General features: G+C 48.2%; 1 protein-coding gene across 2 annotated transcripts; it reads left to right on the top strand.

Moving 5' to 3' along the window:
* The first annotated feature begins 1131 nt into the window (after positions 1–1131).
* On the top strand, positions 1132–30536 carry nuak1b (NUAK family, SNF1-like kinase, 1b). Of its 2 annotated transcripts, none has more exons than XM_088924014.1 (7): positions 1132–2426; positions 14759–14879; positions 19721–19872; positions 21270–21335; positions 22240–22359; positions 25808–25940; positions 26517–30536. In XM_088924014.1, the coding sequence occupies exons 1-7, from the start codon at positions 2142–2144 to the stop codon at positions 27548–27550; spliced, it is 1911 nt and encodes a 636-aa protein (XP_088780140.1). In that variant the 5' UTR covers positions 1132–2141; the 3' UTR covers positions 27551–30536. The 2 variants fall into 2 exon arrangements, with proteins under 2 accessions (XP_088780140.1, XP_088780141.1); XM_088924015.1 differs by lacking the exon at positions 1132–2426 and adding an exon at positions 9534–9762 and having other exon boundaries at positions 26517–27845.
* Positions 30537–60948: the final 30412 nt, after the last annotated feature.

Genomic DNA, 60948 nt, shown 5'->3' with positions numbered 1-60948 from the left:
CCACACACCAGCTATCAGTGGGGAGGAGAGCAGAGTAATGAAACCAATTCATAGATGGGGATTATTAGGAGGCCATGATTGGTAAGGGCCAATGGGAAATTTGGCCAGGACACCAGGGTTACACCCCTACTCTTTTCGAGAAACGCCCTGGGATTTTTAATGACCACAGAGAGTCAGGACCTCAGTTTTACGTCTCATCTGAAGGATGGTGCCTGTTTACAGTATAGTGTCCCCGTCACTATACTGGGGCATTAGGACCCACATGGAGCGCAGGGTGAGCGCCCCCTGCTGGCCCCACTAACACCTCTTCCAGGTACTGACCAGGCTCACACCCGCTGGGCTGCAGTGGGCTGGCAGTTGTAGTTGCAGGGTGATATGGACGCTGGGATTCCTGAACACAAAGCTCGTGAGTTCAAATCTGAGCTGGGAAGTGGGGTACCGGTCTCAGATTGCTCCAATAAATGCTCTGTGGTCTAAATACGGTAGGTCGCTGGGTTACGAATAAATGTAAAAGGGAAATCTGTTAATTAAGTTAATTAAGCTCTTAAATGGCTACTATGATAAAAATCTATGATAAAAAAAACGAAGTGGGATGATCATGTACACCTGTTAACATCCAGCATTCAACTGGTTTAACTGGTAAGTATGCCTAGCTCTCCTTCAACAGGAGAGAAATTGGGTTTGTTTCAGGTGGCTCAGTGGTGGGCTCTGCTTCTCTCTGCAGCTCTGGACCTGGGGTGCTACCTCTGTGGAGTTTCCAGTATTGGATATCCCTGCGATTTACTGTACGCCCGTCCGTGTTCCGTGCAAGGAGTAACGCCGGGGAGAATTATACACTCAGTACGCATGTTGCTGTGCACTGGAGTCAGCTCTCGGGTTTTCAAGTGCTCTCGCATCCTCGCTCTGTGTTTCCTGCCTCGGCCGCCCCAGGTCAGTCAGACTTCCTCCACGGCGTTGCCCACTGCCTCCGGGCACCGTGGGCGTTTGAGAGGGCCGAGGGAGCGATCCAGCCCCCCTCCCAAAAATGAGGAAGGGCAAGAGAGAGAGTGCGAGAGGGAGGGGGGAGGTAGCGGAATTCCGTAACTCCGCCTCCGGCAGCATACGGCTCGCATTCCTTATTCACAGCCTTCCAGATGAGAAAGAGAAAGGGGGAGAGAGAGAGGGCAGGGGAGAAAGGGAATATAATGACCATGGCATTGCAGCGAGCGCTTCACCCGTCTGTAACTGTACACCGCGCACCTCTGACAACGGCGTCGGCACGGATTACAGACAGGCAGACTGCGCGCTCGGTTTGTGGACAAAATGAGCTCCGCTTTCCAGCTGGACGCCGGGCTTCGGGCTGCCTCCTTGGGCGTCGGTGACGCCGGTGCCTTTTCTGGCTTCTTATTCTAGTCTCCGGGCTGACTGGCACCTATAGCTCCAGTACGCTGCCTGCGCTGTGTAACGGTGTGGACTGGGAGGTGAGGGGGGGGCGCTTCGGGCCAACATGTCTCAGCACGAGAAGCGAAAACGGAAAAAAACCGCCTGCTAATTAACCGGGATCCGGGATGGTTTTAATTGAGTTATTCTTGTATGGTTGCGTTTTGAAACCGTTTTAAAAAGATATATATTTTAATCCCTCGCTGCCTCGATACGGACCTCTCGGTTGTGTACGTGGGGACGCCGTCCTGGCGTGAAAAGCGAAAGTGTGGACGGAAGGCTGGCTGACGGACTGCAGCTTTTACATATGTGATTTTTGTTGTTGTTGTTGTTGTTGTTGTTTAGTTAAAGTTTTATTCCCTAAATTAGAAACTCCGCGTTTCACCTGACCCCGTTTCCTCCTTCACCCTCTTCTCTCCTGCAAAGTAAATGCACTTTAGTTTTTTTTTTAACGTGCCTGTCAAAACCGGACGACATTGTTTCCTAAATTTGAAAATCGACACTTTTGTATCCAAGTCGGGGGAACCCATCGACTGGACGCGGATTCGGCGATTCCCGCCCCCGACACACACAGCAGTGGGCTGCCGAGCAAGAGTCCAGAAATAATAATAAAAAAAAACTCTGTTAGCGTCGCTGTAGGTGTTTTGCTTCCTCTTTGATACAGAACTGTGAAAAGACTTGACAGGTCGGGGCTTTTTTTTTATTTTTACCCCGGTCTCACAATGGACGTTACCTGCCCCTCAAATCGCAAGCTCTCCCGCTCGGGAGCAGAGCTCACCCTGAAGGCGGCGGCCGTGCCCCGGAGAGCCAGCCTCCCCAGACCGCTACCTGCCGACCCGGGGGCCGAGGGCGCCTCGGCGGGAGCGGGGGAGCTCCGGAGGGTGCCCAGCGTGAAGAAGCACCACCACAAGCACAACCTGAAACACCGCTACGAGCTGCTGGAGACCCTGGGGAGAGGCACCTACGGGAAGGTGAAGAAGGCCATCGAGAGGGACTCCGGCCGAGAGGTGAGGGAGCCGAGCCGCGCTTTTCCGCGAGGTGAAAGAAATGAATAAAAAGAAAAGCTCTTAAGCCATACGCGTGTGTGCGTTGGGGAGCTTGAGAGGCCGACACCCCTGTTCTGGCGACTCCACCGTCGCCGGTCTGGGTGCTCGGCTTGAACGGGCTGTCCCAACCGGCGACAGGGCGGCTGAGTCCTTCTCGGGCTGTGCAGCGGTGTCCTGCCGGCTCTGCTACCAGCCGGTACCGCAGCGGTGCCTCTTTGCGGCTGTGCGGCCGGAGCACGTACTGTCGATTCCTGCCGATGGGTCATTTAAATTCCTTCAGGTGGGGAGCTGCGTCAGCACGCGTAGGCTGCAAAGGAGCAAGTAAAAGGTTTTATTCCATGCTGAAAAGAACGTTGCGTTTTCTTTCTTCGCTTTTCAGCATGGAATAAACCTGTTACTGGTTCGTTTAAATTCCTTTATTGCCTGGCGCGGGGAGGGGATGTGGCTCCTTGCGTGTGTCAGAGACCCGGGTGACCGGGTTCAGTGCAGAAGTCACAGCCTTCATCTCGCGCCTCTCGCCCACTGGTTCGCTGGCCAGTCCGGCGTCTGCTCTCACCCCCCTCCGTCTTCCGTTTGTACACCCTTCTCCAGTTCCCAGATCACCGTCACGGCGTGCACACATTGCAGGGCATTTCAAACCCTACAGTACGTGCAACTGCCGTTCCTTTTAATTTGGGAAGCTCCTCTCTCCCTCAGTGACCTTTTTTTTTCCCCCATTTCACACTGTTTGGATCGTGGCTCCGAATGTGCCGAGGTCAGATGAAGCCTGATGTTGCTCGTTCCAGAATCTCGTTCATCCGCTCCTTTAAAATGTTGGGTTGGCGTCAACAACTTGGCTGCACTAGCTGTTCCAGACACCTGACTCTCTTAGCGTAAATATGCACTTCTTATTTTCACCCTGCAACTCATAACAGGGATAATTCCCCCCTGGTCTTTACCAATCGTGGCCTTGTAATCCCATGTCTGAGCTGGCTTCATCACTCTGTTCTCCTCCCCACTGAGAGCTGGTGTGTGGGGAGTGTACTGGTGCACTATGGTTGTTGTCACATCATCCAGGTGGGGCTGCGCACTGGTGGTGGTGGAGGGGAGCCCCCATTACCTGTAAAGCGCTTTGAGTGGAGTGTCCAGAAAAGCGCTATATAAGTGTAAGCAATTATTATTAAAGTATGCATGATGGGTGGGAGGGGTAGGGCTGCTGGCTGTTTCTTACGGGCCTTGCACTGGCCTGAAGAGAGCAGATGTAGTGCTTCCTTCTGGTTCTCCAAGTCCGATGTAGCACACTGCTGCGGACTGCGATGGGCTCCTGGGATATCACAGGAGATGGAAGCTCGCTGCTGACGTCTGCCATGTAGCCGCTGCCAGGCCGCGTGCCGAGGGCTTTCCGCTGGCCTTAGCGGGCTCTAGACGTGGTCTCCGGGGGTGTCAGGGTGCCCAGTGTGACAGGCAGGGCAGCCTGGCAGGGCTAGGGGGAACGTTCCGTCTCCAGAGCTCCTGGCCACCGGGGGGGAGGGTGGAGAGTCCACCAGCTCGGGGTGGAAAAACAGCGCAGCACCTCAGCCCTCTGCCGAGCTCGGGAGAAAGCGCTGATGGGACAGGGGCTCGGTTTTTTTTTACGAGAACATAAAGTCGTTTCATGAGGAGAACAGACCACTTGGCTCTTTACACAGCTCGCAACATCATAGGAGGGATTTTCAAAGCTTTTTTTTTTGCTCTGGAACTGAATTCACTCTTTATTTGCAGAATTTTCAAAACCTGGAAACGGCAGCAAACTTGTAAACAACCGAGATGAGGGACACAAAATTAAGTGTTTTTTTTACTGAAACTTAGCTTGGGATTTTAAATAGGCTCAGGAGAGAGAGCAAAGAGTGAAGCAAAAGTGCTTGGAAAATTGTGCTGTCAGCATGTTTTTTGTGCATCTTCGAGCTGAACTATGAAACATCCCAGCATAGCATCCTGTACAATGTGGCTTGGAAGTCTCATCTATGCATTGATGCTCCTTTAAAATTAATATAGATGTCATTTTGATTTGGGATCTGCTTTTAACACGTTTCAGTTAATTTATCTTCTGCTTCCTGAGCTTTCATTGAATAACAGCTGGAGTCATTTGTTTGGCATTTCTTTAAAGACTCTAGTCAGCTTTTCCTCTTAACTGTTTTTGACAAAGAGCGAAAAGATGAAATTTGTTTTAAATTAAAGTCCTTGTAACTTGAACCGTCTGGGGGGACTTGATGGTCTCAATGTGTACTTGAGGGGCACATGTGGACACTACATGGAAGTGTGTTTAAAACCAAGAACAGGGCGGGGGGGGCAGGTCTTTACACCAAGGGTTGTGGGTGTATGGAACAAAATTCTCAGCTGTGGTGTTGAAGCTGATAGCTGGTTTCTTTCAAGGATAAGATCCTGGAATTGATTAGCTACTAACTACCCAGCAGGCTAGATGGCCCACATGACCACCTCTTGTTTGTAATCTTTCTTTGTGTGTGCTCTTACTTGTGTGGGTGTGTCCACATGCAAGTGCCTAATGCATTTCTGGCGCATACTTGCAGTCCATGTGAATATAAACACTGTGACTGTAGTGCCTTAAGAGATAAGTCCTCAAAATCCACAAAACAATTCACTTGTTGCCAGACCTAAATCTAGCAGCTAATTCACCCTTCAACTCACACCTGGCAGCCCACTGCAGCTCAGCAGGTGTGAGCCTGGAAAGTACCTGGATGGGAGACTCCTGGGAAAGCTAAGGTTGCTGCTGGAAGAGGTGTTAGTGGGGCCAGTAATGGGTGCTCACCCTGTGGTCTGTGTGGGTCCTAATGCCCCAGTGTAGTGGCGGGGACACTATACTGTAAATAGGCACCGTCCTTCAGATGAGACATAAAACCGAGGTTCTGACTCTCTGTGGTTGTTAAAAATCCAAGGGCATTTCTTCAAAAGGGTAGGGGTGTTACCTGGCCAAACGTCCCCCTGGCCCTTACCAGTCATGGCCTCCTAATAACCCCCATCTCTGAACTGGCTTCATCACTCTGCTCTCCTCCCCACTGAGAGCTGGTGTCACATCATCCAGGTGGGGCTGCACATTGGTGGTGGTGGTGGAGGGGAGTGCCCATTACCTGTAAAGCACAGTGAGTGGACATTCCAGTGGACACTATATGAGTGTGTAAGGAATTATTATTAAAGATGAATGGAACTGACTTGTCTCACAAGGACACCATCTAGCCCACTTCAGCCTGACCTGACTATTGCCTGATTTCAGTGTCCCTCGCTCATCGGTGCTGAACAGATTCCCATGTAGCTGGTTTCCAAACCGGATTGAGGGAAACTACACCGCCTGTGGAGGTCAGGGCATTGCAGATAAATTCAGGGTGATGCCAAACATTTGGCCTCAGCCATTTTTCAGTGTGAGAACCATACCTAGAACGTCCGTAAACGTGAGTTTTTTTAAAAAGCAGAGACGCGGGAGACGTGCCGCCTTAGTCCGAGAGGGACTGGTGCCGGGAGTGCTTCAGCCGTGCACAGAACAAGCACGCTCAGCGCCTTTGCAGAGCTTGGATGAGGGGCTGACAGCAGTTATCTGTCTGGCAGAAGAACCTCTCAGACTCTTGAGTTGTTCCTTCAGTATGTGCTTGAGATAACAGCGGTGAGGCTTTCACTCAGTATGGGGCTCCACCCTCAAAAGCCGTGAAAGCAGGTGTGTCTGACGCAGATCCTGGAGGGCCATAAAGTCTTGCTTATCGTGGCCTTTTTATCTAGTTCCTAGGACGGCTGTGACGGGTGCCCCTCTAGTGAAAAAACATTTTGTGGGTAAATGAACGTTCTCTCCCCCCCCCCTCATGCCCTGCTGCTGGCCCGAGCCCTGCGTGGAAGAGCAGCACATGCAAGTGCCCGGTGCAGCCTAGCAGTGTAAACAAACGCATTAGGGTGCTGTCGCTACGGACGCTGTCAGATAAAGACTGTCGGCCGTGAATGAGGAATGTCATTCCAGCGAGCGGTGTGACGCTGGCCCTTGGCCACAGCCCTGCTGGTGTTGTCCCAGTGGGCCTGCGGTGCGCGTGGCCGTGGCGGTCGGCGAGTTCAGCGTGTGGCGTCGTGCGGTTCGGGATGTTTTGCGTCCGGCCGGCTGCGTGTTATTCTGGAAGCGGGGCTGGCGCTACGTGTGGCGCTCGAGTCGAGTTTAGCAACAGCTGTTGCAGCGGAGTGTGACCGCTGAGTCAGCCCTCTATAAATACGCGGCGGCCTCGAGCTGTTTGTGTCGTCTGGGCTTTTGTGCGGCTCCCGGGCTGTTTACGTTTGTCCGAGGTGCGCGAGGCGGATGTTTAAGAACCCGTCCTGGGCGCGCGGATGAAATATCCTGCGGAAATTTGTGCGCACGCAGGGCCTGCAGCCTCCGCCTGCCTGCTGTGCCGTTCAGCACTAAGGACAGAGTGTCCGCTCAGGGGGGCACGTCCCTCGAGCTCGGGGGTTTCCCAGGCGGGCCGCTCCGCACCTGCTGCGCCCGCCTCAGATGTGCGAGTGGGTTTTAGTCAGTGGTCTCGGCGCATGGACAGCACCTCTCTCTGGGAGGGAGGAGGCCTCCCGCGCAGCTCGACAAGATGTTTATTTATTTCTTTTTCTGTTTGTAAACCTCGCGCGGGTTAAGATCCGGCCAAGTCCCTTTGTCCCTGGTCTGTTTTAATTCCTGCACGGGGTGTCCGCGGAGGGGGGCTGGGACAAGTGGACATGTGACCAGCTGGCCTGCCTTCACTTTTCCCTCGTGTCCCGAGGAGAGATAACCCCCATCTGTTAACACACAGTCCGAGGGGAGGACACAGCCGAGCAGGGGGACGCAGCCCAGTCTCGTCCCCGACAGCTTGAGTGATGTGCCCAGAGGTCTGGTTTCTGCGATGGGGTGGAACAGTGCCAAGGACGTTTTTGGCGGGACTGTTAAGAATGACCCAGTGTGTGCTGATATTTGGATGTGGAGGGGGGCGGATTTAATCCAATCGCACTCTGCCTTGGCAGCCACCCCATTTGTTTTCTATAGTCCCTTTTATGAACCTCAGAACTAAGACATGGGTAATATCTACTGTGGCTCATTGGTTCTAGGGTGTATCTATAGCTGCTTGTTTGTTCTAGGCTGCATCTATTGCAGCTCATTTGTTTAAAGCTGCATCTATTGATGTTCTAGGCTGCATCTATCGTGGATCATTTGTTCTAGAGTGTATCTATAGCTGCTCATTTGTTTCTTGGCTGCATGTCTCGGCGTTCTAGGCTGTATCTATTGGTGTTCTAAGCTGCATCCGTTGCGCCGTGTGTGTTCTAGACTGCATCTGTTGGTGTTCTAGGCTGTATCTATTGCGGCCCGTTCGTTCTAGGCAGTATCTATTGCGGCCCGTTCGTTCTAGGCAGTGTCTATTGCGGCCCGTTCGTTCTAGGCTGTGTCTATTGCGGCCCGTTCGTTCTAGGCTGTATCTATTGCGACTCGTTCGTTCTAGGCTGTATCTATTGCGACTCGTTCGTTCTAGGCTGTATCTATTGTGGCTCGTTTGTTCGCTTGGGTAGGGTCACCAGGCCTGTCAGTGATGCAGCTGAACACAGAGACCGGGACTTTAAGTTACAGTCTCTACTCCGAATGGAGCTCTTTGGGAGATTTTGGGAGATTTTACTTCCCAATAAATTGAATTTATGTCTCTGTATTTTCTGTTCCTTTTCTCCTTCTCTCCGTTCTCCCTAGCACTGTCCCCCGAACTGACTAACCAGACCCCTTTGAACTGGAAAAGAATGTTATTAGCAGACTTTATGCTTGGGTATTTTTTGTAATATTTGATGTTTTGTGATGACTGGCAGCCTTGTTTCTGGTAAATCATGTATGTCAAAAAAGTAAACCGATATCCTCTCTATCCATGAAACCCAGCAACTGGTTCTGGACCCAGAGCCGCTCTTGACTGGCCAGAGCAGTCAGGATACAGCATGTCAAACTGGGTTATAGTGCAAGCAGTACTGCTCAATATATAACAATGGGCACTTTGCCTACAAGCCATTGCTGCTTAATATCAGCCTATTAGTTTGTTTGACAAACGCAATCAATGAAAGACTTTCTCAGTTCTTTGTTTTATTTCCTATTGGCTGTGATCCAGTTGCAGGCGCTGCTGTTATCTGACATTTGAGACGCCGAGATGGCTAGAGGAGGCAAGGGTGCTTTGGGGTGGCAGAACAAGGGTGCCACCTGTGAGACCCAGCAGAGAGCGTGCCAGCTGTGTGGGTTTGTTGAGTCTCAGCCCCCGGTCATGGGCTCACGCACGAGGCCTCGTTTTCCTCTGTAGCCAGCAGTGGTCGCTGACTCAGCTGTCAGACACCGGTCAGACACCTCCATGGGGGTGAGAGAGGGGAAGGTGACAGACGAGGAGGAGGAGGCGGAGAGGAGATGAACAGAACAGGGAGGAGAAAGAGGCAGAGCGAGGAGAGGGAGAGGAGGCATCAGGGAAGGGGGTTAGAGGAGTTAAGGTGGGACAACAGAAGAATGACATTGAGATCTGGTGGTTTATAATAATAGCTTATTGTTATTTCTTAACATTCTGAAATTAATTTCAACAAGTATTTACTCATTTATTAGTATTGCTACTTCTGTCTCTTCATACCTGGAAGAGGTGTTAGTGGGGCCAGCAGGGGGCGCTCACCCTGCGGTCCATGTGGGTCCTAATGCCCCAGTATAGTGACGGGGACACTATAGTGTAAAATGGCGCTGTCCTTCAGATGAGACATAAAACCAAGGTCCTGACTCTCTGTGGTCATTAAAAATCCCAGGGCGTTTCTCGAAAAGAGTAGGGGTGTAACTTCCCAAATTTCCCATTGGTCTTTACCAAATCATGGCCTCCTAATAATCCCCATCTCTGAACTGGCTTCATCACTCTGCTCTCCTCCACACTGAGAGCTGGTGTGTGGGGAGTGTACTGGAGCACTATGGCTGCCGTCACATCATCCAGGTGGGGCTGCACACTGGTGGTGGTGGAGGGGAGCCCCCATTACCTGTAAAGAGCTTTGAGTGGAGTGGAAAGCGCTATATACGTGTAAGCAATTATTATTATTATTACTCCTCAGTCTCTTTCAGTTTGCCACAGATTGCAGATTATGGATGAGTCTTAAAATATGAGAGGGAGAGAGAAGCAGGGACTGACGGGGACATGGTCGTGTGGAAAAGAGGTGGACGAAGAGAAGGCACGTCTCTGTGGAGAAATACAGCGAGAAGGCTGTGCTGACGGCGTGGCTGTGAGTCGATAGCGACAGATGAAAATGCACCTTCAGCAGGAAATGAAAGCTGTCGAGAAAGGTAATATCCTGCAAAGGTGCTGAGAGCAAGGACACGCAAAAAGACGAATTACTGGGCACAGAAAAGACAATACACACCAAGTACTTGACCAGGATAAGAAAACACAATGAAGAACAGACCCCGACGAAATACAGGCTCAGGGACCACAGCCTGTCTAGTATCATAATGTAAAACATTGAAATTGACCATATTTTTCTGAAGCTAAAACTGAAAGTTTTCAGACACCCATTTCTGCAGATTGCATAATGTTTTATAGTGTTCACTGTATTTAAAGGTAAATTCTAAATATTATGGTCCATGAACCGGGTACAGGTCATATAAAGAATGAATGGCGTGCCCACTCATCTATTTGTGTGATCTGTGTTTTAAATACATACCGTACTGTGTGTACAACAAAGAGGACACCCTTCAGATCATTAAAATGTGAAATCTTGCGTCTTAACTCTCTGGAAGGTTGTGCTCTTAATCTGCCGCAATGGCCTGAGAAAGAGAGGCCTGTCATTACAGTACAGTGGAGCGCGGGTATAACCTTACGTAGATCAAACGGATGTCATGTTAAACTGCATCCGTTTGGGAAGCCCACAATGCAGTCCTTTGTGTGTCTAACAATGACACCACTTCATTTAAGACAGCTGCCACTGAAGCCCGAACCAGGGTTTTAAAACAGGGGGCCCGGCTGGCACTGGGATCAAAGCCTGCTGCGTTAGTGATCTATCAAGAGTCTCTCCCAGGTTCAGGGCAGGCTGGAGGGGATGGGTTTGTCTGTGGGCAAGACGCTGGGGGACACAGTGGGATGGGCTGTGGCACTGGGCGTCTTTGCCGAATCTCTTGACTATTTCCACTTTTGAGGAGGGTCAACGGCGGCTGACCTTAGCTGTCCTTGGTGTGCTGGCTGGAAAAGGAGGTGGTCTATTACCGGAGACAGATGCCAAGTGAGCGGTGGCCATCTTGCTCATTGGGTTGCCCATAGTAACTCCTCTGAGTAGTGGCATGGTCCAGATTTTGGCCTGTAATACAGCCATCTTGGTCTATCGATGTTTTGGCTCTCACATCCTGGTTTTTCCCGGTTCAACATCTGGCTCATAACCATAAGAGCACAGCGGTGACACATGGGAAGAGTTCATTCAGCTCATCCGGCCCTGTTGGTAAACCAGATGTCCAGTTTCCGGTCAGTGTTAACCATGCTTGCTTAGGGAGCCTTCACACAGTCGATGTCTCCAGGAATGTCTCCGGTGACTGCTGTAGGATGTTTTCTGCTGTTGATGCTGACAGAGCCTGGGCTGGTGAAGGAGCAAGGGTACATGGTGAAGGAATAGGGGTCCATCTGAGCTTGTCGTCCTCTGCGATGTGCCCTGCATAGGACGAGATCAGAGCGATCGGCTTGCTGCACACATGCCTGGGAGACAATGGGGAATAATGGGAGTCAGAGGGCAGGACTCATACAAAAGAGAAACTGAAATATATAACAATGATAACAGCTCTGGACAGTGGGCAATTTATGCTCTTAACCACAGTTTCACCTAACAGATGTCCAGACTGCCCCGCTTTGTAACCTTTCGCACGTTCTCAAGTCCACTTCACTTGAATTTACATGAGCAGATTCCTTATAGACACTTGTTCTTTTACTCAAAGGCAGCCTCTGTGCAAGCCGTTTAAGTGTGGAATTTGCTGCCCTAGTTTTTTTTCTTTTTTTCGATGGAATTTGCCTCTGTTTCTGTAGAAGGAAACACCCTCGCTTCTTTCAAGAAATGAAAGAAGCCAGGATCTGGCTTCAACGACATTACCGGGATAGATTTGTTCCATGCTGCCGCACACCTTTGCGCAAAGGAGTGCCCCTGCAAGCTGGAAGTGCTGGTAGAACTGCAGGAGGAGAACTGAGACAGCGCGCTCCTCACACGCGCTGTGTGTTGCTGTGAGAGACACGGGCCCAGTCAGTCAGTTAGCACTGTACAAAAGTGCCTCTGGCAATATTCACACCTCCTCTCTCCATCATCCTCCACACAGCAGCATGAGAGAGCCGCGATTCCTTCACAGAGGAGTACTGACACAAAACACCGCCTTATCTGCCCTCTCTCCCTCGAATTCTCCATATTCCCCCCCCCCCCCCTCTGTTCTTATGCCTACATTCTTGCTGGCTCAATTGCTCATTCCCTCTACTTTTTTTTAACACTCCAGTTTCCCTCCCTCACCCTCTCTCTTCTCTTCTCCTGTTGCTCCAATTCGTGTCTGGGCTTCATCTATTAATAATTAGTCCGTATCCTTCTGCCTGCGTGCAGGGCCGCGTTACCATGGTAGTGCCACATGGGGCCTGTCTGTGGATGGGTTTTAGTGAGCGCTGTTTGTGCAGACACTGCCCACAGTGACGAGCGATTGCGGAGGATTACAGGAGTGTGGGAGCACCGCCGCAGAGATCAATTTTCTGATTCGCTTATTTTGTGTTATATGGCTGATGGAGCTGCCAGTTGATCAGTGACTTCCACCCCTTGACCACAAAGTGAAAAATAAAACAAAGAAATCTTTGCTGACAGTGTCAACACGAGGCAGTGATTGTGTACACTTAAGGAGTTGTCGCATCTTATATCACTGCCCCCCATAATCTAGTTGCATGTTGTAGAAGATCATCTCACGTGAACCCCCTGTTTTAGGGTACCTGCACCCTGTTTGCTGTAACCTTTGAGATCAAAGCTGGCGAACAGTGAAACAGGCCGGGCCAGTCCTCTTGTAAAGCTCTACCACACTCACTTGGTCTGTAACCTGCTTTTATCTCACTGGATTCCCCTGTAAACCATTATCTAAAAACAGAAGGAGCTGCCTTGCTCTTCTCTCTTTTTCCCCTCATGAGAAAAACGACCCTGAATTTCCCCTGCGGTAAATTATTCCCTGATCTAACAGTGAGCCCTCAAACGAGCCGGGCGCCAGGACGAGCTGAGCAGACCCTGGCACCTGTGTGCTGAACCTTTTTTTCTAGAGCAGCAGTTTCCAGTCCTGGTCCTGCTGACTCACACCCCTGCTGGTTTTCATTCCCTCCCGCCTTAATTAGATAAATGAAGACTCAATGGATCTAACGAGCTGCTTCAGTTTAATATGTGCATTTTGTTTTCGAGTCACAAGCTTAAAGCTCGGGGTTAAATACCACGGTTAAAGCTCCGACATGTTGAAGAGCAAACAGTTCAGATCAGTCTTGTTATTATTAAGTCAATGAAGGGTCCGATTGTGTCACTGAGCGTTCAGCTGGAACGAAAGCCAGCAGGCAGGTGGGTCACCAGGACCCGAGAGGAAAATCAGACACAGGTGCCAGCAGATCTTTCTCTCTCCGCCTGTACCTGTTCTCGCTCCGAGTGCTCCCGATCCCTTCGAACCCGCAGCCCAGCGAGTCCCGGGGGAGCTGGGAGGCGTGCCCGTGGCTCAGAAGCCCAGAAGACCGGTTCAGGATAGACTGTCAGCTCGGTTCCCTCTGCTGTGCAGACCCGTTGTCGGAGGAAACGATCCGAACCCCCGGTCCTGTGACGCAGGCCCGCCAGGACGTGCCCCCCACCCGGGGCGCAGCTGGGTCCCACTGCGCCACGCAGCCTGGCCCGCATGCTCCTCGCCCGCTGACGCTCCGCCTGCTTCCCTCTGCTGCTTCATGCTGCCGCCTGCCAGCCTGGGATAATGGCAAACAGTGGCACGGCGCCATCCCCTATGAAACAGACGGATCCATGCCCATAATTTGCCATCCGATATGCCTATTAAACGCGGATGAGGGCGTCAACAACAACACTAATAATATGAGCCGCGGAACACGCCCAGTTATGCTCAGCCTGCCTTGAATGCATTCCACTTACAGTATTTTATGGCTTCTTCGGAAGGCTGTGGCACCAAAGCATCAATTAAGTTTTATTGTGCAGCGCGCGCTCCATAGCTATCGCTGTCATGCAACTGGTGTCATCACGGAGCGATAGGAGTATGGTAAACACAGGCTGTAGACGGGGCCCGCGCCCCCCCCACACGGTCAGGAGACCGCAGGGATGTCCCGGTCAGCCAGCGGACAGGATGACCCTGACACTCTCTCTGCGCTCAGCAGGAAAAGGTGATGGAGCCGCAGATCAAGTTTGTTTCATCCCGTGGCGCTGGGGATATTAAATGGCCCCTTGAGACAGGGCTGTGACACCTGTTTCGGTTGCCGCTACCAAGTGTGGGCAAGTGTGGACCCTCCAGTGGAGCAAGCTCAGGTGGGCCGGGGCTCTCTTCTGCCGCCCAGGTGTTCACCCCTGCGTGCAATGATGTGGTGGGGTTGATGTGGTGGGAAGCTGATGCACTTCATAAAATACCTTGAGTCCATCAACCCACAGGGTGTTTAGAACGCAAAGGAACGATTCAAGGTGAATTCACTGCCGGAAAGTAATAACAATGAAAAGGCACAAATGGCCCCACTGGTAAGCCTTCGTCAGCTGTGAGTCACACCTCACTTCCTTCTCTTCCTTGTGGAAGTAGCCTCGACATGCTCCTCTGCAGATGAGGCGGGAGACCCCCGTCTCTGGCGTCCCGCTGTTCTAGGCCCCCCTGTTCCGAATACAGATGTTCTCCTCTTCTCCGACTCGTACTTCCGCTCGGCAGGCGGTCCTTCCTCCCAGCCCCCGCGGTCACTTGAGGGCGTGCTGGCCAGCGACGTTCCCCCGCTCACGTTACGGATCCTGGACTCCTGGGATGAAATCTGTGTGTCATGCCCGCGGCATTTCAGAAGGGCTGTTCACCCTCTTAGACCCCAGATGCAGGATTTTGCTGCTCTTATGTGTTTTTGTACTAAAATGTGCCACGCTACTGTTCTGCAATCCCACTGTATTTCCCAGCGTGCGTGTGCATGTACAGTACAAGTGCACCATTGGTCCGTTTAGCCATTTCAGTCCGAGCTTTTGGAGGGATTGGGGACCTTTGATGTTCCCTTTGCATAGCTGGGGTGTCCTGCTTTTGTCCAGGGTGTCTCTGTTGTAACTCCCCGTTTCCTTCTCTCTCCTAGGTGGCCATCAAGTCAATCCGGAAGGAGAAGATCAAAGACGAGCAAGACATGGTGCACATCCGCCGGGAGATCGAGATCATGTCCTCACTCCGACACCCCCACATCATCTCCGTCTACGAAGGTCTGTCTGTATTCTTGTTGTCCATCTGCCTCTGTCTGTCTTTGTCTTTTTGTCTCTTTGTACCTCCCCGCTGGCAGTGGGAGCACAGCCTGTCCTCTCTGGGCAGCCAGGTCTGCCTGTGTCGCCCGGTTTATATGGCCAGGCTGTGGTCACTGAGCCTGTCCTCTCTGGGCAGGCTGGTCAGTCTGTGTCACTCAGTTTCTATGGCCTGGGTCAGTGGTCCTCAATACTAGTCCTGTAGTACCTTATGCCTGGTGGTTTTTGTTCTACATCATTCAGGTGTGTGAGCTGAAATATAACAGGAAGCATAAGTAGACATAAGAAGGGAAAACACAGACTCTCTAAGGGAGTGAACAAAATAGTGTCACCTCTGTGTGCTCAGCATATACTGTAGAGGTCATCTCTCAAGAGCTGTTGAGTCAGAAACAAGAAAGCAAATGCTTAATTAATTTGAAGTTTGAGTTGAAGTTTGAAGAGAGATCGCATAAAGATCAATGTGATGAAGTTCTTGGAAATAATGAGCTTTAGGGTATTGTTGAAACCAAGGACTGTGCAGACACTGGGAAACTCCAGGACCAGGACTGAGAGCCCAAGGCCTAGAATATCAGGAAATCATGGGCTATCACTAGTATAGTATGATCAGCAGTCTGTCTGAGCCTCTGTCGCTGCTCTCCTGTCCTCCTCCACTTGTCTGCCAGGGTCTGTATCGTCTCATGAGCATCTTTCTCTTCACCAATGAGTTTGGACTTCATGGATTTTAACAGTTTATATTCTTTCAGTAGTGATAGAAAACCCCACTCAGTTGTTGCCTGGCAAAGTGTGGCAAATTTTTGTGGGTGTTGTTTCTTCAAATGCATTACTGGAGACTGCGACCTCTTGGCAGGGAGTGAACAAGACCTATCTCTGCCAGTAGCCTGTGTGTTTCTGGGTGTCTGTGTTTATTTGGATTGTGTCTGGGTCGGAGATTGCGAGTCTGCGTGTTAGTCTGCCTATCTGTGTTTGTGTGTGTGGGTGTGTGTGTCTCCATGTGTTTGGGCGATGGAGTGTGGAGCTGTCCCACATCAGAGGAGCTGCGTTTCGGATCACTCCCTCCGGCTGCTGCTCTGATCTCCCGGCCAAACATCTGCTCCCTGTTAGAGAGGAGCTGCAACGACGGACCTCAGGCAGAGTCTAACAGACTGGCCGAGGAGAGGGGGACTGCAGCCGGGAACAGGGAAACTAAAGAAGCTCAGCCCTCCAGTCCAGCCAGTGCGTGGCTTGATCTCCACTCACCCACCACTCCTTCCGCTGGAATGTTAAAGGAAACCTTGGATGTAAAATGTTAATTGCTTAATTGAGCCCATCTAGCTCATTTGGCCGTTAGGCGCTAATTCATCCGAGAGTCCCTGGAGGAGTCCAGGGTAGGGGCTTTAAGAACATGGCTGGGTAGCTGAACCCATAATCCTTTGGGTAGGGAAGCGCCTCCCGTTCTCGGTTTTAAAAGCACTTTTCCCTTAAATTCCTCTGGTTCGTGCTTCGCTCTTGATCATAAGGAAGTCTTTATGGGTTGACGCGGTTGGTGCTTTTGAGGATTTTGAATTCTTGGATCAGGTTCCCTCATAATATTCTGTGTACAAGGCTAAAAATGTTTGGTTCCCTCTGCCAGACAATGTAGGAGATTCCAGGAAGTGCTCTTTACTGGACTGATTCCAGAGCAGCAAAGTCTGTTCTAGGACATGGTGAAATATATACCGTACAGTACCGTGTACTATGAACTGTATGGTATCTATATACCATATACTGTTGGGTACAGCACAAACAAACACGAGCTGGAAAAATATCTGCCCTTCACCTCGCCCGAATCAGCCATGTGCACTTCAGTAAGTCCAAAGCGTTCACCCACTGTGGTGTATGGTATCCCGAGAGTGTCCCGATGAGACAGCACTTCTGGCTTCTGTGCTGCATCTCTGTAGATCTGAGTGTCCCAATGTACTCCAGCCCTGATCCCAACCATGAAGCCAACTCTGTTGTATATTCACAGAGCCCTTGTTCACTGCAGTGCATGCTCTGTCAGTGAAGCCTGTGTGTACCTGTGTATGGACAGCTTAGAAGAATAATGAGCTAAACCCCCCAAAATTTTGTTAAATAAAATCGTGACGCTTAACATCCCTTGTTCCACACGGCGAAGACATTTTCTGAAAACCAAAATTTAAATATATTGCAGTGAAGATACCAGAGGTGCAGAACCTAAGAATACAGTGAACTTTTTCAGTGGTTACATTTACAGTATATTCTGTATCTGTATAGACAGTCCTGTCCTGCACAACAGGGAACTGACCAGGTCCAGTCTGAAGGTGGTGCTGGAGAAGTGGTTGACTTTCACACGGGTGCTGAACTGGGGTGTGACAGGCTTGAAGTGTTTTTTTTTTCTTATTTCGCAGCCTTTCCCCAAAACTAGTTTTTGTACCATCACAATCTCATGGTAGGTAGGGTAGTTCCTTTAAGGGAGAAGAGCCTGGGGCAAGTAGTTAAATATGTGCTATGAACATCATTGACTTAGCTGTATGAAGTACAGAGCACATGTTATGGATAGTCATGCGTATTTATTAAAGAAAATCACAGACAGCAGTTAGCTATAGGAGAGGAATCAAAAAACAGCAGGAGATCCCTGCTTTAAGGCCTGGCGGTACGTAAACGAGCTGTAAGAATCCAGACAGTGATAGAAGTAAGCTCGGTCTTTGTAAGCATTTCCGTTGAGGTCCTGAGAGCACTGATCGCATTTTAAGCCTTTAATTCTACCCCTGAACCACAGCTTTTATTCTATTCTATGTAAAAAAAATGGTCAAAAATGATAAATTGACTAATAGATAAAGAAAGCAGGTAAGCATCTTGATATCTTGGGAAGGAGCTGCTGTCCTGTCTTGAGCAGGGCGAAAGTTGGTGGATTTTGACTGAGCACAAGTCACCTTTTAATTGGATACTTTTTATTTACCATTCCCTTCTAATAGAGATCGGTTTGCTTTGTCTTGTTCAAGCTTCAGAGGGCGTTTTTATTGCTGGAGAAGCACAGAGGACGGGCCTGTAAGAGGACTATCTTTATTACAGAGTGGTGGGTCGATGTTCGAACTCCGAAGTCCAGTTCTGACTGAGATCCCACTGGGTCACGAGTGACAGCTAGATAAGGGCTGCATGGACAAGCTACTGAAATGATGCACAAGAGACGAGCACCCCCGTCTCCTTGCGCTGGCAGCTGTGCCGATGTTCTCCAGCAGTAGCAGTGAGAGGCAGTGAAATTGTACTGTGTACGAGCAGCCAGACGCCGTGCGAGAGAGCCCGGGGTCTGACCTGGTTTGCATTGAGTACGTACTGTAGATGTCGGCACGGATCTGGGGAATGTGGCAGGGAGGCGTGATTCTCTCTGACCAGCTGCGAAAGTGTCTGCCTGCCCTGGGAATGCCCCCGCAGACGTGCCCAGAGGTGCCCCACGGCCTCGGTTCGTCCCGATTCCCGTCGCTGAAATCCGCCGCGACAAGAAAACAAGAGCCCGTGAATACTGAATGCAGTTCAGAAATGGTACATCCCGTAACTCACATCAAGTGCTTCGAAAAGGAGAACCCGGTGCAGTGCTTTTCCGCTGTTGATTATTGGAATGGTTAGGTTATTTCAGGTACTGTAGCTCTCTGAGAATCAAGCTGAGAAAAGGGTGCGTTTCTGTTACTCCTCCGTCCTTTGGGTCAGAGTCCACACCTTTGCTCTCTCCCCCCTGCAGTCCAGTGAGACCGCGTGCAGATGTGCGCTGTGGTCATCGCCGGGCCAGGAAACCACATCTGCAGAGCTACAGCAGTGAAAGAGGGGGAGAATGGTCAGACACTCCTGGAGAGCACCGGGATGAGTGGTGCAGAATCTTCCCTCGTTTAGGACAGGAGGGCTTTTCTCCCAAGGGATTGAGATGCTCATATGGTCTGTTTGTGCCTTTCTCATCATCAGTTCTCCAAGAAGCAGGGCTTGTATAGGTTATCCTAGCATGGTCATGACGGAGATGTGTTCCTGATAGCAGCTTTTTATTACCTATGATGGTTACGGGAGGGCGTCACTCTAACACCAGTGTGGACTGGATGCTCATCAGCTTCCACATGCCTTCTATTCTGCTTCTTAATATTCACACTGATTGCCTTGATGTTTTTTTCCTCTTTTATTAGTGCCTCTCGTTCTGGAAACTGTGGATTGAAAGTGCTACAGTTACAGTAGGCAAAACTAAAAGCATCGAAACAAACACATTTAGCTCGGCAGCTGTACATTCTCTCCATTCATTCTCTTTAGCTGAGTACTTAACAGGGAGTATGATCACGATCTTGTGCTTTTCTCACAGGTGTTTAAACCACTAATATTTTTTTTATTTTTTGTGTTGTATTTCTATTTTAAGTCTGTAAGCTTTTGCATTCTGAGAGGTATGCCTTTCAGTTCAATTTGGTAGTTAATTGAACCCAGGATCTTATCCTGCTGTTGCTTGAAAGGAGCCAGGGTATTGACATCAACAGCATGGCTGGGTAGCCTGTTCCACACTCCCACCACTCTTTGTGTAAAGAATATGAGGTGTTATATATTCCTTGTAGTTTCCACTTGAATCGTCTGATTTGTGTTTCTACACTGCATCGCTGATGCTGTGCTGATGTCCTGATTCTGAGGTGGAGAGTTACTCTTTGCTGTTCAGAAAATGCGAGCAAGCCGCAGACTCAAGACTGTGTGCTGCGCTCTTTGAAAAGATCCTGTGGGAAAGCCTTTGCCGTGGCATTGTCTCTCCGTCGGTGGTCGTTTTCGGGGGCCTGTCCTCACCCTGCCGTGTCCCGCCGCCTCCCTTCCAGTGTTTGAGAACAAGGACAAGATTGTGATCGTGATGGAGTACGCCAGCAAGGGCGAGCTGTACGACTACATCAGCGAGCGGCGCCGGCTCAGCGAGAGGGAGACCCGCCACTTCTTCAGGCAGATCGTCTCCGCCGTGCACTACTGCCACAAGGTGCGTCAGCGTCTCTCGGGGGGGACGTGGCGGCGGTGTCGGGGGGCTTTGGGAGGACATGCGGCACGCTCGGAGCTTGCGAGGGGCGAATCACGAGCCGATCGACACAGGCTTTGATTAGACTGACCTTTGGAGGTTCAAAAGCAAAAATAAAAATGAATCTCTAACTTTCTGTTCAAAGGGGCATGATCAGGTATAGCGCACTTAGCCTACCTCTTCCCAATGACCTGGGCACTTATTCTCTTAGAAAATTATGTTGAACCACTTTAATTCCGCCATGAATTGTGTATAATTTTTTTTAAAGTAGCCCTGCCGCCCACTCTTATAGGAGATATAGTGACTCTGATGGCAAATGTACTCAATGAAAAGAGATCTGAGAACTTTGACAGCTTCAAGACGAGAAAAAAAAAGCTGTACGACATTGTCTAGATTGATCATTTTACAGCAGTACTCTTTAAACTCTGAGCGCTGTGGCCTCTTCTCCTCCGGCCCCTCGCAGCGCGTGTGGCCAGTCAGCCTGCTGTCTCGCCCTCTCGTTAGCGAGCGGCCTGGGTTGGCCATCAGCACAGCTGGAGGGCAGTGATGTCACCGACCCAGCTGGGAGCCCATTGTCCTAGCCCCAGCCAATCAGAGGGCAGGGCTGAGTCATTGTGGGCAGCTGAGAGAGTACATTACATCTACAAGTGTGGAATCACAGCGATGCTGACTCTTCCTGCTTTTGTGTCCGAGTACCAGGGCTGCAGATTAGGAGGACATAATGTACTATCCACAGAAATGATCAAGGTTCTTTCTTACATAAAACACATCCTACTTGTGAATGCGTAAGTAGGTGTCGGCCTTATATATTATGAATAGTTTCTCAGTCTTCAGTTGGCCATTGTTTTTTATTTTAGTTTGGTCATAGTCACTGGTTTCCCTTGGATCGTAAAGGACGCCTTTTGACAGAACAGAAGCAGCTTCTGCTGTGCTCAATTGTTAATCACAGAATGTTTCAGCCCCCCACTTTTTCCTTTGCAAAGAGACAAGATCGCTCTTCTAGCCTAAACAAGCAAGCAAATTGTTTAAGCTATTGATTCGTACTGGAGATGTAGAGCTCAGCTGGACTGAAAACCCGATACAGTGTTCCTCCGGGACACTGAGCTGCTGCACATTCCCGACACTATATTGCACTCCTTACAGCTTCAAGAAGTGAAGTACAGTAGCAATTCTGGAAGTGCAAATCCCTGTGTTCATTTTGCAAACAGGAGAAACGACTTTAAAGTGGTCCAATTAAGCAACAGTGAGCCGAACTGAGAGATTAGGGCCTTGTCCCCTGTGAACTGGGGTTGCCTCCCATCATGGAGAAGTGTGCCGACTGTTTCATCCGAGGGGCTAACTGTAGCGGGTGTGCTTTTCAGAACGGCGTGGTGCACAGGGATTTGAAACTGGAAAACGTGCTGCTGGACGAGAACGGTAACATCAAGGTAAGCAGGCTGTCTTCTGTGGCCCTGGGGCGTGCCGTTGAGAGCACCGCTAGTGGGTCCTTGTGGGCCGGCACGCACACGCTCCACTGGCTGAAAGAGTCTGGCCAGGGCAATGCAGCCCTTCCCAGAGCCAGAATCTCCCTGCAATGGCACACCGTCTGGCCAGGAGGTGTGTGTGTGTGTGCGTGCGTGTGTGAGCCCTGACGAGCCACTGGTGTGAAGTCAAGAGCCTCCTCCAGTCCTCTTCCCGAGAGGAAGGAGAGGGCTGGACGGCAGAGATAAGGACCGGGCGGAGAGGAAGGGAGCGACTGGCGGTAAATCAGCCCTTTCCTGAGCAGGAACAGGACAGCGCGGAGGCAGACGGAAGTGGGAGGGTGGGGAGGAGGCGCGCGTGGGCCAACCAGAGTGGGCAGCCAGAGGCTGTGCAGAACGGAGTTGCTGGGTGATAAGGGTGCCGTTTTTGCAGAGTCATTTTTTTTTTACCTCCTAGGGTCAGGGAGGGTTTAATTTGACCCAGAACAAGTAGCTGAAGGGAGGTGTCTGAGCAAAGACCCAATACTGGACCTTTTCATTGTGGTCATTCAGAGCTCTGCCATATTAGAAAGAGCAGGCGTGCCTTTCAGTAGAGTGCCATGGGCAAAATCTGTGTCCTGCAACACACAGGGCCTGACGTCAGTGGCCATCTAGGAGACAAAAGTGTATACAAAAGGGAAAAGCAGGGCTGTGACGGCTTCAGAATTTCATCCCTTTTATTTTCATGTAAAGGGGCTCTCTGTGCGTGTGTTGGTGTGGGTTTCTTCCCCGGTGAATGTTTCCGCAGCACACGGTAGTCGGTAGCCGCCCCGAGAGGGACGCTGCGCGATTAATGGAGGAGACGCTTGCCTTTTCTCCCCCCCCCCCCCAGATCGCGGACTTCGGACTCTCGAACCTGTACCACAAGGACCGGCTCCTGCAGACGTTCTGCGGCAGTCCCCTGTACGCCTCCCCCGAGATCGTCAACGGCAGGCCCTACCGGGGCCCCGAGGTAACGCTACACACGGCACCCGCACGGCATTGTGGGCCCGCCCTCCCGTCAGGCCCCTGCGGCTCGGCCAACCACGACTGGGGGGAAACCAAGCTGCTCGTTAGCCCACAGCCAAGAAATTAGAGGGATCTGGTAATCCTCGGTTGTATGGCGGACAACAGAATGTGGCTGTAAATCTTGAGTCCCCAGTCGGTCTGTATTCGCTGCTAGAATGAATGAAAGCGATGATTTGCTTAGCGGGAGCTTCAGTATTTGGGAGACAAACCTGATACCCTGAAACCGCAGGTGTGCTGATATAAAAGTGAACCTACAGCTGGGCAGCCTAAGGGAGATTTTCACTCATTTGTTACAGTATTATCCTAGAGGTCTCTGATACGTAATCAATTCATTATTGTGAGTGAATAATTTGCCTAATTAGATGTTTGCCATTAGTGTAAGGTGCTAATTTGGTGCTTACTGTACGTGATTTCATAGTTGAAATCTCTAACAACTGAAGAGCTGAAAAGCATTAAACAGTTCTAATTAATCAAATAAACAGTTCAGCTAATTTGACAGCTGACAGAGGAAAGTCTGTGTCTTTCTGGGAGCAGTGTGGTGCCTGTGAACCTTCTACTACGTGTCCCGTCCAGCATAGAAAACACAAATAATAACACAAAATAATTTTCCCTGACGAATCAGAAAACTTTCCTGCTCCAAACGAGAGGGGGGCGTTTGTCCCATCTAGCTCATATGGTAGTTAGTAATTCACTGATCCAAGGATCTCATCAAGCTTTTTCTTGATAGTAGCCAGGCTTCATCAGCATGCCTTATTCCACTCTCCCACAACTTTTTGTGTAAAGTAAAGAAGTGCCTTCTGTTCTTGGTTGTAAATGCAAAGGCTAACAAACCATAAAACATATCTTTACGGGAGCTCAGTGCTGAAGGAGCACTCCCCTGACAAGGAGTTAAAGCACTTGAAGCAACGAAGCTGTTCTTATCAGGTTTTCCTCCCAATTTCTGAATTGTTTTAACAAAACAAGCCAAAGAAGATAATCTAAAAAAAAAGGGGGTTGCATTCCTGCTGGTGTGGAGGGAGAATTGTCTTTCGCTGGAATCCAACAATAGGTTATCACCCAGCCCTGATTGCCGTAGAACATTTTCCAGCAGGATATCGCAGCCGTTCTATTAACCCCGAAGGGCACGTTGCGTAATCGTGCCTGTGAGCTTCCTGAGGCTGGGGCCGTTATGTAATGCTTGTAGAGGATGTGAGGAATTCAGCCTCTTCCATTGCACCTCCTTTGTCCAAACACCTTCCCCAGAAATGCCGAATCTGACATCACCCTGAACAGCTGAGCCGCGTGAGAGGATGTTAACTCTTTAGCCTCGGACTCTGTCAAAAGAGATTAGGAACTACAAATAAAAACAAACAGATCTTATGTTGACGATGTGAAGAGTCTTTTAAACGCCGTGTAGCTTAAACTAGGTATTAAAATTCACAGTATGCTAATGTACAATCACAGCAAAAAAGGGGGAAAAAAAGTAATTACTTTTTATGACATACTCATAATGGTAGACTGCTTCTCATCATTAGGTCCACGTGAGCATCAGTCTTTTAGTCCCTCTCAGTATCTTAATAACCACTAGCTGTGAAGTTTAGAAGTAATGTGGAATTTGACCTGTAAGCAGCGATTTTAGCAGAAATCTGGAAGATTCTGGATCCTGGAAAGGATCTTCACTACTGAATAAGAAAAGTCCGAAGTGAGAGAAGAGTAAGACCTGGTGGTTTCTTGAAAAATCCTAATACACCAGCCTCAACAATATGGTTGTGTTGTTTGTTCCAGACAATCACAATGGCCTTCCTTCTGCTTTCAGTACCTGTGTTACATCCAACCCTAAACTCTAGAGGCCTACCCTACAGTATCCTGTAACAGGGTTGGTGTCTGTCCAACAGAAATTCTATTTATAACCTTGAACGAGACAGCACATATGTTCTAGAGCAGTGGTTCCCAAACTTTTTGGACCAAGTACCACCCCTGATCAAACCAAAGCATCCAAGTACCACCTACAAGTCATCTTCTCATAGGAACCACAGAAAATCTCAATGACCAACATGAGCATGCGCACACAAATAATAAAAATAGCATTTTTGCAATTAACATTTCAGTGAGAGGGGTGGACCTGTTTAGTCGAGCATAGCCTTGCAATGTCAGGGAAGAGGGCAGTGAGCTTCAGACGCAGATCTGGCTCAGCATCCGTTTTGTTGCGGTACTTTGTCTTGATTGCGAGAGCCGAGAAGCCTTTCTCACAAAGGTAGGTAGTAGCAAAAGGCTTAAAAAACCACACAGCCTTTAATGAGAGGGCTGGGTATTCTCTCTGTCTTTGGATCCAGAAATCCAACAGTGACTGTTGTTTCAATTCTGACATCAAAGTCCCATCAGATCATAACTCGAGCAACTTCTCTTGTTCAGCATAGGTCAGATCCTTGGGTATTCCTATGACATCAACAGTAAAGGGGTTCCCAGTCCACTCTGATGTGGCCTCAACTGGAAAATACTCTGAGAACTGTTCTTCCAATGACAAGAGGTGCACTGCAATCACATCACAAACAGCAGCATCAAGTGCCACACCATATGTGTGCAGATAGTTCTCCAAAGTTGGGAAAGCAGAGCCATCACTTGCCTTGATTTTATTAACAAAAAGCTGCAGCTTTTTCTTCATAGCAGTGATCTTGTCAGACATGTCACAAAATTTTAAAGAGAGCCCCTGCAGTCCCATATTCAACTCTTGCAAATGTTAGAATATATCAGCCAGGTAGGCTACTTTTACCACATTACAAAGCACACTGAACTGACGTGAATTCATTGGTTGAGCCTTGATACAATTCACAACTTTGACAGCAGAGTCTAACAGATTTTAAATCCTCAGGCATTTTCTTGACTGCCAAGGCCTGGCGGTGGATGCTGCAGTGCGTCCACTTCATATCTAGAGCAACCTCTAATTCGTGCAGCTACACCGCTGTGGCGGCTTGTCATCGCTCTAGCACCGTCTGTACAAACTCCGACGCATTTTTTCCAGTTGATGCCATTCTCTTGGATAAATTCATCCAGAAGCTGAAATATGTGCTCTCCTGTAGTTCCTGTTGGTAGTGGCTTACAGAACAGAAAGTCCTCATGGGACATGCCCTCAAACTCATATCTAATGTAAACGAGCAAATTGACCAAATCAACAGCATCTACAGACTCCTCTAATTGCAGTGAAAAGCATCTGCTCATCTAAACGTGCTCTATCAGCGAACTTTTGACACCATCTGTCATATCAATAATTCTGCGAGCGACTGTCTTTCGAAAGGAGCAGCAGGTCGAGCTGTTTAGCAGCTTGTGGAGTTGCAGAACGAAATGTCTGTCCGAATTTTGTCGGCCTGTTCAATGGTTCAGTCCAGAATGTGACCTGCTGCTGTGTTTGGTGCCAGGTGGACAGCTGGGCTCTGGGCGTGCTGCTCTACACCCTGGTTTATGGGACCATGCCCTTCGACGGTGGCGATCACAAGAACCTGATCCGTCAGATCAGCAACGGAGAGTACCGTGAGCCCACCCAGTCCTCCGGTACAGTCTTCCTCCTGTGCTTCTCCGTGGTTTTCTCTTCTCCTCTCCCTGCCTCCCTGTCTCTCCTGCAGTCGACTCTGTTCTCCTCTCCCTGCCTCTGCCTTCCTGCAGTCGACTATTCTCCTCTCCCTGCCTCTGTCTCTCCTGCAGTCGACTATTCTCCTCTTCCTACCTATGTCTCCTCCTGCAGTCGACTCTGTTCTCCTCTCCCTGCCTCTGTCTCTCCTGGAGTCGACTCTGTTCTCCTCTCCCTGCCTCTGTCTCTCCTTCAGTCGACTCTGTTCTCCCTCCATTTCATTTTTTTAAATGTATCTTTTGTTGTAATCAGATTGTGCTTTTTTTGTTTTACTTGCATGTGGAATGTTAGGGATAGTTTTATCTTTTTACCTTTCGAGTGTAGTGGTTCAATGTGCTTTGCTAACTTTGGTTAATTGTGGCTTTGAAAGGGTAGGACTGTTTTTATGGCGGCTAGGATTTGGGCGGGGGTGTGTTTGGGGGAGGGTGATGTTACGGGAACGAGGATCAGCTCACCTGCCGGTGTGTGTTTTCTCTCTCTCTCTCTCCCCCTGATCCCAGACGCCCGGGGGCTGATCCGCTGGATGCTGATGGTGAACCCTGAGCGCCGTGCCACCGTGGAGGACATTGCCAACCACTGGTGGGTCAACTGGAGCTGCAAGAGCAGCGTGTGCGACTGCGACGCCCAGCGGGAGGCTGGCTCTCCTCTCCTGGCGAGGTTCATCGACTGGCAGCACCGCACCGAGCCCAGAGCAGGCAAGCCGGCACGGGCCGAGCCCGCGGCCCTGACCCGCCAGCGATCCCTGCGCAAGTCCAAGAAGGAGAATGACGCAGGCGCGCCCCACGGTGAGGACAAGCTTGGCCTGAAGAGGCCCAAGGGAATCCTAAAGACGAGGCCCACAGGAGAGCAGCGCTCGCGTAGCCTGGGGGAGCTGGAGGCTGTCATCTCCCTCCAGGACCAAGACTCGGGGTCCAGCCCGGAGCGGGAGGAGGAGTCCGCAGGTGGGGGCTCTCCAGCCAAGATGGCCCCCACCTTGCCTAAGAAGGGCATCTTGAAGACAAGCCAGCAGCGGGAGTCTGGCTACTACTCCTCCCCGGAACGCAGTGAGTCTTCCGAGCTGCTAGGGGGCAGCATGGTGTCTCCTCCCACCAGCTCCCCACCCAAACGGGCAGCCGGCAGGAAGGGCATTCTGAAGCGCAACGGGAAGTACTCCACCTTCAGTGCCCTGCCAGCCCTGGGTCCCGCTGGGGAGGCCTCCCCCGCGGACTCCGGACTGTCCCGCAGCCAGAGCCGTCCCTCCAGCGTGGTGAGCGATGACTGCACCCTGTCTAGCGGCCCCTTCAACCTCCTGGACTGGCCGCAGGCACCGCAGCCCAGAATCAGGGGCTGTGTCTCGGCCGAGAATTTACTCCAGCTGGGGGACTTCCGGGGCCTCAAGGCTGCGCCGGACCTCCACGGGGGCAAGTTCGGCCGGGGGGCCCAGGGGGCGCGGGGGTCTCTCGGGGACAATGGCAGCTTCTCCCTGCTGGGCGACCTGGACGATATGACTCAGGTGTACCAACAGGCCCTGGAAATAAGCAGCAACCTGACTTAGGGGGGCTCTGAGAGGGAGGGGCGGGGGGGCTGGTGTGCGCGTGCGTGTACACGCCTGACGAACGGTGCGTTGCCGGGATTCACGGAGTGCCGGGGTTTAACCCTGGTGGATGCAGTCTTTGAAGTCTCCTCTAGGCGGTTTATCCAGGAAGACACGCCGCCTGATGGGCAGCCTGAAAACAGTCCAAAGCTGAGGCTTTGAATTGTGGGGAGCCCTGCCTCTCGGCAGCACCAGGAGCGCTGCGATGTTTACGCCTTGGGTAAAGGCAAGTTAGCACATAGACGAAACGAGGAAAGGTTGTGCTTTGCGTGCCATAGTAAACTCTTACAGTAAACCCCACTGGAGAGAGTCAGCCCGAGTTTACGAGAGCACCTTAAAACTGTTAGTTTGTTCTAACGAGTTTGTTATTCCTTGCGAAAATGAATCAGGGTCACGTTTCTGGAACTATTAACTGCATTTATTTAATTTTTTAAAAAAAAAAACATGCGTATATCCTTATATTTATTTTTTTTTTAAATTAGAATAAAGCCAGTCCCATTGGACATAACTGGTTTATTCTGCCATTACTGGAATATCTCAGCACCCCATATCTCTTATCCCTTATGGAACAGACATATATTATAAATATATAATCCTACGAACTATAGAGTTTGAATTGTTGTCTTCAATATATCATTGTATATGAACAATTAATATCTGTAGCCACATATATCACTATTATCATATATATGTGCTATGACAGTATAATTGTAGTTTATATGAAATAGGTACTTGATGTGAAGCTCTGGCTCAGTGTATATTCATTTGTATATGTCTTTTCCCTAAGGGTGAGGAGCTGATGAAAGATTCTTGGTTTATCCCTGACCTCTGACTTTGCCACATGCTGTTGCATCCCCACTGAGCTGTTAAGGAGCAAAGCTCCCTCCTCTTACTTTCCAAGCAAAAATCGATGATTTTCTAAGCCAGGTAGCAACAAAGGAGACTGTAAGCTAAAGGGCTCGTGCTCAGCATTCCTGAGCCCTTGGCCCCCTAGTGTTGTAATATGAGCAGGTTTCTATTCCCTTTAGAATAATTGCTTCCGATGTCCGAGTCCGTGTGGCTCCTGACATGCCTTTGAGTGGAGCTGCACTGAGGAGGAACCCGAGAAGTTCTCTTTCAAACAGGCCACTGTTTCAAATGGGCTTCTGCACTTGGGTCTGATCCGAGAAACCTATTTACATCTGCGGGTGCCCCCTCAGACACTAGCACTTTGCACGCGCAGGCACAGGAGCTGGAAAAACAACCAGGGAGGAAATATATTTTCCCTTTTCACTTCCGTCTGCAGTGGGCCATTTCTGATTAGCAGCGCTGTCGGTGTTGCAAACCTAATGATTTGGAGACAAAGCTGAAAAGATGCCAAGTGGCTCTCCAGACCCCCCTTCAGTAAATACCTTCTAAAAATACAGTGTTTCCTTCTGGGCTTACAAAAAACACAAAGCGCTGTTTACAGATCTGCGCAATCTGACATTCTGTCCAGAGTCGCTGTGTCAACATGGCTCAGAAACCTCAATTGATTACCTTGTTGTTTGGAGACCCAGATGGGTTTTTTTCCAGCAAGGTAAATTTACTCGGATAAAGTCAGCAGGCTTAGTGATTCAGGGCTGGAAAGCAGGCCAGCGGCGTGCATTGGAAAGAATTTGCCCTTCACGGAGAGCTTGTGTGTAGGGCGGCACTGTTATTTCTCTGGAGCTGTTGTTTTAAGAAAGGGGCCGTCATGCGATCGAATATGTGCAGCCACGACCTTAAAAAAAACAAACTGGGGAGGCGGATGAACGGGACGTTCTAGCTCATAGACTTCGGGAGAGTTGTCAGAGCAGGGTTTAAGGTCGGAGAAGCGAAATGCTGATGGTGATGGGATGCACTGAATGTTCAAAGTGCATCAGCCTGTGATATTTGCACTAGATTTGTGTCATGTGTACAGGAGACCAAGATTGACTACCCTCCTCGGCACGTTCACCTGAAATAAGATTGGGGAGTGCAGGAGTATTGTTCACTGGGATCTGTGAAACCTCTGGGTAGGGTTTCTTTGTGTCTAAGCTGCTGCCAAGGTGCATGAGCCCCAGGGTGTGCAGCAGGACTCAGAGTGGACGCATCTTTAAATTGTGTTGTACTGTTTTTCAGAATTGAGCGGCTGTGTGCCATAGCCAGCTTAGTGCTGGACCTGACAAGAAGGGGGTTATAGAGCAGTTGTTTTAGAGAGGGAGAGCAAGTGATGAGGACGTAAGGGGTGGTCAGAGTTAGTGAGTTAGGCGGTTGGCGATTGTGACAATAAACGACTTTTAGGAACCTTCTACTCTGGGTGAGTGGGGCACAGACATTTCTTTACCAAATATGCGTGTTTTGCTTTTTAAGCTCCACCAAAAAATGATCTTCAGCAATGAAAAGCAAATGATTAATCTCTGGGAAAGCCCACATGTTCCGAGCTTATCGGACAGTATAGATAACATGGTGTACACCCGTTGACCAGGAGTGACCCAAGTTTAAGCACTGGTTTAAAAAACACCTGGGGTGTCTCATATTGTAAAAATCTTTAAAGATCATGGAAAGAAAAATCTAGGAACCTTCCTGATGTCGGTGCTGAAGCAGCGCATTGTTTTTAGTTGTAACAACTCCAGTTTTAGCGGCGCAACCTGCTGCTTTTCTTAATTTTCCCATGTAAAGTGTTTTTGTGATCGTTGTGCTGCCCACTTAAATAAGGGGGCCCAGTGTGTACTGCGTGGTGTACCCAGTCCCTTCTGGCCCCTGTTTCCTGTGGGTAACCTCTCCCCCAGCTCCTTATCCAATTCGCTCTCCTGATGCCCCGCCCCCTCCCTCCCGCGGTGCCCCTCCCACTCCAGAAGAAGGCTGTAGAAGGTGTATGTAGTTAAGAGTAGGCATGTAGGGCTAAAGCAGCGGGCTTTTGGATGTGTGTGATACCACAGAGGAGAGTGTTATGTGTAGAAAGAAACCAAAGATGGAAAATAGCTTTAATTGGGAGACAAGAATGGAGACAATCGGAGACTAGATCGGTATTTTGGGGAATGCAGGGTACAGGTCTGGGAACAAACTTGAACTTTGCGATGTTAAAAGGGAACATTTTGAGCCGGGTCGTGATTTTATGGGGATGAAACTTCACCAAAGGTAGTGAGTGAGAGGCTGCATGCGATTCTAGTGCTGTTTGTTCGTGAGGAAGAAACAGGAAGGTCCAGACCGAGAGTTCAGACGAGTGAGAGGTCAGCGGGTGATAGACTTGGCTGGGATGCATGGTGATAAATTGTACAGATTGAAGGACAGTATCACTGGAGAGCCAGCGCCGAACAGACAACTGAAATTCCCTTGTTTGCTCCAAAGATAAACGTGCAAGCATATGGGAACTAGATATTCCCCCCCCCCCCTGCAAATTAGATTTGTTTTGCGATTTGGATGTCCTCTAAGAGGGCAGTGGCCTCTGGGGGCTCAAGCTGGCGGGCAGCGGCTGCTGGGGTTCACCAGGCCTGCCTGTCACCACCACAGCAGCCTTGGCAAAGCCGGCACAGGCAAGGGGCAAACCGGCGTCTTTCATCCCGTCGAACATGGTGGATCACGGCCGAAACATCACCCGCATTCCTGCAGATGGCCACCCCCCCTGCTGCCCGGCGCACAGCGCTGACACCGAGCGCCTTGCTTTTAAACAGCCGGCACTCGGGGGGGGGGGACCCCTGGTCAGCTTGTGTTCTTTTCAGACTGATGCTATTGTTAACTGGATTTGTGGGTAACAATATAATTGAGTTATACTATGTTAGTATTTTTTTTACGGTTTTAATTCTCAGAATGTTGATTTTTTGCTCTATTTAATGTCGGGTCCCGTGCTTTTGCGACTACATCGGGAAGCAGGAAAACGGGAGTGAATGTGTTGATTTCGAAGGCCTTGCAGCGAAACTCTAGGTGTCTTGCCTGGCTGGACTGGCACAGTGCCCTCAGTGTTCCCGGGACACTGCTGGGCTCACAGCAGTGCCCTGTTAGTGCCATCCTGGGCACCCGTGGCCCCTGAGTTTGTGGGGCCCCTCCTTTTTCCTGTTTCTGTTTTGGGGGGGGGGGGGGCAGTGTGGACTTTTCCACAAACTCAACTGATAATTGGTCTTATGGAGGAAGTTGAGATCTCGGGTGAGATGGATTATAGAAGGTCCTCCACCCCTTCCCGGCCCAGGGTCAAGGTTAGCTCACCACTGCTGGGGAGGAGTAGGGTCTGCCGCACCTTCCTGGGACTGGGAATCGAAGGAAGGAAGGAAGATGGGGGGGGGGAGGGGGGAAGATGGACCAAGACCGTTCAAACACATTTCTGCCAAACTGGAAATAACTGGTGCATTAGAATTACTTCTTAGGAGAAAAAAAAAAACTTGACTGGATATTTGTTCTTATAGTATTACTATGTTATTTAATTATTCTTATTGTTCTTGTTATGATTATTATTTGTTATCATTTTGGATGTTGTAAACCTGGACTGCTGAGGCAGCTTGACTGCCTTCATTTTGTCTCGTGCCTTTGCTCTCATTATGTTTGATTAATATGATTGTTGGGGGTTTTTTTGTATTAGATATTTTATTTATTTGTCTCAAAGCCATTTCGTTCGGGGGAACGCCGTGCCCGCGTGTGCGGATGTTCTGAATGTCCCGGAGGTGTCTCCTGCCAGCTGGGCTGTGGGAGGGAGAGGGGCTCCTCTGGAAAAGCCAGTCGAGAGCCGCTGAGAACACACCCCTCCCTTCGCCTGCTGCAATAATACATCTGCAATAAGACTTCGAATAAATGGATCATTTAAAAAAAGACGTGGCCGGAGTCTGTGTGGTGTCTGACTCTCTTCTCGCCTTTTTTCCCCAAGTGTGTTTCCTCCCTGCTCCCTGTTTCTTCCTCCTCCTGGACCAAGAAGCTGAGTTCGCCATGAATTTGAAAAAAAAACAGGTGAAACCTGGCCTTAGGCAAACAGAACGTGATGAATTTTTTAGGCACCAGCGGTATTGCCACAGTTTTTGATCGGTTCTCCTACACCGAACTGTGATTTACCCCAGTAAGTGTGCGACTGTCTCAACACACACGTGCTGTGGGGTTCAACACACAGGGGTTCTGTCTGGTGTTCAACACGGGGGCGGTCTGTCTGGGGTTCATCACGCAGGTAGACTGAGATTAAACTTCACAGGTAGGCTGGTATTTAAATGTGGGTTGACTGTGTGGAGTTAACCGTGGGCAATATGTCTGGGGTTAAACACATACTGTAGGAGGTCTAGTCTGGGGTTCAACACATGAGCACTGCAGCTTCATGGACAAGTAACCTCCCAAACATTTCCAAAACCCTAATGCCTCTCCACAGAGAACACACTCTCTTCACTGCTTTTCTCTAACTCTGGATTATTAAGATTTTCACCTCACCTCTATAATTTGCTTTACTGTACTTAATGCATTTTGCATTCCCATGATAGAAATTAGTCGACCGCTAAAAAGAAATGCACCACACGGACCTTGCCAACACTACACAGCGCCAACAGAATATTTCAAAACGTAATCCTGTTTTTAAGTGATTATTACTCCCCTGTATTTGCGTCGGAAACAGGCTGAGAATGGTGTGACAAGTGTGTGTTTAAACGGGCTGCTCCATTGAGCAATCAGGCAGGCTGGCTTAAGCAGGAGAGGGGGAATGAATGTGTTGTTTCAGAACTGCGGATCTCGCTTGGCGGGCTTGGCGTGTTTATAAACATTCCGGGAAGAAAGATGTTGAGGAGTCATCAAGCCGTCGTGGACAGAAATAGGGTGCGGAGGAGACGAGGAACATGCGTGTGTTTGGAAGGGAGTTCAGCCACCCTGCTGTTCGGGGAAATTGTGCTGTAATTCACTCCACCTTTCCCAGTCTTGGGGAGGCGACGGGTGTGCCTCCACAGCCTCTGTATCCCACCTAGGGAAGATTGATCACCCCGCAGGTGGGAGCAGGAGACATGCCCAGCACAGTGCTGGGAATCCCTTTGTTTTCCTTAATCCCAGTCTCTCCCCCCCGGCCCCACTGTCCCTCTTTGAAGCTCCTTGTCCACGTTATCTTACATATGAACAGCTTACCAAGACTGTGGCTACAAGCACCGCTGTGCGGATCTAGTCATTTCACTTCACATGGCTCTGCTGTTTCCACTCAGCGCTCTTCCTTTCTGCTGAATCACAATTCTGTTTTAGCTTACCAGTAAATCCCGCCTGATCCGCGTTCTGGAGCACAAGCGGCTTTTAGCCTTCCGAATGTGTCAAGAGCAGCCAGTGATGTGATTAAGGAGGAAGGATGACGGACTCTTCCCAAGAGCTCAGTAATTCGAAGGCTAGAAAGCAGTGGATCTAATGGTTTAAGGAATCAATTAAGGGAGAAAGAAAAGACTTCATGAAATTATTAAAAAGGAAAAAGGTCCGCTTCAAGAAAAGGCGTACAATAAATTGCAAGCACGGGATAAAGATATTTGGCCCAGAGAGAGGGTTAGAAAGAAATATTGTAATGGGGGCTAAATAAAAGCTTTTTAGAGTATTGCAATAGCAAAACAATAAAACTATAGTGTCTCGTAGATAATAAAGGGGACTTTTTACAGAACGAAAGGGACATGGCTGGTATTAAATTAGTATTTTCCTCAACTGTTTAATAAGGAAGAAATAGACAACATTCCTCAGGCTGAGCAAGGCCTAAGTTATACATTTACTAGCATTAACAGAAATGTTACACTCATCCATTAAATGGGCAACACAGCTAAACCGAGTACTTATAGATAAGGTCTTACTTCTATAATATGTAAAGTTTTGGAAACACTTTATTAGAACTAAACTAGAGAATTATCTAAAGTATCTGGCCCTAAGGTTCAAGGGGAGGGTCAAAATGGATTTACAAAAAGTGGATTTTGCTTAACTGACCTGTTAAAAAGTAACACGATTTTAGAGTTTTTAGAAGCTTTTGATGATTTAAAAAAAAAAACTCCAGTCAGTGGTCATTCAAGGTAATGCATGTGTGTGCCTAACAGAAAGCACATAAGGTAAGACCAGTTTGATGTACTGGAAGTGGTGGAGGTGTAGTGGTTGGCATTGCTGCCTCTCAGAGCCGGGTGGGGCCCTGGATTCAGTCCCGGACCTGGAGTGCTGTCTGTGTGGAGTTTGCATGGTCTTCGTGGTCATATGGGTTTCCTCCAGGTGCTCCAGTTTCCTTCCGCAGTCCAAAAATATAGTGGTAGATTAATTGGCTGCTGGAAAATGTGACCCTGGTGTGAGTGTCTGTGTTTGTCTGTGTGCGCCCTGCAATTGACTGGCTTCCCATTCAGGGTGTATCCCGCCTTCCCGTTTTTGCCAGGATTAGCTCTGGCTCCCCCTGTGACACTGAATCGGATGAAAGGGTTAGAACATAGATGGACTGAATTGGTGGAGTACCCCAGGGATCTATATTAGAACCACTATTGTTCCTAATTTATATCAATAATCTAGATTCTGTTATCATTAGAAAATGTGATAGGTTCACATGTCCAGTTCTAAAGCGCAGAATTTAAAATTAGGTGGATTATGTTCAAATTCTGCAAGTCGATAATAAGACCTCATTCACCACATTACAAAAATATTCTGCTGCTCTGGATTCATTCCTGATAAGGGCAACAAAACAATTCCTGGGCTTAAAGAAATGCCCTAGGCAGAATTTTAGTCTTGAATAAAAAGGATTACAAGGAGACCTGATTAAAGTATTCATAATCCTCAAAAGCATTGAAAGTCACACTTACAAACTTCTACAGAATAAACAGTGAAACGCAAACCAGAGGACAGAAGTGGAAAGCACAAGTAATATAATTACATCGCCTTGAAAAAACAGGAATTACATTGTTACACAAAGGGTTGTGGGAGTGTGGAACAAGCTACCCAGCCTTGTTGTTGAAGCTGATACCCGGGCTTCTTTCAAAAAAACAACTGGATGACATCCTTAATAAAGATGCAACCAAACAACTCTAATGAGTAACCGTCTCTCATTCATAATTTTTGTTAGGAATGTGCTTAATTAGATTTGACTTGTAAAAGTAACGCATTAGATACTACATCCCTTCAGAATGGTAGATAGTGTGTAAGTTACATTGTATTGCAAGGGCCAGGCTTTTGAATATTGTCGAATGTGAATTAAAGATTGCTCATTGACAAGGTTATTTGTTCCTCACCCAAAACTAAGTTGTTTTAGAATTTTTTTACATTACTAGTAGAGGCTTTGAGTAATGACCATACCATAAGTCTATTGTACTTTCTGATCGTGACTCGGACGTGTAGGGTGTTTGCACAGCAGTTTACCTTAGAGCACAGCCATCGCTGTCTCCTCTTCTGGTACGGCAGACGTCCTCTTCAAGCAGTACAACAGCACGACAATTGTGCTGCACTACCCAGACACACAACACAGTGACTAACTCAAGGGAGCCAGATCCAGTCTCTCCAGGGGCTCCATCACACTAATCTGCTGCTGCAGGCCTTAGGCGGGACGTCAGTCCAGGTCCCCTGTACTCAGGCAATCGCACATTACCGAGATGCAAAACTGGCCTACTATTTGTGGATTATGGGCTTTGGGTAGTGTTCTTTCCAAGCTGTGCACTGAGAAAGGCAGCTGTACATTTTCCATGGCAGAGAGTGAAGAAATGAAACAGGAACTTTCCAGCCGCTGGGGAAAAACACAGTAAGTGTTATAAAAAGCACATTATACGATGGGCAAATCTGATAAAGCACTCTTAATATGAATCAATATGTGGGTTCTCAGGTCCAATGTGTTTCATGGACTTGCAGTTCTCAATAGTCTTGTTCTTTTCCTCTTTACTTTACCTTGCCCCTCTGCTATGATAACTCTGTGAATGAGTGCATAGAAAATTCCCCTTCATCACTCCCTCCTTCTTGTCCGCGGTCTATTTTTAGCCCCTGCGCTACTATTCTGGAATTCCGTGCTGACTGGCTGCTGCTGTCTGGGCTCTGATTGTTTCTGGAATGTCTGGACTTCAGTCAAACCACTACAGAGTCAGAGGACAAGAACTGCCAGCCCAACGCTCTGATTACAGACGCTTGCCTTTAAAATGAGAGCCGGGATGGAGGTGGGGGGGAGGAGGCAAAGTGTGTGTGTGTGTTCCTCCCATTGCCTGGACTGTTGTGAGTTTTTGCATGTGTGTTTTTGCACGCATGCACAACAGGTTGTGTGGGGTCCTTTTCTGCTGGCTGTTCTGGACTACTGTACATTGCGTCCAAGCCAGATCTGAGTGTGCGAAACAGCAATCGTCCAGCAGCTCTCATGTATGCGAATGATTTGGGGCTTGCATGTGCGTTGGTTGGTTGTGTTAAAAAGTGCGTGTTTGTGTTTTCTGCATGAACCCATTACTCTGCCTTCACCAGGAAGTGGAGAGCGGGTATGCAAATACAGCTTCGAACATGAGCCAAACATGTCCTTTGTTTTGATTTAATGGATCAATGCAGTCTCTTTGTTTAGTTTTGCGAAATAAAAAAAAAACAGTTCCAAAAGCAAATCTTACTGGCATGCAAGCATTCCCAACACAGATGTACAATTTCCTTGCTTTACATCCTGCTTATCAGACGGCATCATTTTGCAGCTCCTCAGACATCTCTAAGCCGGGTTGAGTGCTCCATGTGCTGAAAAAAAGCTGGCTCACAAGTGCTGCTCGTGCCGGCAACACTGAAGGACACAAAGCTATTACAGGTGGTAGTTAAGCCAATTTTTCTGTAGTTCTAAACTCTGATTGTTCCAGTGTAGCCCCCATCAAACAATATGACATAGGTTAACAGGTCAGCCTCCAGCGCGGTACGAAGGGGTTTTCTGAGTTCACCTAGCAGTAGCCCTGTAGATTGAGCCCAGCCTCAGCTGGTGATTTATAATTGCTTTCTAATTAAAAGATTCATCAGCTGACTTTCCCTGGAGCCTCATTTCTCTGCAGTGAGTGTGGAAACAGCAGAGAGAATGCGGTTAAGAGCTTGGACTCCCCTACAGACTTTGGAGCGCTGGTTTTAACAAATCCTTCAATTTGGTTTTGTTTAAGACCTTTTTTTCCCCCCCCCCCCCTCCTGAACACAAACGCAGTTGAAGCCGTGGAGCGACTCCCTCCAGCCGGATTCCTGGGGAAAAAACATTCCTCTGGTTTTCACTTGTGTCTGTGCCGCCTATTCTGGGTCAGTGTCTCAGTGATTAAAGGCTCTTTCTCCTTTCTTTTTATTTTTCTGCCATCGTTTTTTTTTGGGAGGGGGGAGGGAGGGAGACTAAACATCTCATAAAAAAAGAGAAAGCACCTCGCTGAAGCCTTCAACACAGGATGCGGTTGCTGTGCTCCTCTCCGGACTGGCAGCCAGGTCCTGCAGTCAGAACTGGTTCGTGGTCAAAAGCAGCTACGAGCGGAGAGGAAGTGTCTGGAAAGTGCAAGCTTGTCGGATTCATTTCGGTTGCACTTCTGTTTCCTCCATCTTGGAAGCTGTTTCTGGTGCTGTTGGTCCTTTGCTAAGTCTGGACGGATTCCTCTGCCTTTCTTCCTCGAGCTCTGCCTCTTCCTCCTCGAGTTCCCTGATTCTGATGCCTCCTGCATCTCGCCTCGAGTACAATACAGCCCCGTGCCTCCCGGCCAGTCAGTCACTGCGAAGATTGATGTGCTTCAGTCCAGGGGTGGGCAGTCTCCCGGGGATCAATTAAAAGGCAGGACCCCCCTGACCTTCCAGGTGGGAGGTTTCCTTATGATATCTGTTAAAAGCAGAGCCCTCCTCTCCTGGCAGAGCGTAGCAAGAGTTAAAGAAAGAGGCTGTGTGTCATTTTTCCCACCCTGCTTACAGAAGGAAAACTTCATTTTGGAGAGCAACTGGAAAGAGCCAAATGGAGTTAAGAAAGCTGTCAGTAAGGATCACATTGGAGAACAGAACTCTTTTAGTATCCAAAATGGGACCTGATTTCTCAAGTTGAAAAGGGGGGCACACGTGCACCCCGGTAGATCGTGGGAACTGCAGTTTGTACAGCACACGTTTGGGTAGTTTTTTTTTTTACAGTTTTGCTGCACTTTCAAAGACGTTTCAGCATCCCTCCATTCCATCCTGATTTCTTCAGATCTCAGAAGCTACGCAAGGCTGGAAGGGAAACTGGGCGGCTGCCCTCAGTTGTGTTGGTGCACCAGTAGGTGGTGCCCCGTCTCCTGCACCACAGTTTCCAAACTGCTGCCCCAGTGTGGCTAGCAGGAGAGACACCGCTGTCGCTGCTGTCCTTCCAATGAGGTGTCAAAACAAGGTCCTGGCTACTGTTAGTAACAGCAGAGGTGTCAACCCCAGCATCCTGGCTAAATCCCACTCTGGGATTATAAGACCTAGCCTCCTTAAAGTCCCCAGATAATGCGATTGCTGAAACAACTTCTCGCTTCTCCACCTCACCATCTGCGTAGTGGGGCTACTGGTGCAAATGGCTGCCACATGTTAGCCAGGTGGGGCTGCGCTTCAGCGGTGAATGAAGTGAGCTCCCTCTTAGATCTAAAGTGCTTCTTAGGATCCTGTGGTGTGAAAAATCGCATATAAATCGAAGGCATTAATTACAGTGCTTGACTGACGTGGTGTAGGCTTTAATTTTTAAAAGCACAGTTTAACACCCGGCGGCCATTTGCACCAGAATCCCCATTGCACAGCAGATACATGCAGTATTTCAGGACCTTTCTTTACGAAGGCTCTGTGTGTGTGAATCATCTGATGGCCTCCTCACTCACACACCTCTATCTGTACCAGAACCATTTGAAAGGCCTAGTGAGAGTCAATCTTCCTCCACATTTCTCCCAGCTGCCTGTTGTCCTAAGGATTGTTGTGTTGGACGTGTGATTTAATGCTTTTTTGGAGCTGATCACAGTGGCTCCAGATGAGAAAATCTGGGTAGCACAACTGCAGACCCCAGACTCATCTTATCACTGTTTGTCAGTTAATCTATGTGTTTTAAGAGAAAGGATACCCTTCTGTCTCTCACATTGTACATCGAACAATCGCTGGTCAGTTCAGAAGCACATCTGGTGGATGTTTCTGCGGGTCATGCAGGGTTTAAATCCGGCACTCAGGGCAGCTTCTGTGGGATGTCGATGGGGAGTGACGCGCCAATCTGGCAGCTTGGGAAGACTCTCAGCACCGTTTGTTATAAAGAGAGATCCTTGGATCAGTCTGGCCATACTCTTGGCCTTTCGTTCTCGAGCTCCTGGGATAGTTGAGATACTGTATCTTGGAGCCAGGAGACCCCTGGGGGACTGGCTTCTCGTTCCCAGGAGTTTCGTGGATGTTGGCGGCAGGGGGTGAGATTCGGAATGGGAGTCCTGCAGGATGGGGTGGGACCTGACAAAAGGGACACCAGCGATACTGACCAGGGCTACTCTTGGGAGATGGATCGTATCTTGGTGAGCCATCATACTTTCCTTAAACAGTCTACATCCTTAAGTCAACATTTAAGTCCTCACCCGACTGGTGTTTTACCATAACTGCTTCGTCTTCTTCTTTTCCTTTCCTTTATCTTTTAGCCTGGTAGTGGATTGGTGAAATAGGAGCATGAAAAAGATGGTGTTTGGAAAAGGATTCTCCCCCCCACTCCCTCCTCTCGCCTCGCTCCTGGGCGGGCCGGTGAAAGACTATACCTCTCTCGATCGCACGCAATCCCCCGACCTGTCTCGGGCAGGGGGAGAGAGAGAAGAACAAAAACAAGGAGAGGAGGGGGAGAGAGAGGGGCTCTGTGACAGGAACAGAAGAGCTCTAGGAGGCTTGGCGTGCTGGTGGGGGGGGGGGGGAATCACAGACAGATGAAAGCAGAGAGAGTGGCGAAGGCAGAGAAGAGGAGTGCACCAGAGCAGAAGACAGAAATAGAGCTAGAGGTTTCGAAAGATTAAAGAAAATGAAAACCACATGGTCAAAGAGGGAGAAGGGTGGCGGGGAGAGAGGGGGAGGGTCTTTCCTCTCTCTGCTGGACATCTGGCGGACACTGGGGGGATTCGAACAGGGAAGCTGGTGATGAGGAGGCGAGGGGGATGTGTGTGTGCGTTTCACTTGGGGCTCGGGAGCGGAGCTGCTCTCAGTCAAGGTGGAGGTCAAGTGCCAGACTCTGTCTGCTCTCCAGCCCCAAACACACAGCACTCTGCACTCCACAGGAAACCCAGAGGCAGTGCTGTGTCTCATCGTCCTCAGCTCACTGCGGCTCGTGCTCTGGGAAGCGCTTTCTCAATAGGAGGCATTGTCGCAGGCATGTGGTTAACAGCTCCTGTCCCTTTCAGCCACAGCTCGGCCCCTTGGCTATGCAACCCTGCTGCTTTGCTATTGTTTGTCTATGGATTCCAGAGTCAATATTTATTTATTTAGGAGATTGACTGCATCTTCAAAGGATTACTGGGCGAGGAAGGTTTAACTTTTAATCTTGGCCAAGCACTCTCCAGCACACGTAGGTGGACACTCCTTGGATGCTGCATGAGGGAGCGCTGCCAGTTTCCCACAGGCCACGTCAACAGGCCCTGCAGGCTTGCCTCCTGCCATGGGGAGATGATGATACCACAAAGCTTTTCACAAGTGCAGGGATGCTTCCAAATCGTGGTCGTGGTCAAATCCAGAGGACAGGCTATAAAATGCAACCTACTCATCATCCTCATCTCGATCACACCCTTTTGAAGCTGTTGTCAGGCTGCATGGTGACCTGATACAGAAATGGCTACCATGCTGGTGCTCAGGCTGGGCTGCACTTCAAGCTACAAGTTTATGGTGTTATTGCTGTTGCAATACTATATGTACACTGTATAAACATTCTTTTCATTTAAAGAACAAATTAAAGGAAATTAGAGCTCAACTCTCTGATTAAATGAACAATTAAACAGACTTTTACAACCATCTTTCAAAGTCACATCAAGCTTTAAATTTAAATTTTCAGAGATCATTTTCAGACAGGGGACAGATGGTGTTCAGGTCCTCCTTCAAACAGGAACTATGTCAAGACCAGACATTCTGTGCCACCACAAAGAAAACTCTCATCTGCCCTTTTAATATGAGGATATTGACCTCAGCTTCCAAGGAGATTTAGTAACTGGCCCACTGTGAACTCGCATTCCTAAAATTCTCCTGACAATCAATCAGGCAGAGTGAATGCCTGTAGACAGACATCCACAGACACACTGGGAGTTTAATTAGAGGACAGGAAAGGGGCAGGTGCTCACTCAATCAGAATTCCTTAGATTACGCTCCTGTCTGGAATGAGATCTTATTTCCTGCCACCTGAAACCCTATTGCCTTCATGCCTGCCCGCTTCTGATCTGAGATGAACTGATTCAGGTCACTCTGCAGATGACCAGGCTCCACACTGCGGGGCACAGAGCCTTCTGATGTTCAGCCCATATCTATGGAGCTCACTGTCCAAATTCACTTCAAGACCTCTTGCTTCACACCTTCATCCAAGCAATGAATTTAACTCTTGTTTTCTCCTGGTCAGTTACCTGGCCTCTTTCCCCCACTATATTGTGTGCATAATACAGCAGTTTAAATATCTGGAAAATCCCAAATAAAACTGGATTGTTATCTATTATTAGTAGTTATTACTGTCTAATCATGTGGACACGTTTAGCACTTCTCTACAAACTACAGAATGCTTTGCAGGGTAACTGTGCAAACAAAGACTTTCTTATAAATAAGGATATAATAAGGAAGTTAAACCAACCAGCTTGCCTTTGGGTCTTCTACTGTGGTCTTTGATCCATCCAATTGCTTAAAATGTGATGACGTAAAGGCATTCTTACTGGTTAATCAGTCTTTATATGAGAAAACAAAATCTTATTGGATCCAACTATAGGCATTGTTTCGTGAGAGTGACATTTCAGGAGCAATATAAATTTAGCAGCACAAAGAGGCTGTGTGGAGATGGGTAAAAAAATGTTTATTTAGCTGTCCATTAAAAGCATTTAAGTTGGAAACTGAGCCTTCTTCCTTCGTCTCCAGAGGAAAGCAAGACAGGACAGATTAAGAGTAGCTGTGATGGAAATGTCTTGGGTTCTGTATGCACAAGAGCTCCAAGAGGGAATTGCATTGGCCTTTCAAGGCATTTAACACCTTGGACCACAGGTCAGGACTCTGACTTTTCTTCCCAGTGAGAATGCTTTTGGTTTTGCTAGTTTTGTTATATTCTTTACATTTTAACCCACACATTGGCTTTATCGCATTGCTTAGCCAGACACCTATTCCACAGCTGTGAGCAGTTCCCTGGTATCTCTGATTTGCATTCACAGTTTTCTGCTCCCGTCTGTAAAAGATCCTGTCTCTTTCCTTGCAAATCTCCCGGAGGTGGATGAAACACTGCAGTCAAAGAGGAGAAAGGGTTAAAGTGAAAGGCTGTGTGACCTACAGTCGGAGGAATTCTTTAATGTCTCCTCACTCATTCTTAACCCTTGAGTCATGGAGTTCAAACACGGAGAGAATGCCCCCATAGCAGGTATCTCCTAATCCCCCCCCCCGCTGCAACTCCCCCACCTCCTAACCTCTGTTCCTCCTCTCCTCCTCCCTGAAACACGGCCAGCTTCTCACAGAAGAGAGGTTTGTGTCACTCGTCTTTCTTCCCAGAAGGCAGCAGCTTGGGTTGCCACGGAAACTGCTGCTGGCATCCCCCAGCTGACCAGGACTGACAAGGTTCTGCAAGAAGAGGATCAATTATCTGTCATTCCAACACACACAAATCCGCCCCCAGGACTCACAGTTAGCATAGAAGCATTGTAGAAACGCTACAAACAAGAGAGGAGGCCGCTATGCTCATTTAGCTCATTTGGTAGTTAATCACTGCTTGATCTGAGGATATCATCCTAAAGGAAGCCATGTTATCAGCTTCAACGACATCCTGGGTTGCCCTTTGTGTAAAAATATGTCTTCGGCTTGAAGCCCAGCTGTTTTCTTAACTATCTTTTGCCTATTTCCTCATCCATCCACCCGCGACAGCCTGCAGCCTATCCTCTGCCCACTGTGGATGGGACACCACGCCATCACAAATCTGCCGTTTTCCTCCCCTGCAAGGGTCGCTAACCACTGATCCTGTGCTCTTTTTTCCCTGAATTGGAATTTCTTGAAAAGCAGTGGGTTCCTCCCAGTCAGGTAAGTACAGCCCGGTTTCTTAAAGGGGACCTGCAGCGCTATTTTCACATTTGGGGGTTAGAAAGAATCAGCACTGATGAGTGCACTTCTAACTGATATAACAGTAAAATGTGCACAGTAACATGTAAACCCTCAAATTTACATCACAAAATAGGCAACATTTCCATGTCCTGCAATTCAGAATGAAGCAACAAAATGGCCGGTGAAGTGAAGCAGCCCTGTTACACTGTAAACAAGCAGGTTTGTGAATACGGCTCTTTTAATCCAATAGAAATACTGCTCTCGAGTATGAGACAGTTTTCCCCACAAATACTACTTACTTGTAAAATCTGCATGCAGATGACGTTGGAAGATTTCTGCGGTGAAGTATCTGCTGTACAACCTGTACTTATTCGCCTGTACATCATATCACATCGGTCATTACAGGGACTAGTGAGCAGGAAGGGCCACATTACGTCACAATTGGTGGGAACTCTCGCTTGCGCCCGTGGTGTGACCAGGGCTTTGCAACAACATGGCGACTTGCAGTACTTCGACAAAGTTCACAGTTTTGTGCTTTATTTGAATTATGTACATTTTTATTTTTCTGTACCATCAATGAATCTATTTTGTTACCAAAATTAAATAACTTGTCTGAGAAACTGGGATTGCAGTTCTGTTTCCAGTGGATATCTGGACAAACATCACTGCACAGTCTGGTAGAGCTAGTTGGAGTAGTTGAGTTAACAGCTTAGGTTCTGATGCGTATGGAGAGTGAGAAGCACATTGCTGTGGGCTGTGTGCACCGGAGCTTGGTGAGAATGTGCGTGTGCCGTTTGCATAGATTACAAAGATTAAATAAACGCAGCTTATATTTCTATAGATCACCTTCCAAAGGTTATTAGTTGGAGCTGCCCATCTGCTAATCAATTAAATCAATAAAGACACGTTCAGTTTTCCCGATCTTTGCCTGGGCAACAAATGATAAGCCGAGAGTAAGAAACCAGCTGCATTTGAAGAATGTTTTCACCTGGGCCCTGTTGCAGAGCTGGGCTGACTGCTGATGTCTTTAGAACTCATGCATGTGTGCTTCCCTGCCCACAAGGCACAGCAACAGTGCTCAGCACTGCTCTGCTCTGGGCAATAGTCTGTCCTCTCCCCTGCAGGCAATCTGGGACACTGGGAAGTCTCTGTCCTCTCTCAGCGCCTGGGGGGCTGGATTCTTAAGGGCATTAACAAGAAGCTCATCTCATAAAAGCCTGTGCTGTGCTTTTATCTGTGCAAGCCCAGGGGGCTTCTTGCTTCAGTCATAACCTTTGCAAGCTATCAAATGAAATCAGTTCTAAGATGAATATCATTATTAAAATTTAGAGACCATTCAACACAGAAGTAACACCTGCAGGGTGCTGTACAACCCCAACAGCTAGATGTTACCAAATGCCAAGTAGCAAGTGAAGCAAAAGGTAGGTGCCACACATATTTCAGTAGCCCTCTCTGGGTGCAGAAAGAGCGCACACAGCATTGTCAGGTTTAGTCTGGCTTCAAATGATCCTAATCAGAACATGAGTGTCCTCCACCCCCACAGGGCATGGTGCCCACATCAGCCTGCATCAGGGAGGGCGTCTTGGCATGTCTGATCATGGGGGTCTGTCAGCACCTGGTGAGGCGGCACTGCCAGCGATCTAATCTCCCCCAGCCCCATAGCACTGGATCCAAAACACCCACACAGCCGCTGAAAGATCACCGCCTTCCAGCTACCCCAGGAAAGCAGCATGTTCAGCACACTCCTGTGACTAACACAGCCATATCTGTTGTGCACTCCAGTGCTTAGGCCTCTACCCCATTAAAATGAGCAGCACCGGCGCGGAGATGATATTTGTTCAAGCAGACGTCAGGCGGAAAACCAAGCACAGACGAGCGTAGCGGTGTCAGGCCAGCTGGCTTCCTGAGTCAGGCGAAGACCTGAGCTTTCTTCAGGCGTCCAGGCAGAAAACTGACTTTTACATCTCTAACACAGGGTCACCACAGAAGAGCTGTTTATAGGGCATTTGTTTAAATATTGCAGTTGTATTGTATTGTTTGTAAGCATGCTGTATTGACCCCAATGCTTCTCTTGGACACTAGCGACATCCTGTTCAAATCTTAAAGAAACATGTAACCTAACGCCACAGTATCTACCTTCAAGATTGTTAGAATTGTTTCACTGGCCTGGCATCCGCCCACAGAGGATGCTGTATCACAATCCAGAGTGATGTCTATTGAAGGAACCGGTGAAGGACCCATCTGTGTGAACACACCTCACACAGCCTTTAGCACACACATTTGAGTGTGCCTCGGACCTGACTTCATCATCAACTCCTTGTGATCCAGAAATCTGATTACAGCTATACTCGATCCGGCTACATGTTAAGCACTGCTGGCAGCAGTAGTTCTGTCCATCCACTTTCTAACCACTTTATCCAATTCAGGGTCGCAGGGAAGCCAGAGTCTATCCTGTCACACAACAGGCACAAGTGTATACCCTGAATGGGACGCCAGTCCATCTCAGGGCACACACTTACACTAGAGCCAATTCTCCCAGAAGCCAATTAACCTACCAGCATGTCTTCGGACTGTGGGAGGAAACTGGAGCACCTGGAGATGCCCACACAAACAAGGGGAGAACATACAAACTCTAGGCAGATAGCACCCCAGGAACTGAACCCAGGGCCCCAGTGCTGTGAGAATTTATAGGGCACTTTTCAGCCCAAAGTGTTTTGCACATAGAAGGGAAGCTACTTTCTCCACCCACTCCACTCCATACACAGCCAGTAGAGATGGGAGGAATTATTGTACCATTTCAATCAAATGGGAGCTGTAATAAATAAAGATGTATAATATATACATTAATTAATTCTTAGCTCTCCAGTCAAGCTGAGAGTACCAGTACCTTGACTCCTGTCAAGAAACAGCTGTATGAGATCCTCCGTGAATTAGCTGCTAAATCCTAAGCAAGATAGATGGACAGAATGGGCTCCTCTCTGTGACCTTTCTCATATTCTTAAATACCAGTGCTTTAGCATCTCCTGCCAGGCTCTGAGGACGGGTTTTAGAAATGGCTTAAATATGCAATGTTACCATTTACAATAGCCCCGTTCACAGTTCACAACACGGTAAGCATTATGCAAGACAGCATGCTGTGTGCCCCTGCAATCAGTGATGAAGAGCTGCAGAAAAGCTGAATGCGTGTTTTAATTGCGTGAAAATATCCATTAAATGAAATCTCACAGATGACAGCCTAATCAAGACAAGTTCATCTGGAAGCCAGAGGAAAGGTTTAGACATCGTTGCTGCACTCCGAGCCCTTTTTGCAACCCTCGGGAATAAGAGAGGATGGGAAGATGATTATCATTAAGCTCTGTTGTTGTGTGAATTTCATGTCATCAATCTGAGGATTGCCTCTGCAAACTCAAACAGACCCCAGTGAGGAAAGAGCTCCTCCAGCAAACAGCAATTATTTACATTTCAGGAAGATGTGCTAAACCACATGATCTTCTAAATTCCACTAGTGTGCCTGCATTTCAGGATTTTTAACAATATCTGCCAAGAGTCCGAGGCTTCTTGATGGGATAGAAAAAAGTTCACTCCCAGGGGTGGAAATGGAGCTGCTTATAGGAGAGCATATGTGTTCCTACTGGCAGCTGGAATGCGAAAAGAGCTCTTTTCCGGAGAAACCCTTTCCTTCAGTCTAGTCAGCCAATTAATCAAAGCATTTATTTGCCCCCTTGTTCCAGCTCTCCCTCTAATCAGGTGGCTTTTGAGACCTGAGAATATGAACACCAAGGATATTGTGCACAGGAGTCTTTATTAGGCCAGATCTTCTGCTCCCAGTAAACAAAGACTGGCTCTATACAGTACCTGTGGTCTCCAATCCTGGTCCTGGTGACTGTTGGTTTTTGTTCTAGCTGAGCCCTCAGTGACACAATCAGACCCTTCATTGACGTAATAATAATAATAAGATCCATTTGGACTGTTTGTTCCCAGCTCTTCAACATGTAGCACCTTTAACCGTTGTATTTTACAGATGAAATAAAATCACAAACTTGTGACTAGGGACACAATGTGAGTATTACATTGCAGCCACTTCTTCAATCAGGAAAGGCTTTGTTTATCTAATAAGGTGGGTGGAATGAACACCTGCAGGTGGGTGGGTCACCAGGAGCACAACTGGGAACCACTGATCTAAACCAACTAAGCACCAGCTGCCCCCCGTGAGTCTGAACTAGTCTAAATTAACCCCATGGTAACCTCATGTGGCTCTCAGCCCTTCACCAGTTATTCAATTAAACAATCGATGCAACACATGTGAACCCTACTGACCCCTAGTTGCAGATCAGCTGAAACTACCACACTCCCTAAAACTGTCTTGCCTCACTCCATAAGTCCACTAAGAACTCATTTTATGCAAATGTGTTGCTTATTTTAAAAAATCAGCAGTTCAGCAGCAGGGTCCAGAAATGTAGGTTGCTCTCCTCCACAACAGAGGGACACCGTGGTACAGTAGCTGACATTAGGATTGCCCAAACTCGAAAGCAACAAGGGGAACAAGTACTAGAAGCTCAGGAAGGAAACTAGGAGCAGGAAAAGAACGTTGCTTCTATTTGCTGTTGTATTTAGGACTCAAAATCAGAGGTGCATCATTCCAATAAAGGGCTGTATTCAGAATAAAACACTTTGCCACGCACTGCAATCTGAATTGCTGACATCCCTCACATGCAGCAAGAGAAGAGTTTCTGACCTGGATGTCATCAGTAACCAGTTCTCCAGGGTCGGCTGATCTCATCTGTAACTTTTCTTAAATTCCTAAGCGCTCACACAAAGAAGTCTTCGTTTTAATTCCTGCCGAGGACACACACAGCGCTTGCCACCCACAGAGCAGGGGATGAACAAACCAGATCCTTCAGGGTCAGATTAGTGACAGGTTATCAGTTGCTTTCAAAATGCAGGTAAGGCTTAAGACCTGGCAGAAATTGCTCTCTTCTAATGAAGAGAGAAATTAGATCAGTGAAAGACCACATTGACCAAGACGCTACCATGCTACCAGAAGATTTGATGTCCCACAAGGACATAATTTGTCCATTCCTGGTATAGTGCACGCTGCTTGAACACAGGTTTTTAAGGTCTGGTCCACCACAGTTCCTACATTGTAGAAGACAATGCCAGGTAGTGTCAGTTAAACCTGATTGCCGTGATAGTCAGTGGTCAGGCCGGTTCGAAAAAAGACATCTAAATCATGAACACCGTTCCACTAGAAATACAATTCCTTCTACCATCAGAATGCTTTTCTTAATTAACGAAGCAATTAAACCTTATACTGGAGCTCCCGTCACCTAGCAACTGCTACAGCTTTGTCAGTATACCCAGCAGGCCCAAGGCCCACAGCAAACTCTCCTGACAGGGAGAGTGGCTATGTTCTCTCTCATGAGAGTGTCTCTCCTGCATTCAAGGCCTCTGTGAATCAGTCTTCTTTGTCGGGGGTTTAGCTTTTGTTATCACCTTTTCTTCACAGGGGCCGTAAGGTTACTGAACACAGAATTCTTTGCAAACTTTTTTCTGAGCTATCCTCACCAGTGCTGCGGCAACATAATCTCTTCATCACTTCAGACTATTAACAATTGAAAAAGAGTAGAGCAGGCTCTCATTCCTGCAAGTAAATTAAAATCACATTTTTAAATGGGAGGCTCGTTACCTAGCTGTCCCTTCGTAATGAATGAGCCATTTCTCTTACAAGGCAGGAGAATTAATTCTCTTTACAAGCAGTGTTATTTGCTAATAGGGCATTATTGACCACCACAGGATAGAGTGATGTCCACACAGGAAAAACAGAGTAAAGAACGGACAAAAAAATGCATAGTTAATCATTTTAACTATAAAGTAGCACATGATAGCACTGTTGCTAATTAAAAGCACCTCTGCGAGTACTTTTTAGTACAGATCCGCTGAGAGTTGACTTGTAAAATTTTTTATGTATAGTGCCCCACATAGAGTCTCATTTTAAAATCCCAATTAAACTAGACAGTGAATTTAACACGAATTCAAGCTGGGAATTCACAACCCCAAGTCACTCTGTCACGTCAAAAGGCAATGAAGGGACAAAACTAATATTTTCTCCTGCTGCAGCCCAACTCCTTATATCTCCCTCACACCCCTCTGCTTAAACTCTCTCTCTGCTTGACACACTTTACTGATGAGCCATGTTGAGGCGCAGGAAACTTTCCCCAGAGAAATCCAGAGAAAATGTCATTTCTGATGTCAATTCTACAGTGTTTGGGGACCTTTTTAGAAGAAAAAGAAACTCACACGACTTTCATCCTAGACACAGAAACATGTTCTTTTGGACTTCTATCTCCACTAACGCAAACATGCAAAGACAAGACCGCAGCTACTCCGGTTGATGACATTAACGAAACCTTTAGGACAGCTTTTTTCGAATATTCTCCATGTACCGCAGGTGCACAGGAGTGAGAACAGCTCTTTAGTTTTACTGTACATCGGCAACGATGGAGTTTCGCTTTTCAGCTTCAGCAGCAGAGTCTTGCCTGACCATATTACAAGTGCCATGACGGCTGTCTTCCGAGATTACAAACACCCCTAAAGAGGTGAATGGCTCTTTTTCAAAGTCAACAGATTGCATTTACTGCACTCTCCGCTGATTTATTTGAACTAACCAGTGTTCCCAGGGAGTTCTCGGTTAGCCAGGCCAGCAACAGTGGGAATCTGCTCTGCTGTCCACTTCCCTTGTCTCCACTTGCAAAATCTGAAGCATGAGGACGGGGGGGGGGGGGGGGTTGTGTTGTTTTTCCAAGTTATTTTTTTTTATGGAGAGTAGTGCACACGACTTGCTGACCAGCTCAGGTCAGCCAAGGCGAACTATCCTGATACGAAACCCCTCTACCCCTCTCGTGGGCCTGATAGCGCCCTTCTTGCCGTGATTTTGCACACAACGGCTGCAGTGCAGTTCGACTTCGGGCTCCGTTTTTTGGCATCGGTTCCACGCATTCCCACATCTCCAGATTCACCGCCAGCGGGCACCCGGACCCAGGCTCGGCTCACGGTGAGCACCTGTCCGTGCAGAGGCTGAGGAGGCTCTAAGAGCGCCCCAAACAATCTTTCCAGCACACTGCCTCTCCCTGGAGCTGACCGGCTCCCCCTCTCCCACTACCCCCCTTCTCTGTTTCCCTTTCTCTCCAGTGCTGACGAAGAAGACCAGGGCAGACAGGGAGCTTTTCCATCCCCTGGGGATCATGGTGACGTAAAGCCTCAGCCAGACGGCCCTCCAGTGCGCTGCTCTGCGATCCGTGCGCCGTGTGAGGATGTGTGCAGGGAAAACCACTGACTGCGGCACTTGGAAGAGACAGCGGGTTCAAGCAAAGTTTAGTCTGCAGAGAAGGTCACTGATTTTAGACGTCTGTAATTTGCAGGCACGATAATTGGGACTAATTAGACAGAGTTCCTTTCACCCGCATGTTGAAGCACTTTGTATCTGCAGGGTGGAAAAGCTCATTATATGCAGAACTGGTCCATCCGGAAAACTGTCCAGGGAAAAAAAAAACACGTCAAACCGCGCTGAGCCTGCACAGCTTCCCTGAGCATCCAAAGCACTCGACTTCTACAGATGGATGTAAGATACCGCACATTTAAGTTGTTCTGTAGAATCACCAGTGATTTCCCCGTGAAATCAGGGAACACAGTCTGACTAATTCAACCATACAGTGGCACAAGACAACCAAAGACACACAAACAGCAGCACAAGCAAAGATAAGATAAACTTCTCTCGGAGCGAACAGTAATAATACAGTATTTGTAAGAGATTCTTAAAAGAGATAGGGAAAATGAATTGCACAGCAAACTGAACTAATCAAACTAAGAGCAAAACACAATTAAACATTAAAGGTTTTCTTGAAAAAAAATATTATTATTTATTTGCTTAACAGTCACCACTTACTGGGGAAATGTACAATTTATAATGTGCAAGCACAAAAAAGATTACATGAAACCATGTACGTACTTTGTACACAAATACAAAAAAGACTAAATTAATGAAATAACTATGAGCAGGAAGTGGAACATAAGTACCATACAAAGAAAAACTAATCCAAACAATGCAATCTTGAGCACTGAAACAAAATATAGTACAATTCATACAGTATGTACATTGGACAATTCATATGTACATGTTCCATAATCAGATCATCCTTCACCATCTGTAGTCCAGTGTGTCAGCTCTGTCAGCCCTGTGCCAGTGTGTCAGTCCTGTGTGCCATTGTATCAGTCCTGTGCCAGTGTGTCAGCTCTGTCAGCTGTGTGCCAGTGTGTCCGCTCTGTGCCAATGTGACAGATGTGTTGTCTGTGTGCCAGTGTCCCCCCTCTAGGGTAGGTACTCTGGCACACTCAAACTGGTTCACTCATATTGATTCAGTAAAGTGACCAGCTGCATAGACAGGTAAAAATCTAAGTGACTTTGGGCAAAAGCAGAACACAATATATTGATAGTTTTAACGTTTATGCAGTGAGCAGACCGTGTTAGACAATCAAAGATATCTGACTCTTTCACCACCAATGGTCCTTTTACTTTTCCATAATTGTTTCCCTTGAGATGTACATTTGGCCATCAAGAACATCATCAAATGTCCTTATTGTTCAGGAAGAAGAAAGTGGAGTCATATTTTAAGGAATGGTCTTTCCCAAGACAAGAGGACAAACAGGACTGCTATACAGCTTGTGGTTTAAGAGACTGTGGAAGAGAGGATCCTATTAATCCCCTGATCCTTTGCAAACTTGTTTCCCCAGACTCAGGGATGCACAGCTAATCTGGCATTCCAGTCTAGGATCAAACACAGCCCTCCCTGTCACAGGTAGACTGCTGTCAAATATATTAAAGAAGGCGAGCAAACAAAAAAACATCAGAGCCTTTGATCCAGGATGTCAAAGTCATGAAAAGCCTTTGTGGGGAGAGCATCCGTGAGAGAGGGAGATTATAGTCATGCACTGGATGCCAGAAATTCATCTATATCACCACGGTTATATAACAATGAAAAGCCTTCTCACTTTTCATTGTTTTTGTTCCAGGAGAAAATATTGGGTTTTGGAAGATCATTTTTCAAGTGTTACATAAAAAACATGCATCTTAATTTTGTTTTCCAAACAAAGTCCCATTTTAGTAAGGTTGCTGTTGTTTGATTTGCTTAAAGGCGTGGCCTGCGGTTTGTTTTCATGTTGAAGGATGTTGGAGAATGCCATCTGATGTCTTCTTTGTTTATCGAGTCAGATCAGTCATCAGCTTGCTTGAGAACCGTTTCAGTTTGTCTCTGGAGTTCTTTGTGTAGATGCTTTGTAGATGGGGTGCTCTTTGGATTGGAGTGTAACGGAACAGTTCTTTCCAGACCCTATGTGGACGACACAATCCGGGGTAGAGTGAGGAAACACTGGGGAAAAAGTCATGCAGGAGATGGGAATGAAGACAGGGGGGCGTGTCCATGGCACGCTGGTGTACGGGGGAGGTGTGGCCGAGGCAAGTAATGCAGTAGTAATCCAGACAGGGAATCCAAAAAACGGGCAAAGTCCAAAGCCGGGCAGTCCATCCGAGAACAGACAGGTTAAAAACAGGAACCGGGTCGGTTAAAACTTAAAAACATAACGGAGCCAGGCGATTGCAGGTCGCACGATATGGGAATCAGATGCAGAGCCCCGAACTGAGTGGGTGTCTGGCTTTTTAGGAGGGCGGAAAGGAGGCTGGAACAAGGGGCAGGTGCACAAAATCAGGTCCAAAGTGAAAGAGCTGGAGCGCCCTTAAGGAGGAGGGGCTACAATCGTGACGTGGAGTTATAGGCTACCTCTGGTTTCTTAGGGGAGGCATGGTGGTATGGCTGTTAGCTAAGTGCCTTCTGTGTCGAGTCTGCATGTACACCCTGAATCTGTGAGGGTTTCCTATGCTGCCTCAGTTAGGTTTAGCTCACTCTAGCCCTGTGTAGCAGAGGTCTTCAGCTGTGGTCCAGCAGGGTTAACTGGCAGCCTTTAAGTCAGCAATATCTAAAGACCTTAAAATATTTAGCTATCATTAATTAAAAAGGCGATGTTCAATTAATCAGTTTAGAGGTCATTTGGAACATCCATCCATTCATTTTCTAACCACTTCATCCAACTCAGGATTGCTGGGGAACAGGAGCCAACCCCAGTAACACCACATGCAAGGCAGGAAGCACCCTGGGCGTGGTGCTAAGTCTCATTGGGAACAAAAAGCATCAGATCCTTCAGCCCTGAAGGATCTGTGATCCCTTCATTCAGTCACTGAGATAAGATAAGATCACTTTATTGGCCATATACAATTTCTTGTATGAGGAATTTGACTTTTCACATACCCCAGCCTGCTCTCCATGAGACACACAGACAGGGAGAGAAGCTTAAGGGACTTGCTCAGGGGCCCAACAGAGTAGGATTCCTCTGCCGGCCGCGGGATACGAACCGGCAACCTTCCAGCCACAGGCGCAGATCCTGAGCCACAGAGCCACCGCACCAATCTGTAGCTGTAACAACTGTTCCTAATGTGTAACTCACAGCTGATTGAGGGTAAACTATAGGAATAACTGGGTTGGGGCTCTGCAGGGCCAGGGATGGAGACTGCACTGCTCTGCGGAAACAAGGTTACTGAAAAAGAAGGATAAATACATTGGCTCAACAGTCACGGCTGTTTAAAAAGTTTAAGGGTCGCTGTGACCCAACCAGGAATAAGTGGGTTTCTGATAATTCATGGATGGGTAAATGGTCCCTATTCATAATGTTAGAAAATGTTAACTGCACATTCTTAACTATTTCAATAGAAAACTTGTTCCCTTCCTTTATTTTGTGGACATAATTTATTGTCTGTGTGTCTGCCCAGCCCTGGATTGACTATGCTCCCTGAACACATACTGTACTGTATAAGCAACTAGATCTGCAACAGGGACCTGTCTGTTCCTGTATTACAAGTGAGAATCTCTGCTTTTAAATCAAGGGACCGGAGCCGTGTCTGTGCCGTTCAACTCTGATGTTTGACTGGCTGTTGTCTCGTCCATTTGTAGAACATGTAGGCAACAGGCTGCATCGCTTTTCAGGGGTGAAAATGCCTCATAGGTGGCATAGGTGGGAGACAACATTCGCCACAGACATCAGTAAAAAAAACGTACCGTACCTGGTGACAGTTTTGTTCACTGCTACTGCTAAGGATCAGCAACACAAAGAATAGTTTCATGTGTTGTGGTTGGGGTCAACATTTCTTTCCTCCTTCGTCTACAGCAGGATGTGTCGTTTCTTGTCCTGATTTTTGTTGTTGTTGTGCTTTAATGAAGGGTGCGTTGCAATGCAGAGCTCAACTCTGTGCGCGTCTCATCGCCATCCAAGTCTCTCCTTTAATCCCGGAGTTCATGCGCTGACGGGGGGGGGCTGTGGCTGTCCCGGCTGCACGAGCCCTCCGGAATCGCCTCGCCGCGGTGGCGGATGGGAATGACGGGTGTGCTCACGGTAATGAGGAACAGGCAGGCACGCGCGCTGCGGGGAGACGCCGAAGTCATTCAGAAACGGTCCGGCCGCGTCTGTTTCACCCTTTACATGACAACAAAAAAATCACAGAAAGGCCCTTTTTACATCGCAACACAGATCTCTTAAAATAGCCCACCGAAACAGTGTTCACATCTCTAGTCTGTAAAATGTGATGGCATTACAAGAAGGTCTATATCGGATTGTATGATTAGAAATGTTGGACTTCTCAGTTAACGAAATAAGGAAACATATTCCCTCCTTTAGCATTTTACATTTAAGGGTATCAGTTTTTCATGCAAGGATTGTGAATCTTAAACCTGAAGAATTTCAAGTTTGAATTCAGACACGAAATGAATTTCGTTCTATGTGCTTTGCAGTTCGATCACATATTTGTCAATTTATGAATACATTTCACGTTCTGTGCTCGTTTTTGTATATGGATAACATTTTGCATTTTTAACCTGCTACAAATGTTCTATTTGCACTAATATTCTGCAGTTCTTGGTCACAATACAGGCAGTGCAGAGCGTGTGGCCAGTATTAAGGTGAAAAGTCTTCTGTGTTCTGTGCTCAAAAGCACTGGATTTCCTGGGATTTGCTTTTATTTTTATTTTCCACTATTTAGGAGGACGCAGACAGGGACATAAGCACAACTAGGAGAGAATATAATCAACATCCCACAAAATAAAATACAGTAAAATCTCCTAAAACTGGGCTCAAATTGTTGTTGCACCCAGATTGTATATAGCAGGTGGAAAACTATGTACATCTAGTTCATCCCCAACAAAGGTTTAGCGGGTTTATAAAACATGCACCGTGAAATGTACGAGTTACAGCACGATTTCTCCTGTCTGGTTTTCGAGATTCTGATCTTCTATTCCACAACCAGCTCTTCATTCATTGAACCAATTATACATCCAGTCCCATGGCATTCTAAATCCTGTAATGATGGCGGGAGTCTTGTCTTGTACGACCTGCAGGAACTTCAGGGGTCAGGAACAGCGAGTTCGCAGCTGTGATCTGAGACCAATCTCTCTGAGACGGTCCGAAACGGCCTAGATGTGCCGAACAGCCTCTCTTTTCCTATGGTCTTACGAGGCAGCCCCGCGGCAAGCCCCAGACAAGGCGGTTTTGCGCCCCACGGCCAGCGAAAACGCAGTCAATTAGTTCTGTGGTCTTCGTCCCCTTTATTGGCCAATAAATTCCAGCGGCCGCGATTCCAAGCGAAAACGCAATTAGCGGGACGGGAGCTGAGTGCAGCCAGGTGCGGGCTTTGAAGTGCGGCGCAGCCCCGGAGCCGGGCACTCTGAGGCGAGGGAGAGCTGTCCTCAGCGCCCTGGCACGTCTGGAATCTCAGAACACTTCATCTCCAGCCAGAAAACGCTTCAAAGTTTATTGTGCTTTTATAACAGCCCGTTACGACTTTCAGATGAGGCTCAATACAGCCACGGCCAGTGATCTCTGCTGGACTCCAGCTTGTCATTTTTGAACATGCAATTGAGCTGCTGGCATGGGAAGGCGCGGTCAGTCTGTACTGTACAGCAAGAAGTGCAGACGCGTCGGGTATAGCTGTGACCAGAGGTTTGCACCGTCCACACAAAACACACATTTGCTGCCTTCTGCGTGAAGCATGAATACGTTTGTTATTTCACCCCTCCATTCTCTCACTGTTTTATCCAGTACAGAGCCACAGGAGGCGTCAGAGCCTAACCTGGTAAGCAACAGGCACAAGGGAGGGTACACCCTGGACGGGACGCCAGTCCATCACGGGGCTCACGCAGACACAGGCCAAAACACACCCGCACCCACACCAGGGCCAGTTTGCCCAGAAGCCAGCTCACCTACCAGCATGCGTTTGGACTGTGGGGAGAAACCGGAGCACCTGGAGGAAACCCACATGAACGTGGGGAGAACACGCAAACTCCACGCAGACAGCACCCCAACGATTGAGCCCAGGACCCCAGCTCAGCAAGGCAGTGATTCTACCCATGGACACTGCCCCCTCCAGTACTTCCAAATCCGAAACTATAGAGAGACCCACCCAGAGGCCTTTGCCATGGATAAGCGCTGTGGTGTGATGAGCTGTGTTTCTGAGCAACACAAGAGTGTCACAGCCTTCCTTATCAGTTGGAGGAGATCTTGGGCTGGGAAACACCGTTAGAAATGGGGCCAGAGCGAAGACGAGCCCTGTTAATTGATAGTCGGTCGGGGGGGGAGGCTTCAAAACCTGTCATTCCTTGAAGGAGGAGGAGGGGGGGGGGGGCGCTTCCAGGAAAAAAAAAAATCAAGGGGAGCAATACGTTTGTAACTCGTTTAACCAGGGTGTTTACTTTCACAGTCTGGGAAACCAGGACAACACTTACGGTGCCAGTGGTTCCACCATCTCCCCCACAAGCCTCCCTCCACCCCAAAATGCCCCCTCAGCCTGAGCACAGACAGGGGGATCCAGGCCTTTGTGAGCCCACAAAGTGGTTCTGCCACTCCGAGACGCCAGGCTGCTCACCATGAGCAGAAATGAAAAGTGATCCCCAAGACCTGCACAGATTGTACATGTACATGAGTTTACATACTGTAAGTCTCACTGTACCCTGGTTCTCCCATGAAGATATAACCTGGTCTTGCTCTGAGAATGAAGATAATCTGCTTCCCCATTAGCCTTGAAGAGGCAAAGCAATGCTCAGAAGAGCACAGTGCCGTTTGCACGGTCTATCCAAAGGGCTGAGGTTATACAGGGTGCAGGCATTTTGTGGTGGCCTGGGTTTACAGTTGTGCTGAAATGTCTTTTTTTTTTTCCTTCCGGGCCTGGAGCTGAGCGCAAGATCCCACTTTGCCTCTCGTCAGCAAACCACGGCACATTACCAGAGTCGTGAAGCTCAACCTTGCATTAAAGCTGCTTTTCTGCACTGGTATCACTTAGCAGATTACAAGTTTATCCCCTTCAATTTAATTTTATTGCCAAAGAGGAATGCATGCTATTTCCAAGGCACTCCCTGTGCGCACAGGCTGCCAGTGCAAGCTGGAACGCGCAGATGGAGTATGACCTGACATTTGTGTGCGCGGACATGAAGTCTGGGCCTCTGGCTGGGGCCGGGAGTGGAGAGATACTGCAGAATAAGCTGGATCTCCTGAGCATGCCCAGCCTATACACATCCACCTTTTTCTGCTTTCTTGTGTTTTCATTACTGGCCCAGAAAATCTAATTAGGAAGAAGGAGGCTTTAATTTCATTGAGAAAAAAAAAACCTCAGCTACAACAGTGATGATTGAATTACTGAGTCAGAATCTCACTTCCCTCCAGAAGTTTCAGAGGTTGCGTGCAATCGCAGAGCCAGACGTCTTAACGCCCCAGTTTCGACTATGCTGTGCGTAATATAAAGGTATGAACACGACTGATGTGCTCTTGAGTGCTACAAGAGACAAATGAGCAGGGAAGTCACTGAGCATCACCACAGAGCCATTGGCTTTGTGAAAGTGGACCACACCTCCCACTGAATTTCCCACTCCGCGGTGCATTAGAATAATAATAATAAACAACTTTATTTTATATAGCGCCTTTAAAGGTGGCTTCTCAAAGCGCTTTACAGGATGACAACAACAATAAATAAAAAGAATACACAAGATAAAACACAATATCAATATACAGAGGAGACCGTGGATGGTGGTACTAAGTAAAGGCTCTTCTAAAGAAGAGGGTTTTGAGTCTGGATTTGAAGGAGTTTAGAGAAGGTGACTCTCTGATATCTTTGGGCAGAGAGTTCCAGAGCTTGGGGGCATAACAGGAGAAGGCCCTGTCACCCACACAATGTAGACGGGCTTGGGGGACAGTAAGGAGGGCAGAATTTGAAGAGCGGAGGTTGCGAGGTGGGGAGTAGGGCGATGATAGTTCAGACAGGTACTGAGGTGCCGAGCCATGCAGAGCCTTATAGGTGAGCAGGAGGATTTTAAAGTCTACACGGAATTTGACCGGAAGCCAGTGCAAGGACTCCAGGATAGGAGTAATGTGATCAGCTACCACCTGACGCTAATCAGGGCTGCGCTTTAAGATCCCCACGCGCCCGCAGACGGCGTTCAGTTTAGGACTGAATGTGTTCCCCTCACCGGCGACACAAACAATCACTCCGAACTAAGAAAGGATTCTCTCCTATACCAGAGAACAGAAACCTCAGCAGACGACTACACACCGGCACACCAGAAAGGATTAAGAAGCGCTCTGCCGGTACTCAGGCAGCTCCCTATCAGATCCGACTCTATCACAGCTGGGTTACTCAATAAACTCAAGACTCACTCTGAAAGGTACAGTATCTTCTCATTCCAAAGTCTTTTTTATGAGCTCCATACTCTACCAGGGATTTGAGAACTAGTTTACAGACCAAAGTACAGGGAGGTTCAGCACAGTGTTGTACAGAAAAGTCTGGATGGCTTGTCAGAATATTTTGGAGATGTCCAGTGATCAGAGCAGACCACACAGAGAGATCCCAACTCTCCTCCCCAAGAGCATAGCTCATCTGACCCTTAGCAAATCGTCAGAAATAGGATCCCAGCTCACTCTGTCCCAGCCCTAAGACTGCTTTACACACTCTGTCTTGCTGTCACTCCGTAGCTGACAAATTTCATAGGATAAACTGCAAATCTAAAAAAATCACAGTGTCCCACGATTATGGATCATTTTCCTTAATGCTTTGGAACACTTTGCAGGGAGGTGAGTAGAAAGGAGGCATTTGGTTTAGACATGACCTACAGGGAGTTAAGGAATAATGCCAATGACATCAGATGGCTTTTCATAAAGTTCCATTTTATAGGTGAGGTATCCATTCGGTACCTGGGATGTCACAATATTTTGGCAGTGTCTGGGTAAATTGAGTTGCTGACATTCAATACAATTTACAATGGAGACTCGGAAAGGACAACAGCCACCAAGATCACTTTCACCCCAGCTGACCCATATCATAATTCTTCCTGACGTCATGTCCTGAAAGCTATAAATACCCGAAGCAAGCCTGCCTCCTTTGCATTCATCTTGCACATCTCTCTCCCACCCCCTCCCGCTGTGCAGCTGCCCCATGGTTAACTCCTCACTCTGCAGGGGTGTCCCAACATCCTCGTCCTACAGCCAGGAGCCTGGACATGTCTTACCAAGACTCAGCACACAGACATTCGCAAATACATTGAAGTTTCAGGTGTTGTTATGCCTTGCGAAGCATCTTCCACACCCTAAAAGTTTTGATCAAGAATATTGATTAAAAACTGAGTCGACATCACTTGTAATTCAACACAGAGGGACGGCACCGGAAGGGGATGAGCCCTTTTGCTAGGCGAAGTGCGAACACGTCCAGAAAAAAATGCTGTGCCAATCACTTCTTTGTATTCCTACCACTTTCAATTTTCCGTTTTCCGTAGTTTCACAATTGCCATTTATGGGAATCAGTGGCCAAAGCCTTTGACAATACACCCCAAAAACCCACTCCAGGGCCTCTTGAGCCTGAACGGAGGTATGTGAGTCAGATGACCAGTGATCACAGCAGATCCCTGCACCCACAACTCTACGAGCACAGCCTGGGTACCTCCCCGAGAGCAGAGCTCCTCTGACACAGAGACCCTGAGGCCTCACCAACTCACCACAGGAGCCAGACAGCCACCCAACCCTGCATCTACCATCACCACCCCTGTTCTTCACAACAATCCCAGGAAGGGATGAAGGGATACCTTGTGAAAAGCTTCCCCTGACCCAAGTCAAGCAGGTGATCC

This window comes from Atractosteus spatula, chromosome 8, assembly GCF_055471065.1.
Source record: "Atractosteus spatula isolate fAtrSpa1 chromosome 8, fAtrSpa1.hap1, whole genome shotgun sequence".
In the NCBI taxonomy this organism is placed as follows: Eukaryota; Metazoa; Chordata; class Actinopteri; order Semionotiformes; family Lepisosteidae; genus Atractosteus; species Atractosteus spatula.
Note: the sequence above shows the minus strand (reverse complement) of the source record. Positions and strands in the feature narration are given on the sequence as shown.

Excerpts from the sequence above, each read along its gene's own strand:
- nuak1b (XM_088924014.1), top strand. The coding sequence starts at position 2,142 with ATGGACGTTACCTGCCCCTCAAATCGCAAGCTCTCCCGCTCGGGAGCA. Across the intron at positions 19,873-21,269 it reads CCGTGCACTACTGCCACAAG|AACGGCGTGGTGCACAGGGA; the intron begins GTGCGTCAGCGT and ends TGTGCTTTTCAG. Across the intron at positions 22,360-25,807 it reads GGCCCTACCGGGGCCCCGAG|GTGGACAGCTGGGCTCTGGG; the intron begins GTAACGCTACAC and ends GTTTGGTGCCAG.